The sequence below is a fragment of the Bufo gargarizans genome, chromosome 2 (assembly GCF_014858855.1).
Source record: "Bufo gargarizans isolate SCDJY-AF-19 chromosome 2, ASM1485885v1, whole genome shotgun sequence".
Classification (NCBI taxonomy): domain Eukaryota; kingdom Metazoa; phylum Chordata; class Amphibia; order Anura; family Bufonidae; genus Bufo; species Bufo gargarizans.
Genome location: NC_058081.1, coordinates 628376714 through 628448802, shown reverse-complemented (window position 1 = coordinate 628448802; position 72089 = coordinate 628376714). Strand labels below are relative to the sequence as shown.

At 43.9% G+C, this 72089-nt stretch overlaps 2 protein-coding genes across 2 annotated transcripts; one reads left to right on the top strand and one right to left on the bottom strand.

The window, feature by feature from the left end:
• Positions 1–42246: 42246 nt before the first annotated feature.
• Positions 42247–43947, bottom strand: LOC122926849 (transcription factor HES-5-like). Its single transcript, XM_044278350.1, has 3 exons — positions 43828–43947; positions 43221–43395; positions 42247–43112 (listed from the first exon to the last, which is right to left on the bottom strand). The coding sequence occupies exons 1-3, from the start codon at positions 43882–43884 to the stop codon at positions 42898–42900; spliced, it is 447 nt and encodes a 148-aa protein (XP_044134285.1). The 5' UTR covers positions 43885–43947; the 3' UTR covers positions 42247–42897.
• A 19937-nt stretch (positions 43948–63884) lies between these two features.
• Positions 63885–65524, top strand: LOC122926226 (transcription factor HES-5-like). Its single transcript, XM_044277598.1, has 3 exons — positions 63885–63944; positions 64631–64811; positions 65304–65524. Exons 1-3 carry the CDS (start codon positions 63885–63887, stop codon positions 65522–65524), a joined length of 462 nt encoding a protein of 153 aa, XP_044133533.1.
• Positions 65525–72089: the final 6565 nt, after the last annotated feature.

Below are 72089 nucleotides of genomic sequence, written 5' to 3'. Positions count from 1 at the left end.
TTCAGAATGCTATTATTTTCCCTTATAACCATGTTATAAGGGAAAATAATAATGATCGGGAATCCATCCCGATCATCTCCTAGCAACCGTGTGTGAAAATCGCACCGCATCCGCACTTGCTTGCGGATGCTTGCGATTTTCACGCAACCCCATTCACTTTTATGGGGCCTGCGTTGCGCGAAAAACGCACAAAGAGGAGCATGCTGCGATTTTCACGCAATGCACAAGTGATGCGTGAAAATCACCGCTCATGTGAACAGCCCCATAGAAATGAATGGGTCAGGATTCAGTGCGGGTGCAATGAGTTCAACTCACGCATCGCATCCCCGCGGAATACTCGCCCGTGTGAAAGGGGCCTTAAGGACCAGGCCATTTTTAGCAAATCTGTCCAGTGTCACTTTATGTGGTGATAACTTTAAAATGTTTTTACTTAACCAGGCCATTCTGAGATTGTTTTATCGTCACATATTGTATTTCATGACACTGGTAAATTTGAGTCAAAATATTTCATTTTTATTTATAAAAAAATACCAAATTTACAAAAAAAAAAAGAAAAATTAGCAAATTTACAAGTTTACAAATTTCAATTTCTCTACTTTTAAAATATATAGTAATACATCCAAAAATAGTTATTACTTTGTCACAACCTCCAGCCAGGCCCAGAGAGAAGGCTTCTCCACCTGCGTCCAACTCCATCACCTTCCTACCAGTTCAGAATCAACAAGAATATAAGATACTTTAATGGCATCCTATGAGTTGTCCACTATGATGACCTCTAATGAACCAAGTCTGTTTACTGTCAACAGGAGCAAATCCATTTGGAGACCCTGGTGAAAGCTAACCATGACATTGTCTGCATGATGAACTGGTCCAAGACGAATATTTTCTGCCTTTATGGTTTATTGCACACCTGACAATCCTTTGTAAATTAACTTATGTGTGATGATGATGAGATGTCCACTCCACTAGATAGGTGGTGACTTTTAGAAACCAAGGCTTTCTCAAAGAAAGTTGTGTTATTCTTTAGTTTAGGGAAGTTATATTAAAGTTCCTACATCAGGAACGAAAACGTTAACTGGTTTTGAGTTGCATAGTTTGCATGTATTTTCTCATGCTTATTTATATGGAGTCACATAGTGCCCCCTAAATTATCCTATCAATTTAATGTCCTACAGTATTGTGTACTCAGGTCATGCTGCATCCAAGATAGGTTGAGGGTTATATCTTCCAGTCCATTGTGATGGACTCTAATAATATGTTCCTTTTCTTCTGTGAAGACGTTTTAGCAGTGAAGATGCTATCGTGGGGTTAACACTTATGTGTATTACTTAGGATGACCATGTCTTGGTCCTACTCTTGTTATTTTGAGAGTTGTATTAAAAGAAGGTTTTTCTTTGATGTTTTAATGAAAATGACAGTAATTTCTATGAAATTCGTGTGCTCACTTGCTGATTGTTTGAATTAATGCAATTCAGTGGGTGTGTGATATTGCATTGGATGTATTATATCTTATCTGCGGCTCAGTACTTGAAGAAATAAATTCATATTACTTCAGAAAAGTTATCTCTTTCATTAATAAGCTAATAAAGGTGTGCAGAGGTGGCAGTTGTACCTGTCCCTATTGCCGGAGGGGGCCCATTAACTCCTCAGCCATATCAGTATTATAAATGGGAGGTAGAGGGCATCCAAGATTATAATATGCCCTGTGATCAGATCTGCAAAAACAGTGTTATAACACTGAAATTACATTATATTCCCCTAAAACAGTTTTTGGGGAATTTAAAGGGGTACCCTCACCTAATAAAGTGTGTTATATCACTAGCATATGCGATGACTTAATGTTCGGTAGGGTTCCATCCTCTGGAACCGCCACCAATCCTGAGAATGAGACTGCGTCACTGTCTTTCCTTGAACAGCAGGGCCCAGACCACCCTGTGTGAAGGGAAGTGCAGCCAGCCTCATTCACTTGAATGGAGCTAAGCTGCATCTCCCCTACAAAGCAGATGTCGGGGTGCTGCTGTGATAGGGTTGCAATGCCAAATCAGGGCTGCCCCTTCATTCTCAGGGTTACACAGGGTTAGTGAAGTTGGAACCCCAACGATCATAAAGTAATGATATATCCACTTTAATATTACTAACCTATAATTGGGAAGAAATGGGTGCAAATGAGCTCTACCCCCAAATCCTAGCCTATAATTAGCATGGGCCATCAATATTTGATCAGTGGGGTTATGATTTGCAGTGGTGTCAACTGCAGTACCAGGCCAGTGTTTTACAGCCTAAATACACAACTATTTTACATATATATAGAGTTAGGGACTGACTGAGTGCAGATATCTTTTCTGCCTCTTCTTGTTTCTTCCTTGAGATTCTTGGTTTGTCAGTATGGAGCTAGGATAAGGAGCAGCCATGCAGTCCTCTCTCACTTGTCACATCTTCACCTCCAGGAGACAAAAAAAACATTCTTCCCTGGCTTTGATGTGCAGAAGTGCATGGCACACTTTCTCACCTCCCAGGATTCCCAGGCTGATCTATGATTACTGCCTGGGGATTGTTGGTGACTTGGCTTTGTAAATGGAAAAGGACTGAGCATGAGAATACAGTGAGGGTCTCATTACCTGCAGATAGTAAGCATATACAGTATATATATATATAGTGCATTCGGAAAGTGACCCTTTCACTTTTTTCCCATTTTATTATATTGTTATATTATTTATTCCCCCTATCATTCTGCACTCAATAACCTATAAGGAAAAAGTGAAAACAAAATGTTCAAAATCTTTAATAATTTTTTGAAAATGAAAAACTAAAATCTAGCATTGACATAAGTTTTCAGACCCTTTACTCAGGACTTCGTTGAAGCCCCTTTGGCAGTGATTGCAGCCTCCAGTCTTCTTGGGTATGATGCTACAAGGTTTGCACACCTGGATTTGGGGATTTCCCCCATTCTTCTCTGTAGATCCTCTCAAGCTGTTCCCCTTCCCCCTGATTACTCAGTTTGGTTGGGCAGCCAGATCTAGGAAGAGCCTCGGTTTATCCACATGTCTTCCATTTAAGAATTATGGAGGCCTCTGTGCTCTTGGGCACTTTCAGTGCAGTAGAATTTTTTTGTGCCCTTCTCCAGATCTGTGCTTCTACAGAACCCTGTTTCTACAGACAGTTCTTTTCTCTCATGGCTTGGTTTTTGCTCTGATATGTATTGTCAGCTGTCAGAATGTCACATTGAGGTCCCGTGCCTGCTGCTGCCCCACTACTTTGGACAGTCACGGGCATCGCTCCACTCACTCTATGTCAGTTGCAGGTCCAGCGCTCTGGCAGTCGTCCGGGCCCCGGTGTCCTGTATGCCTATTGGAGGTATTCTTCATTGAACCTCTGAACCTCACCTCATTCTACATGGTTAAATCCTCCTTTGGTTCTGTTTTCAGTGTTTCTAATATGGTAATCACCTTCTGCTGTATATATATATATATATATACTCTGCAGTTTGCCTATTTTTTGCCTGAGTAATCGGCCGATCTAGCTTGCTAGACCCTGTGTAAGGTGTACTGTTCCATTTGTCTGCCCATGTACCAAACTCAGGTTGTTTCCTCACTGTGACCCTCCACTGCCTGGCCTAACCTGTGCCTGATTAGTGTATTAACCCTTTGCTGCCTGCCCTGACCTCAGACCTGTTTCATGGATTTGCACAAACTCTGCCTGCCCTGACCTCGGCCTGCTGCTGGCTATAAGTTTTGCCTGATTTCACAGTGCCCCGCATTGGTGTCTCTGACACCTGTGGGTCAGCTGTCAACCACAATAGGACTACTCCAGGAGGTAGCAGCCTGGTGGCTCTTCTGCAGCTTAGTTCAGATCCCTGTATAGGGATTAAAGGGCTAATATCAGGGGACTGCCAGGATAAATCCCTTAGGTCCAGACCAAAATCAAACTAGTTGGTTGACACAGTGATTCCACACTCACAGACCGTTACAAAGAGTATAATTGAATTTTATTCTGAGAGGTGTAGTGTTCTATGTATAGAGTATAATACAATGTACAGTATTTTTCGCTTTATAAGACACACATGATGATAAGATGCACCTAGGTTTTTGTGGAGTAAATTAAGAAAAGAAAATATTTTGAACCAAATGGTGTGCTTTTGGTGCATTTTCAACTAATAGGAAGCTGTGGATGGCGCACTGTAATGGGGGATCTGTGAATGACACTGTTATGGGGATCTGTAGGGGACACCTATAGGGGGATCTGTAGAGGACACTTATAGGGGGATCTGTACAGGACACTTATAGCACATTGCGATGTGCTGGCTATGTAATACTACTCTATTCGCTTTATAAGACACAATGCCACTTTCCCCCCCACACTTTTTTTGGGGAAAAAGTGCATCTTATAAAGCGAAAAATACGGTATTATGTCATGTCCAGTAGTCAGGTCTTGTTGGGAGGTGTAGTGCTCTATGTATACAGTAAAATAGAATTGTATTATGTCATCTCCAGTGATCAGGTCATGTTGGGAGGTGTAGTGCTCTATGTATAAAGTATAATAGACTTGTATTATGTCCTGTCCAGCGGTTGGTCATGTTGGGAGGTTTAGTGTTCTATATATGGAGTATAATAGACTTGTATTATGTCCTGTTCAGCAGTGGTTAGGTCATGTTGGGAGGTGCAGAGCTGTATGTATAGAGTATAATAGGTTTGTATAATGGTCATGTCCAGCAGTTGGGTCATATGATGGGTTAACTTAAGACTAATGTTACTTTTAGTCACCATAAACCTGGGAAGCAGAGTATTAGGTCACATTTACACGGCAGATGTCAAGCAAAACATTGAATTCAGTTAGAGATCATCTTCCAAGTTAGACTTGTTCTCACACTTATCTTCCTGCTGGTCAGTGAATGCCTCTATTATATTACCACCCCAGATGTTAGAGATGTGTCCTGTGCAGTTAAATGTGACACACTCCTATTGTCTGTGTCATTTATCTGATGCCTGCTGTGTGTGGGAAAGCCTGCGGACTACAGGGGAGGGGAGGCTTCTGCCCATGTACAGATTTACTACTGCCTGGGGAGAGGCACTTCAGAGAAATATGTGCATAATGAATAATTATTATGTTATATATTTTTATAATACATATATATATAGAAAAGGTCTGGCAGCACTCCCTTGTAGCTTTAAAGGTATAGATATAGGGTGCCCGCGGTGATCCCTCGATTCGGGATGGAAAACAGACAATGAAAGTCCGCAGCACTCCTTAAAAGATAGAATGTGCTCTTTATTCACACATATCAAGTGACAATGTTTCGGTTCTCTCACAGAACCCTTTTCAAGTCAGGTGAAACATAAAGTGCAATGGTGCCAGTATAAATACATAGTAAGGTTGTTACCAATTAATTATTTAACCAATACAAAAACGTGCACTCCCCTATATAGGAATGTTACAATTCATTCATTTACACCACATCTCAATGTGAACAGGGACTAAAAAACGTCCTGCATGTATACTATAACATTATAGCGGTGATATTAATTACAAAACTGTTCATAATCATAGTGCATATAATAAGGTGCATAGTGCATTAAAATCAGTTATATACAACTATACCTTGCTGGGAGATTGTGGATGAACCAGGAGGATGGCGTCTTAGCTTGCGGGAATGCACGCTGGTTCTGCACGCCTGGTCCTCGCCAATGCGCCTGTGTCAACCCTTACCCCTCCTATTGGGTGGTACATAACTGCTGTACGTCACCAGAGGCGGAGACCAAACACCCCAACGTCTGGTATCAATGCAGCGTCGGCACGCTCAGCGCGCATCACGTGCCCGCGAACCTGACGTCACCGCTACCAGCGCTGCCTCATTTGCCTTTTCCACCATTTTACCTAAGGGCATTCTTTTGGGCAATGGATATATCTGTCATCCTCCTTGTTTCCACCACTTTATGTGAGACCAATCTCCAAACCAGCAGGTCAAATTCCTGATTGTTCACTTAAATCATACAACAATACATAAAATCACATTGTGGCATAATTAATCCGCGTAACTTCCACTGGATCCACCTAATACAGCATTGTGGATACACCGAGACATGAGCAATAGAGGAGGGGGCACTAGCCCACCATCCCCCCAGTTACCCCAAACTCAACATTTAAACCTTTGGGTTTCAATGTATCTAAACAAAAAATCCATCTGAGCTCTTTTTTCTTTAATACAGTTAACCTATCGCCTCCTCTTTCTAACGGTTTTACATGATCCAGAATCATGAATCTCAACTCATTTTCTTTATGATTTTTTTCCACAAAGTGTTTTGACACCGGCAAGTCTTTTCTTTTATTTCTGATGGATTGTCTGTGATTGTTTAACCTGGTTTTCAGGTCACATGTGGTTTCACCCACATAGAGCATTTTGCATGGACACCATAATACATATATTACCCATGCTGAATCACATGTAAGATAATATTTGATGTTAAAGGTTTCTCCTGTGTCCGGATGCGTGAATACTGATCCCTTATGCATCAGTTTACAGTTCACGCATCCCAAACATGGGAAACACCCTGTACGCCTCGTTTTCAAAAATGTTTGCCTCAACTGACCTTTTTCAGGCAATCTTGAATGCACCACTTTGTCTCTAACATTCCCTGCTCTTTTATATGCCATCATAGGAGGGTCTCTAAAGGCCGCTATTGTGGGGTGGCCACTACTAAGTAGCCCCCAATGCCGCCTCACTATACGTTCTATATTTTGGCTCAACTCATTATAAGATGACACAAAAGGTAACGCTTCTGTTTTATAATTAACAGTTCATCTCTGGACATTTTTCTTACTTTAACCAAGTTTCTAGGGTAGCCTCTGCTCACAAATGACATCTCCATATTTCTTAGTGCCTGATTCATATTGTCTTCCTTATCCACTATCCTCCTCACTCTGAGCATTTGGCTAATTGGTAAAGAAGTCACCATCCTCCTTGGATGTCCACTTGCAAAATGCAATAATGTGTTCTTGTCAGTTGGTTTAATGTTAAAATCCATATGTATTTGTTTATCCTCTATAAATACCTGGGTATCTAAATACTGCACCCTGTCTTCTGATGCCGTTAATGTAAATTGTATCTCCTCGTCAATGGAGTTCAAAAATACATGAAAGTCCATCAGTGCCTCCATGGTGCCTGTCCAGATGAGGAAAATGTCGTCTATCTATCTCCACCACGTCAAAACCTGGTTGAAGTGGGGAGATACATAGACAAGACGTTCCTCAAATGACCGTACAAATATATTTGCATAGGTGGGTGCGGCGTTGAACCCCATCACCGCCCCCACCATCTGCAAGTAGAACTGTCCCTGGAACACAAAATAGTTATTCCTAAGCGACAGCTCCAACAATGTCAAAATGAACTGGCGGGTTGGAGCAGGATAATCCAAATCCTGTAACATCTCTGCTACCGCTAGTAAGCCCTTTTCATGATTAATCGAAGTATACAGTGATACAATATCAAAAGATGCCAGAATCGCCCCTTTCGGGATCCGCATCCCTCTTATTTTGCTAATGAATTCTCCAGTATCCCTGATATATGATTTTGCACCTATGGCGTATTCTCTCAATATTTTATCAAGAAAGATATTAATATTTGAGAAAATAGAATTCCTGCCCGAAATTATAGGCCATCCCGGAGGGTCTATCAGACTTTTGTGTATCTTAGGTAATATATACAGTAAAGAGCAAAAGTTTGGACACACCTTCTCATTCAAAGAGTTTTCTTTATTTTCATGACTATGAAAATTGTAGATTCACACTGAAGGCATCAAAACTATGAATTAACACATGTGGAATTATATACATAACAAAAAAGTGTGAAACAACTGAAAATACGTCATACGTCAATTCTAGGTTCTTCAAAGTAGCCACCTTTTGCTTTGATTACTGCTTTGCACACTCTTGGCATTCTCTTGATGAGCTTCAAGAGGTAGTCACCTGAAATGGTTTTCACTTTGCAGGTGTGCCCTGTCAGGTTTAATAAGGTGGGATTACTTGCCTTATAAATGGGGTTGGGACCATCAGTTGCGTTGTGGAGAAGTCAGGTGGATACACAGCTGATAGTCCTACTGAATAGACTGTTAGAATTTGTATTATGGCAAGAAAAAAGCAGCTAAGTAAAGAAAAACGAGTGGCCATCATTACTTTAAGAAATGAAGGTCAGTCAGTCTGAAAAATTGGGAAAACTTTTAAAGTGTCCCCAAGTGCAGTCACAAAAACCATCAAGCACTACAAAGAAACTGGCTCACATGCGGACCACCCCAGGAAAGGAAGACCAAGAGTCACCTCTGGTGCAGAGGATAAGTTCATCCGAGTCACCAGCCTCAGAAATCGCAGGTTAACAGCAGCTCAGATTAGAGACCAGGTCAATGCCACACAGAGTTCTAGCAGCAGACACATCTCTAGAACAACTGTTAAGAGGAGACTGTGTGAATCAGGCCTTCATGGTAGAATATCTGCTAGGAAACCACTGCTAAGGACAGGCAACAAGCAGAAGAGACTTGTTTGGGCTAAATAACACAAGGAATGGACATTAGACCAGTGGAAATCTGTGCTTTGGTCTGATGAGTCCAAATTTGAGATCTTTGGTTCCAACCACTGTGTCTTTGTGCGATGCAGAAAAGGTGAACGGATGGGCTCTACATGCCTGGTTCCCACCCTGAAGCATGGAGGAGGAGGTGTGATGGTGTGGGGGTGCTTTGCTGGTGACACTGTTGGGGATTTATTCAAAATTGAAGGCATACTGAACCAGCATGGCTACCACAGCATCTTGCAGCGGCATGCTATTCCATCCGGTTTGCGTTTAGTTGGACCATCATTTATTTTTCAACAGGATAATGACCCCAAACACACCTCCAGGCTGTGTAAGGACTATTTGACCATGAAGGAGAGTGATGGGGTGCTGCGCCAGATGACCTGGCCTCCACAGTCACCGGACCTGAACCCAATCGAGATAGTTTGGGGTGAGCTGGACCGCAGAGTAAAGGCAAAAGGGCCAACAAGTGCTAAGCATCTCTGGGAACTCCTTTAAGGCTGTTGGAAGATCATTTCAGGTGACTACCTCTTGAAGCTCATCAAGAGAATGCCAAGGGTGTGCAAAGCAGTAATCAAAGCAAAAGGTGGCTACTTTGAAGAACCTAGAATATGACATATTTTCAGTTGTTTCACACTTTTTTGTTATGTATATAATTCCACAGTGTGTTCGGTGACGTCACCGGCTCTGAGGGGCGAGCTTTAGCTCTGCCCTAGCCGTTTTACTGGCTAGGGCAGAGCTAAATCCCGCCCATCAGTGCCGGTGACGTCACCGGGGTTCCTGTCAGCCCCATGGAGAGCCCGGTACGTCACCGGAACGCTGAAAAATGCCTTTGCCCTGTGCAATTTAGCGCAGGGCAAAGGAGAGCATCGGAGCATGAACTTCTCCGATGCTCATGTCAGGGGGGCTGCCGGGGTGAAAATGGAGGGCTGTCCAGGTTCAGCTCTGAACCTGGACAACCCCTTTAAGTGACCAGAAATACTTAGTAGGGCTACAAATGTGCCCCTCTAGGCCAGTATATAACCAACCTTATGCACATCCCAATGTTTTACACCATTGGGATAACTACTAAAGAATATTAATTGGCTTTTCCTACCCCAAAGGAAATTGAGTTCCCTTCTTGAAATCAGCGATAGTCCAGGATCGGCAACTTTACCAATGTGATCTTCTCACATGGATCTATGACACATTGGAAGGGGGTGTACCACAGTTTTTTAAACTCTCAAACAGAATGGCAGCTGAATACTGAGGCTAGTGATTGAGCGGTCATGTAAATGATAGATGTCAACACCTCATATTCTGACCAGCAGCACTGGAATGGAGGGACCTTTAGTGGTTGAGTTCAGCTTTTATCTTTCTTTTATAAGACTGTCTGCTCCCCTATGAATTTTAGAAACTGTCGGACAACCCCTTTAAAGTTACTTCATCTTCACATGGTTTACCTGTGCCCTGAAATGCAGGAATCCATGTATACATATGGTCTTAAGCTGACTGTACACATTAGATGTATATCGGCTGGACCTGCTCTCTTTTTACTGGGATCGTCAACCATCTACTTTGTATGGTGGTTCCCGTCTCTGCCCCAATGGCAGATACTGGGAGAGATAAGGAACAGGCTGTTGGATATCAATTTCCTGATCTTTTTATCCTCGGGCTTGCAGCGTCTTTCTACAATATACCCTTTCAAAACACATGCACACTTGGCCTTGCGGGTATGTGTATTTGTAGCTATTGGCTGAACAGTGGTTTTGGCAAACAGATATCTCATGTGTATAACCATACTTAGGCTACTTTCACACTAGCATTTTTGCTGGATCCGGCAGGGATCAGCAAAAACACTTCCGTTACTAATAATACAACAATCTGCACCCGTTGTGAACGGATCCGGTTGTATTAACTTTAACATACCCAAGACGGATCCGTCATGAACTCCACTGAAAGTCAATGGGGGACTGATCCGTTTTCTATTGTGTCAGAGTAAACCATTCCCATTGACTTGCATTGTGGGTCATGACCGAGCCGCATCCCAGGATGCAAAGCAAACCGCATTTTGGAGCATTCCGTTCTGTTCTGTTCCGTTTTGTCCCCATTGACAATGAATAGGGACAAAACATTTTTTCCAGTATTGAGACCCTATGACGGATCTCAATACCGGAAAATAGAAACGCCAGTGTGAAAGTAGTGTAAGAAATAAGAGGTAGATAGAAGAGGAGTTATTACATCAGCAGAACCTCTGTCTGGTCTATAGGCTGCTACATTTGACCTGCACTGATACAATGTAGCAAACTAGCATGAGGGAGAGAAATCTGTGCTGCTGCTGATTCTAGGATAGCGGCACACGCGTGCGAGCTGTGGAACAGAAATTTTGCACAAATGTCCATGTGGATTTCTGTGCGTTTCCATACCAAATATGTACCAAAATGTGTTACTGCCACAGATCTCACCCTTGCATTGAAAGGGTACGTCAGATGAAGTTTTTTGGGCATGGGTTTTAGCACAGATTCGATACCGAAAACAGGTCCAAATATGCACTGAACCCGCCTCCCATTGTTTTCTAGTGACTGTGCTGCAGTTCAAGTGGCTGAGAATTTTTGCCATGTTGTTTTCCAGACTGGTCCAATAATGTATAGGTCCATTTTTGATGCGGTGACCACAAGGACCCCTCACAAATCTGCAGCGGGAGCCTCCTTGCGGTTTAGCTCCATTCAATGGAGCTGCACCAAGAGCTGGTCCATTTCATGGCAGAAACTACACCGGTTTCTGCCTTTGGCAATGCGGTGGATTTTGCCCTAGAAAAAAATCCTATGTCTGAGCATACTATATAAAACAACTGCACAAAGAACTGACATAATGCAGATTTCCACACCAAACGAAAAAGCAAAGTGTATATGATATTTGGGAAATCTCATACACTTTGCTGGTATTCTATTACGCGCTGTGTTTTTTTTTGCACGAGGATCCTCATGCAGGTAGCCTAACAGAGGACTTAGACTGGATGCAATTGTAGCAACCTCTCAGCTAGAAGATATATTAGATGTTATAGTGTTTAGCCTCTGGATACCTATTCCATTTCCCTGACAGCAAGCTGAGATCTTAAAAATAGGAAATTAATCGCAAAGGGGCACATTTACTATGCAGTTCAGTTTTTATTAATATAAAACTGGAAAACATCTTTATATGTCATACCTTGTGCAGCACAAGGTTAGTTGTAATAGTTATACAGTTGAAACCAGAAGTTTACATACACTATATAAAAAGACATATAAGGCTCCTTTCACACTAGCGTTCGCTGGTCCGCTCGTGAGCTCCGTTTGAAGGAGCTCACGAGCGGACCCGAACGCAGCCGTCCAGCCCTGATGCAGTCTGAATGGAGCGGATCCGCTCAGACTGCATCAGTCTGGCGGCGTTCAGCCTCCGCTCCGCTCGCCTCCGCACGGACAGGCGGACAGCTGAACGCTGCTTGCAGCGTTCGGGTGTCCGCCTGGCCGTGCGGAGGCGTGCGGATCCGTGCGGATCCGTCCAGACTTACAATGTAAGTCAATGGGGACGGATCCGTTTGAAGATGCCACAATGTGGCTCAATCTTCAAGCGGATCCGTCCCCCATTGACTTTACATTGAAAGTCTGGACGGATCCGTACGAGGCTATTTTCACACTTAGCTGTTATATGCTAAAAATAATGCAGACGGATCCGTTCTGAACGGAGCCTCCGTCTGCATTATTATGAGCGGATCCGTTCAGAACGGATCCGCCCGAACGCTAGTGTGAAAGTAGCCTAAGCATGTTTTTCTCAATATCTGACATGAAATCAGAATAAACCTTTCCTGTTTTTGGTCAATTAGGATTACCATAATTATTATTATTTGCCAAATGCCAGAATAATGAGAGAGAGAATGTTTTAAGCCATTTTTATTACTTTCTGCAAAAGTCAAAAGTTTACATACATTTCATTAATATTTGTACCATTGCCATTAAACTGTATGATTTGGGTCAAACGTTTTGGATATCCTTCCACAAGCTTCTCACAATAGTTGGTCGGAATTTGGGCCCATTCCTCCTGACAAACTTGGTGTAACTGAGCCATGTTTGTTGGTCGCCTTGCTCGCACCTGCCTTTTCAGCTTTGGCCCTAAATTTTCTATAGGATTGAGATCAGAGCTTTGTGATGGCCGCTCCAAAACATTGACTTTGTTATCCTTAAGCCACTTTGTAACCAGTTTGGCAGTATGCTTCGGTCATTGTCCATTTGGAAGACCCATTTCTGCCCAAGGTTTAACTTCCCGGCTGATGTCTTGAGATGTTGCTTCAGTATTTCCACATAATCTTCTTTTTTCATGATGCCATCTATTTTGTGAAGTGCACTAGTCCCTCCTGCAGCAAAACAACCCCCCAAAATGATGCTGCCACCCCCGTGTTTCACAATTGAGATGGTGTTCTTCGGCTTCCAAGCTACTCCCTTTTTCCTTCAAAGGTAACGATGGTCATTATTAGAGACAAGCGAATTTTTTAAAAATTCGATTCGCCAGTTCGTCTACTTTTTTTTTAAAAAGTTTGCTTCGATCCGAATAAATTTGCAGTGAATTATGTTAAAAAAAACAGCAATTTTCTGGCGGCAGAGAGCCTTTCTAGTCGTGTAGAACACTGTGCCTTGCAGTAACACGCATAGGGAGTCTGCTTTGGTAGTGAAATAATACAATGAGCCCGTATAACATGTAGATGACAGGTGTCGCTCTTACAATCACTGCATACTTGACTTATTTGCGCAGTCACGGGGCCAAAAAAGACCAAATAACTGAACTATTAACTCAACCTTACAGGTCGATGTTAGCGCCAAGAAGAAGCGCACTCCTTTTACACCTTCGTCAGCTGATTCCCCATAGATGTCTACAGAACCTGTTCTATCAAACACTTATACAAGTAGAGCCTCCCCTGACAGAGTGGAGAGGGTGTCAGCATTAAGTTTGTGTTGACATCACTTATTAATTTGCCTTTCCTCTGATCCGTCAGAGCAATAACGGTTCCTGTCTGTGGAGGATAGGCCTTCACTCGGTCAGCATTAGCTCAATAATCCGTCAGTATTTCTAATGCCCCAAAAAAATGGAGTGGATCTAAAACAGAGATGACATGTGAATGGAACATTTGCATGTCTTGTATAGCCACTCCTGCTTTTGGCTACCAAATCATAAGTCAATTCTGATGGGACCATATAGGTCTTACAGCTGCTACACAGACAGGATCCATTGTGTGTCTCATTTTTCCTTTCTTATAACAGATCAGCAGAAAGGACAAATAAATGATTATGTCAGCCAAGCCGAAAGCCAAAATAGTGGACCAGTCATGAAGTGGGGAATGTGGGAACAACATGAGAAGTCCACAGAGTAGACCTATGACATAATGGTGAGTTGGAAGCAGCATCAGGAGACCACAGAGTGGCAAGGTGACATAATTTGGATCTTGCAGCAGCAGGAGGAGGATACCACAGAGTGGCAAGGTGACATAATGTGGATATAGCAACAGCAGTAGCAGCAGGAGGATACCACAGAGTGGCAAGGTGACATAAAATGGATATGGCAGCAGCGGTAGCAGCCGCAGGATACCACAGAGTGGCAAGGTGACATAATGTGGATATGGCAGCAGCAGTAGGAGGATACCACAGAGTGGCAAGGTAACATAATGTGGATATGGCAGCAGCACCATCAGACCACAGAGTGGCAAGGTGACATAATGTGGATATGGCAGCAGCAGTAGCAGCAGGAGGATACCACAGAGTGGCAAGGTGACATCATGTGGATATAGCAACAGCAGTAGCAGCAGGAGGATACCACAGAGTGGCAAGGTGACATAATGTGTATATGGCAGCAGAGCATCAGACCACAGAGTGGCAAAGGGACATAATTTGGATCTGGCATCAGCAGCAGGAGGATACCACAGAGTGCCAAAGTGACATAATGTGGATATGACAGCAGCAGTATCAGCAGGAGGATACCACAGAGTGGCAAGGTGACATAATGTGGATATGGCAGCAGCAGCAGGAGGAGACCACAGAGTGGAAAGGTGACATCATGTGGATATGGCAGCAGCATCATCAGACCACAGAGTGGCAAGGTGACATAATGTGGATATGGCAGCAGCAGTAGCAGCAGGAGGATACCACAGAGTGGCAAGGTGACATAATATGGATATGGAAACAGCAGCAGGAGGATACCACAGAGTGGCAAGGTGACATAATGTGGATATGGCAGCAGCAGTAGCAGCAGGAGGAGACCACAGAGTGGCAAGGTGACATAATATGGATATGGCGGCAGCATCAGCAGACCACAGAGTGGCAAGGTGACATAATGTGGATATGGCAGCAGCAGTAGCAGCAGGAGGATACCACAGAGTGGAAAGGTGACATAATTTGGATCTGGCAGCAGCAGGAGGATACCACAGAGTGGCAATGTGACATAATGTGGATATGGCAGCAGCAGCAGGAGGAGGATACCACAGAGTGGCAAGGTGACATAATGTGGATATGGCAGCAGCAGTAGCAGCCGCAGGATACCACAGAGTGGCAAGGTGACATAATGTGGATATGGCAGCAGCACCATCAGACCACAGAGTGGCAAGGTGACATAATGTGGATATAGCAACAGCAGTAGCAGCAGGAGGATACCACAGAGTAGCAAGGTGACATAATGTGGATATGGCACCAGAGCATCAGACCACAGAGTGGCAAGGTAACATAATTTGGATCTAGCAGCAGCAGCAGGAGGATACCACAGAGTGGCAAATTGACATAATGTAGATATAGCAGCAGCAGTAGCAGCAGGAGGATACCACAGAGTGTAAAGGTGACATAATGTGGATATGATAAGAGCAGTATCAGCAGGAGGATACCACAGAGTGGAAAGGTGACATAATGTGGATATGACAAGAGCAGCAGCAGCAGCAGGAGGAAACCACAGAGTGGCAAGGTGACATAGTGTGGATATGGCAGCAGCAGTATCAGCAGGAGGATACCACAGAGTGGCAAGGTGACATAATGTGGCAGCAGTAGGAGGTTACCACAGAGTGGCAAGGTGACATAATGTAGATATGGCAGCAGCATCATCAGACCACAGGGTGGCAAGGTGACATAATGTGGATATGGCAGCAGCAGTAGCAGCAGGAGGATACCACAGAGTGGAAAGGTGACATAATGCGGATATGGCAGCAGCATCATCAGACCACAGAGTGGCAAGGTGACATAATGTGGATATGGCAGCAGCAGTAGCAGCAGGAGGATACCACAGAGTGGCAAGGTGACATAATGTGGATATGGCAGCAGCAGTAGGAAGATACCACAGAGTGGCATGGTGACATAATGTTGATATGGCGGCAGCATCATCAGACCACAGAGTGGCAAGGTGACATACTGTGGATATGGCAGCAGCAGTAGCAGCAGGAGGATACCACAGAGTGGCAAGGTGACATCATGTGGATATAGCAACAGCAGTAGCAGCAGGAAGATACCACAGAGTGGCAAGGTGACATAATGTGTATATGGCAGCAGAGCATCAGACCACAGAGTGGCAAAGGGACATAATTTGGATCTGGCATCAGCAGCAGGAGGATACCACAGAGTGCCAAAGTGACATAATGTGGATATGACAGCAGCAGTATCAGCAGGAGGATACCACAGAGTGGCAAGGTGACATAATGTGGATATGGCAGCAGCAGCAGGAGGAGACCACAGAGTGGAAAGGTGACATCATGTGGATATGGCAGCAGCATCATCAGACCACAGAGTGGCAAGGTGACATAATGTGGATATGGCAGCAGCAGTAGCAGCAGGAGGATACCACAGAGTGGCAAGGTGACATAATATGGATATGGAAACAGCAGCAGGAGGATACCACAGAGTGGCAAGGTGACATAATGTGGATATGGCAGCAGCAGTAGCAGCAGGAGGATACCACAGAGTGGCAAGGTGACATAATATGGATATGGCGGCAGCATCAGCAGACCACAGAGTGGCAAGGTGACATAATGTGGATATGGCAGCAGCAGTAGCAGCAGGAGGATACCACAGAGTGGAAAGGTGACATAATTTGGATCTGGCAGCAGCAGGAGGATACCACAGAGTGGCAAGGTGACATAATGTGGATATGGCAGCAGCAGCAGGAGGAGGATACCACAGAGTGGCAAGGTGACATAATGTGGATATGGCAGCAGCAGTAGCAGCCGCAGGATACCACAGAGTGGCAAGGTGACATAATGTGGATATGGCAGCAGCACCATCAGACCACAGAGTGGCAAGGTGACATAATGTGGATATAGCAACAGCAGTAGCAGCAGGAGGATACCACAGAGTAGCAAGGTGACATAATGTGGATATGGCACCAGAGCATCAGACCACAGAGTGGCAAGGTAACATAATTTGGATCTAGCAGCAGCAGCAGGAGGATACCACAGAGTGGCAAATTGACATAATGTAGATATAGCAGCAGCAGTAGCAGCAGGAGGATACCACAGAGTGTAAAGGTGACATAATGTGGATATGATAAGAGCAGTATCAGCAGGAGGATACCACAGAGTGGAAAGGTGACATAATGTGGATATGACAAGAGCAGCAGCAGCAGCAGGAGGAAACCACAGAGTGGCAAGGTGACATAGTGTGGATATGGCAGCAGCAGTATCAGCAGGAGGATACCACAGAGTGGCAAGGTGACATAATGTGGCAGCAGTAGGAGGTTACCACAGAGTGGCAAGGTGACATAATGTAGATATGGCAGCAGCATCATCAGACCACAGGGTGGCAAGGTGACATAATGTGGATATGGCAGCAGCAGTAGCAGCAGGAGGATACCACAGAGTGGAAAGGTGACATAATGCGGATATGGCAGCAGCATCATCAGACCACAGAGTGGCAAGGTGACATAATGTGGATATGGCAGCAGCAGTAGCAGCAGGAGGATACCACAGAGTGGCAAGGTGACATAATGTGGATATGGCAGCAGCAGTAGGAAGATACCACAGAGTGGCATGGTGACATAATGTTGATATGGCGGCAGCATCATCAGACCACAGAGTGGCAAGGTGACATACTGTGGATATGGCAGCAGCAGTAGCAGCAGGAGGATACCACAGAGTGGAAAAGTGACATAATTTGGATTTGGCAGCAGCAGGTGGATACCACAGAGTGGCAAGGTGACATAATGTGGATATGGCGGCAGCATCATCAGATGAGGAAGATGAGACAGAGGACCCGGACACACCGTGGCAGTATGCAGTGGAGATTGAGGAAGGGAGTCCCTCCGAGTCACTTGCACAAATGGCCCGATGCATGCTCACTTGCTTGCGTAGTGACAGCCGAATTGTCACCATTCGGCAGAGGAATGACTTCTGGCTCTCAACCTTGTTGGTCCCTCGCTACCGGTCCAGAATGGGGGCCTTTTTTACACCCACTGAGAGGGAGGACAAACTGAACTACTACAGAGACATCCTATGTAGTCAGTTGGCCGCTGCTTATCTGCGGCCATCATCGATCTTCTCGCAGGTCTGACCGGGGGGCCCTCTGAGCTCACGTTCCACTTTCATGGCTGCTGGGGAGGGGTGGGGTGGGAGGAGCAGTACCAGCTCCATCAGCAGCAGACTGAGTCGACAGTCGCTGATGAGTAGCTTTCTTCACCCACATAGTGAAGAAACTACTCACCAGCAGCAGCAGGTAAACCTGGAGCAGGACCTGAACCAGCAGGTGGTGGTATACTTGGACAGCACCCTGCCACCCTACATTGAAGATCCGCTGGACTACTGGTTAGCCAAACTGGATTTTTGGCCGTAACTAGCAGAGTTTGCCCTGGAAAACCTGTCCTGCCCGGCCAGAGAAGGTGTTTAGTGCGGCAGGGTCCATAGTTACCCCAAGAAGAACTTGCTTGTCCACCCAAAATGTGGAGAGACTAACCTTTGTCAAGATGAATCAGGCCTGGATCAGCCAGGATTTCCAACCACCAATTCTTGATACATCAGACTAGATCATCCATGGTGCCACACCAACACTTTGATTAAAGAGACCGTTTTCTTCTGACTACCTGCCTCAGCTACTACTCTGTTGCTGCCACCCGCCTGATCTGATGCAAAGTGCTCCTTCTTTCAGCAACCTTCATTAGCAGGTACTGGTATTGCCACCCACCGCCCCACTCTGTTAAAGGTTTACTTTGTGGTCTCCTGATGCTGCTGCTGCTAGTGCCATCTCCACACTATGTCACCTTGCCACTCTATGGTATCCTACTGCTGCTACTGCAGTTGCTATATCCACATTGTGTCACCTTGCCACTCTGTGGTATCCTCCTCCTGTTGCTGCTGTCAGATTCAAATTATGTCACCTTGCCACTCTATGGTCTGATGATGCTGCTGCCATATCCACATTATGTCACCTTGCCACTCTGTGGTCTGATGATGCTGCCGCCATATCCACATTATGTCACCTTGCCACTCTGTGGTATCTTCGTTTTTTCTGTCTTTTTTTCCCACATCGTTTGGCTGCATGCAATCTGGGTGATCCCGCCTTACCAGAGTTCCTTCCCCCATGTCCTCAGTCTTCACACGTGTAGCCGCCATTTTAGGAAAAATGTGATTGGTTCTCACGAATCGCAAGAAAATTTGCATTTGTTGCAAATCGAATTTTTCCTGAAATTCTAAATGAATTCCACTTTGTCAGCTTCGATTCACTCATCTCTAGTCATTATGGCCAAGAAGTTACATTTTTGTTTGGTCAGACCACAGGACATGTCTCCAAAAATGTAGGGCTTTGTTCCTGTGTGCATTTTCAAACATCAATCTGGCTTTTTGTGTGTTTCTTTTGGAGTAATGGCTTCTTCCTGGCAGAGTGGCCTTTCAGCCCATGTTGATCAGTACTCGTTTCACTGTGGATATTGACACAATCTTACCAGCTTCTGCTATCATCTTCACAAGGTCTTTTGCTTTTGTTCTTGGGTTGATGCACATGTGGACCAAAGCATGTTCATCTCTGGGACACAGAACCTGTCTCCTTCCTGAGCGGTATGATGGCTGGACATTCCCATCTTGTTTGTACTTACGTATAATTGTTTGTACAGGTGAATGGGGCATCTTCAGGTATTTTGAAATTGTACCCAAGGTTGAGCCAGACTTGTGCAAGTCCACAATTCTCTTCCTGATATCTTGGCTGATTTCTCTAGACTTTCCCATGATGCTACCCAAAGCAGTGTGTTTCAGGTGTGCATTTAAATACATCCACAGGTGTGTCTCTAATTAACTCAGATGTTGCCAACAAACCTAAGAGAAGCTTCCAAACACATGGCATAATCATATGGGCAGTCCAGAATTGTTTAAAGGGAGTCTGTCACCTCCATATGGCCATATACAGTGCTTACATGGCTCTGTAGCACACCTATACAGGATTGTAACGGTACCTTTGTTCTTTTCTTTAGACTTCCACAAGCAGGAAAAAATAAATTAAATTTATATGCAATTGAGCACTCGCAAGTGCCCAGGGGTGGCGTTCGGTGTGTAGGTGCCCAGGCTGCTCTGCCTTCTTTTCACTTTACTCCTCCCCAGCCTCTGCCTTTGCCCGCCCTCCAAGTCTCTTGCCTCATCGATAGTTCCGGCCGAAGGCATGCGCACTAGGTGAAGCGATGCAGTGCCCACAATGGGCATCGCTGTGCGCATGCCCCAGCCCAGCGGAGCAGTGCACAGGCGTGGGATCTTGGGCGGACCTAGCGATGACGTAAAGGACTTGGAGGGCGGGCAAAGGCAGAGGCTGGGGAGGAGTAAAGTGAAAAGAAGGCAGAGCAGCCTGGGCACCTACACACTGAACGCCGCCCCTGGGCACTTGCGGGTGCTCATTTGCATATGAATCAAACTTCTTATTTCCTGCTTGTGCAAGTCTAAAGAAAAGAACAAAGGTACCGTTACAATCCTGTATAGGTGTGCTACAGAGCCATGTAAGCACTGTATATGGCCATATGGAGGTGACAGACTCCCTTTAAACACTTAGTGTATGTAAACTTTTGACTTTGCAGAAATAAATAAAAATGCCTTAAAACATTCTCTCTCTCTCATTGTACATGAAAGAGACAAAGGGCGGCACTCACCAGTACTTGCAGAAGTGGTTTCTTTATTCCATTTCAATATGAGGTAGGGAGCAGACTACATACATGTGTGCATCAGCAGGACTAGGCGACGGACGTTTCGCACCTCAGTGCTTCATCTGGCCCATAATCAGGTGATGGATTAAAAAAAACAAAACGTCTGTGACGCGCATCTCTCTGCGCCGTCCTTTATCTCTTTCATGTACAAGTTTATTGCAACAGTAACAATCTACTTACACGTTAGTCTGAGCTCCAGTGTTAGCAGCTAAATGCCGCATATATCTTCGCCAAGTCCTCCAGTGACGCTACCTCTAATATAAAAAGGGATTTATATCGTCAGTGCAGTGCCACTCCATCTATTCTACAACTCCCATTCTCTCTCTCTCATTATTCTGGCATTTGGCAAATAATAATAATTATGGTAATCCTAATTGACCAAAAACAGAAAGGTTTATTCTGATGTCAGATATTGAGGAAACATGCTTATGTGTCTTTTTATATGTAATATGTGTATGTAAACTTCTGGTTTCAACTGTATGTGACCACAGAGATATAGTACTATTGTCCAATGTGCTGTGGGTCTCCAGAGACAGAGGATATGGCGGTGTGATAAGAGACGGCTAACAAGTGACACCTCCTCATCCTCAAGAGAGGCAGGGGGGGTCACTGTGTGTGATCTTGGCTCCTTTCTCGGGGGCTGCTCTCTGTACATTCCATGTAAAAGCTTCACATCTGACTGTATTAGATTCTATATACACCGGAGGGAGATTTATCATGAGGGGAATTTTTAACTCCGTTTTCCTTGAGTTTGGATTGAGATAATTAGTTCCAAATGTATCAAATGCTGCTTGAACCATTTGGCAGATCTTTACAAATAACACTTTTGTGTAGAGATGTGTCACCAGTTTTAGATCATACCAGTGTATTACTGGAGTGCAGCGGAGGCATGAAGCGCACGGCGTCATAGCAACCAATGAACCCGTGCGCTCCTGCTGTCAGCAGGAATCCAGGCTGGGATACCACGGACCGCTCTCGGCCGTTGAACACGGCCGTGTGCATTCAACCTTAGGCTGGGTTCACACTAGCGTTAGGGATTCCGTTATGGCTTTCCGTTAAAACATGGTTATAACGGAAAATAACGGAATCCATAAGACGGATGGACGGATCCGTTCCTCTGGCCATAGACTTGTATTATGACGGAATGCAAAACGGAAGCCTTTAAAAGGCATTCCGTTTGCTCTCCGTCCGAATAGAAGTCTATGGGAATCAAAATGGATTCGTCTTGGTCCTGTTATGCAAGACGGAAAACAAAGTCCGGACTTTGTTTTACATCTTGCATAACGGGACCCAGACGGATCCGTTATGCTTTCCCAGAGACTTCTATTAGGACGGAAAGCAAACAGAATGCCTTTTAAAGGCTTCCGTTTTGCATTCTGTCTGGGCATTCCGTTATTTTCCGTTAAAACCATGTTATAACGGAAAACCATAACGCAATCCCTAACGCTAGTGTGAACCCACCCTCATATGAGAAAAATGCCATGAAGGAAACACTAGTGGTAAGACACACTGACCCTGGTTTACCAGTCTTATAGATGGTGGAAGCTTAGACAGGAGGTCTAGACCTGCATCATTTATAACAGGCATTTGGCGTAGGTCCACACCCAAAAATTTGTGGAAAATGCACAAATATATACGCCTGGACTTACATGAAACTTATTTTTATACTTCCCATTCATTTCAATGGAAGATTTTGAGGTGTTTTTGGAGCTAATTTTGAGGTGGAAACACAAATCTCTGCCCCTTCCCACTATGCCCACAAATCTCCTTGTTGAGCATGTTGGAAAAAAGGGTAGAAACCCTAGTTGCACCAAATTACGCCAACAGCAGGAGGGGTACTGGAGGAGCGCTTCAGAAAACAGCACTGGAGTAAAGAAAGGGTAAATGATTTTTTTATTTAAGACACTGTAGGTGTTGTCCAAGATTTTTAATTAGGTCTGGCTATTCTACCTAATAATAAGATTAATGGCAGGATTCCTGGGGCCTGATCATGGTGTGAGAGAGTGATAACAGTGGGGATTTATTAAGATTGGCATTTCATACATCATTCTTAATAATAAAAAAGGGACAGGAGTAAGATGCACCAATTTTAGTAAGAGGTGCAGGCCTTTTAATAAATTTGACGCATCCTTCTGACAGTCATAAAAGTGCAAAAAGTCACATGTTTGGACAAAATGATGTAGGAGCAAAGAATTATGACTTGTGCACCAGAAAACTGACATACTGCAATCTATACACTCCCCCAATATTCTACCACAGTCAGTTTGGGAACACACTGTCCTCTTCTCTTAGGGATCCCAACTTGAGCCCCTTTGATGTAGAAGATGTGACACATAACTGTGACATTGACACCTATTCTGTTCCCAGACCTGAGGTCTAGACATCCTGTTCTGTAGCAGATATGTAGCTCTGTGGAGCAACTGCCGAAATAGTCTATGAACAGCTAAAAAGTACAAGGGATAAAGATTTCTAGCAACCAGCATTCAGTAGGCTGTGGCTAAAAGCATTTTGTGAATATGGTGTAATAGTTTCGTTTTCCCAAAAAGGTAGTTTTTAGTTTTTTTACAGTCAACTCTATAATGAGTTGAGTTCAGGCCCCCATACAAATGAATATATTCTTGGATCTTGGAGAAAGGAGGAGAGAGGGAGGAGAGAGAGAGGGGGAGAGAGAGAAAGAGAGAGAAAGGAGGAGAGAGAGAAGAGAGAGAGAGGGAGAGGGAGAGAGAGAGAGAGAGGTAGAGAGAGAGAGAGAGAGAGAGAGGAGGAGAGAGGGGAGAAAGGGAGAGAGAGGAGGAGAGAGAAAGGAGGAGAGAGAAACAGAAAGAGAGAAAGAGAGAGAGAGGGAGAGAGAGAGGATGAGAGGGGGAGAGAGGAGGAGGAGGAGAGAGAGATAGAGAAACAAGGCAAAGATAGATTGTTTTCTAACAGAAAATGATATACAAATATAGATAGATAGATGATAGATAAATAGACAGATAATTTATAATGTTCTGATATAATTTCTTATAGGAATAATGAATGAGGAAACAGAACTGCTCAACACAAGTTATTTTTATTATTTTTGTCATGAATAATATATTCATACATTTGGTCATACTCTAGAATGTATGTACAATGATATTCAGTAATAATCCAGCACGTATTATGCTGATACCACAGCCATTGCCCCATTACAGAGCCTGACATAACAATACTCATATTCACTTAACTCCAGATACTGGAATATATATATATATATATATATATATATATATATATATATATACAGTTGCAAGAAAAAGTATGTGAACCCTTTTGAATGATATGAATTTCTGCACAAATTGGTCATGAAATGTGATCTGATCTTCATCTAAGTCACGACAATAGACAATCACAGTCTGCTTAAACTAATAACACACAAATAATTAAATGTTACCATGTTTTTATTGAACACACCATGTAAACATTCACAGTGCAGGTGGAAAAAGTATGTGAACCCTTGGATTTAATAACTGGTTGAACCTCCTTTGGCAGCAATAACTTCAACCAAACATTTTCTGTAGTCGCAGATCAGACGTACACAACGGTCAGGAGTAATTATTGACCATTCCTCTTTACAAAACTGTTTCAGTTCAGCAATATTCTTGGGATGACTGGAGTGAATCGCTTTCTTGAGGTCATGCCACAGCATCTCAATCTGGTTGAGGTCAGGAATCTGACTGGGCCACTCCAGAAGGCGTATTTTCTTCTGTTTAAGCCATTCTGTTGTTGATTTACTTCTATGCTTTGGGTCGTTGTCCTGTTGCAACATCCATCTTCTGTTGAGCTTCAGCTGGTGGATAGATGGCCTTAAGTTCTCCTGCAAAATTATAGCAATCCGTCCAGGCCCTGATGCAGCAAACCAGCCCCAAACCATGATGCCCCCACCACCATACTTCACAGTTAGGGTCCAGTCACACGTCTGTTGTTTCTTTCCTGATCTGTTCCGTTTTTTGCAGAACAGATCTGGACCAGATCTGGACCCATTCATTTTCAATGGGTCCTGAAAAAAATCGGACAGCACAATGTCCGATTTTTTTTCAGGACCTATTGAAAATGAATGGGTCCAGATCTGTTCCGCAAAAAATGGAACAGATCAGGAAAGAAACAACAGACGTGTGAATGGACCCTTAGGATGAGGTTTTGATTTTGGTGTGCTGTGCCTCTTTTTCTCCACACATAGTGTTGTGTGTTTCTTCCAAGCAACTCAACTCTCAGAAGAAAGGTGAAGAATCAGCCCAGAACTACAAGGGTAGCAGCACTAACCTGTTTTCACGCCAAACAGTATACTATTAAATATAAATGCATACTATTTTTTTTAGAATAGGTGCTCTCATTGATACATTATATTATTTGCCCATATAGTGAGATATTTGGCAACCTTCCATCAGAGGTCAGAGGCCCTCCCAACATATCTCGCCAACTGAAGGCTAATAACAGGTGTGAACATTGCTGTATAAGTAAGAGTACAACCATAAGGTCAGGTTTCTTGATGCAGGTTTGGAAGCCAAAACCAGGAGTGAATATAAAAAAAAAAGAAGTCGAATCTGTCCTTTAAACTTTCTCTCCTTCTATGATCCACTCCTGATTTTGACTTCCAAAGGTGCATTAAAAAATTGAGCGGCCGCACCTTTACAGTACAGTGAATGTCCGTTTTGATATTTTTTATTTTTTCTAATCTATGGTCATGCAGAACTTTGTGCTAGAGTGTGCACATCATCCCAGCATGACTACCTGCAGTACAATACAATGTGCGGCCACACGCTCACCCATCACAGACAGCAGAGCTGACTGCAGTCATTACTCCTTGAGTTACAAATGGCACCTTGTTTCTCCCCACACACTTTCCCATCATTTGCTGACTATAAAAGACGTCTTACTACATGCTGTAAGTGTGCCGTTAGACAGACAATTCACAAGTTATTGTGAAGCACACTTCATGTCACACTCACTCGCGTCCTGCCAGCTGCTCCTATACATTCTGCCGACTGCCAACCACTTTGTTTTATGCGGCAGGACAAAAAAATTTATGTTTTCCTTGTTCAATTCAATGGCTAGTATGGAAGATAGACAAATAGATTGATAGATATATAGATCATTTAGATTGTGCATCCCACCGGGGAGAGCTTGATGCTAATGTCTGTAAAGCCCTGTGGAATATAGCAGCGCTATGTAAGTGTGTGAAATAAATAAATAAAAAAGATAGATATAGATAGACAGATAGATAGATATGTGGACATAATATTGTTTCCGCCACAATAATAAGGGCCACCAACGTTCCTTAGGCTCAAAATTCTGTTCCATCAGATAAGGGGTTGACTAGAAAGTCAAAGAAAGGAGTAACACTCAATAAATTCGGTGCCCTTTAGGCAAGAGGGGCCCATACCAGAATAAAAAAAGGTTGAATCAAAGTTTGCTTGGCTTAAAATGACTGTTAGATTCTGATCTATCAGATGAAGGGTTAACAGGAGAGTCATGACAGGATAAGGAGTGCTATAATAAGCCCCAAACTCATCATAAATTAGCTGTTAAACAGTAAGGGTCTCATATACTATTCTTACACAGGGACCTTCTACTGCCTATATCTACCCCTGGATAGATATAAATACAATGAACAAAAAAATAAACGCAAGGCCCCTTTCACACAGGCGAGAATTCCGTGCACGCATTGCACCCGCACTGAATCCGGACCCATTCACTTCAATGGGGCTGTTCAGATGAGCGTTGATTTTCACACATCACTTGTGCGTTGCGTGAAAATCGCAGCATGTTCTATATTCTGCGTTTTTCACGCAACGCAGGCCCCATAGAAATGAATGGGGATGCGTGAAAAATCGCAAGCATGCGCAAGCAAGTGCGGATGCGGTGCAATTTTCACGCAAGGTTGCTAGGAGATCATAGGGATGAGGCAACCCCATTAAAGTCAATTTACTGTATTATTTTCCCTTACAACATGGTTATAAGGGAAAATAATAGCATTCTTAATACAGAATGCTTACTAAAATGTGGCTTGAGGGGTTAAAAAATAAAATAAAAAATTAACTCACCTCATCAGCTTGTTCGCGCAGCCGGCATGTCTTCTTTCTTCTTCTTTCAGGACCTGCCAAAGGACCTTTGATGACGTTATCGCGCTCACCAAAGGCCTACAGCAACATTAAAGGATGTGGCTGTGTGGTACATGTGACAACAATCTCCCGTATTCTTCATATGTCTGGGCTATGGGGTAAAGTGACAAGACGAAAGCCTTTTCTTACGAAGAAAAACATACAAACCAGGCTACATTTTGCAAAAACACATCTGAAGTCTCCCAAAAGCATGTGGGAAAAGGTGTTATGGTCTGATGAAACCAAGGTTGAACTTTTTGGCCATAATTCCAAAAGATATGTTTGGCGCAAAAACAACACTGCACATCACCAAAAGAACACCATACCCACAGTGAAGCATGGTGGTGGCAGCATCATGCCAAGGGGCTGTTTTTCTTCAGATGGAACTGGGGCCTTAGTTAAGCTAGAGGGAATTATGAACAGTTCTGAATACCAGTCAATATTGACACAAAACCTTCGGGCTTCTGCTAGAAAGCTGAACATGAAGAGGAACTTCATCTTTCAGCATGACAACGACCCAAAGCATACATCCAAATCAACAAACGAATGGCTTCACCAGAAGAAGATTAAAGTTTTGGAATGGCCTAGCCAGAGTCCAGACCTGAATCTGGGGTGATCTGAAAAGGGCTGTGCCTAGGAGATGCCCTCGCAATATGACAGATTTGGAGTGTTTTTGCAAAGAAGAGTGGGCAAATCTTGCCATGTCAAAATGTGCCATGGTGATAGACTCATACCCAAAAAGAGTGCTGTAATAAAATCAAAAGGTGCTTCAACAAAGTATTAGTTTAAGGCAAAGTGCGGACAAGAATAGGACATGTTATATTTTTTTAGCACACGGAGTGCTGTCCGCATCTTTTGAGGCTTCATTGAAGTGAATGGGTCCGCATCTGAGCCGCCAAAACGGCGGCTTGGATGCGGACCAAAACAACAGCCGTGTGCATGAGGCCTAAGGGTGTGCACACTTATGCAACCATATTATTTTATTTTTTTATTTTTTCTTCCCTCTACCTAAAAGATTTCAGTTTGTTTTTTAATTGAGTTGTACAGTTTATAGGTCACATTAAGGGTCCATTCACACGTCCGCAGTTTCATTCTGCATTTTGCGAAACAGAATTGCGGCCCATTCATTTCTATGGGGCAGCACAACAAGAATAGGCATTTTCTATTCAGTGCCGGCGATGTGCGGTCCGCAAAATGCGGAACGCACATCGCCGATGTCCGTGTTTTGCGAATCCACACACACGGACGTGTGAATGGACCCTAAAGGTGGAAAAAGTTCTGAAATAAATCTTTGTCTCATTTTTTTACATCACAGAAACCGGACATTTTAACAGGGGTGTGTAGACTTTTTATATCTAAGAGAGATAGCTAGAATTGCACCATTTACCATTTACACGTCCGCAATTTCGCTCCACAGAATTGCGGACCCGGTCATTACTATGGGGCCGCACGATGTGCGGCCAGGCTCCGGAAATGCGGACCCGCACTTCCGGGTCCGCATTTCCGTTTCCGAAAAAAATAGAACATGTCTTATTCTTGTCTGCAATTGCGGACAAGAATAGGCATATTCTATTAGTGCCGGCGATGTGCGGTCCACAAAATGCGGAACGCATATTGCTGTGTCCGTGTTTTGCGAATCCGCAAAACACGTTAAGGAGGTGTGAATGGACCCTTATGAGATATAATAAGGGAGCTGACAATTGGAGGCAGCGACACCCAGTTGTGGAAGTGTGCGTCTATTATCCCAAGCAGACTATGTGACAAATGTTACCTACATATCAAAGGAAGGAAACAAAGCCATTAGCTCCCTGACTGGTTAATGACGCATCAGATCTCTCTAGACAGTGGCTGGTCCCACAGATAAGGATCAGTGTTCAGCAGACAGCTATCTTCTCTGTCTTCCCTATGTATTTTAAATAGGAGGGAGATAAGTGGCTGCCAGGAAGATGTAGATGTAACTACAGACATATCAGTATGGTTATACACATGAGATATCTGTTTGCCAAACCACTGTTCAGCCAATAGCTACAAATAGACATACCCGCAAGGCCAAGTGTGCATGTGTTTTGAAAGGGTATATTGTAGAAAGACACTGCAAGCCCGAGGATAAAAAGATCAGTCGTTCTACAAAACAGCCTGTTCCTTATCTCTCCCAGTATCTGCCATTGGGGCAGAGACGGGAACCACCATACAAATTAGATGGTTGACGATCCCAATGAAAAGAGCAGGTCCAGCCGATATACATCTAATGTGTACAGTCAGCTTAAGACCATATGTATACATGGATTCCTGCATTTCAGGGCACAGGTAAACCATGTGAAGATGAAGTAACTTTAAAGGGGTTGTCCGACAGTTTCTAAAATTCATAGGGGAGCAGACAGTCTTATAAAAGAAAGATAAAAGCTGAACTCAACCACTAAAGGTCCCTCCATTCCAGCGCTGCTGGTCAGAATATGAGGTGTTGACATCTATCATTTACATGACCGCTCAATCACTAGCCTCAGCATTCAGCTGCCATTCTGTTTGAGAGTTAAAAAAACTGTGGTACACCCATTTTAAAGAAAAGTCAAAATGATCTTCCAATGTGTCAAAGATCCATGTAAGAAGATCACATTTGAAATGCTGCCGATCCTGGACCATCAGTGATTTCAAGAAGGGAACTCAAATCCCTTTGGGGTAGGAAAAGTCAACTAATATTCTTCAGTAGTTATCCCAATGGTGCAAAACATTGGGATGCGCATAAGGTTGGTTATATACTGGCCTAGAGGGGCAAATGTTTAGCCCTACTAAGCATTTCTGGTCACTTAAGTCTTCTTTAAGCCCTATTCTAGTGATCTTACCAGACCCCTGGGTCTTTGACCCCTAAAAGAAGACACAAAAATGATACTCAGCTGATTAACAGGCGAATATCAGATGGTACCAGTTCACAGAAAAGATGTCTGGTCCACTAGGATACAATTAATGATCCACTGCTAGCCCTCATCATATGCACCGACTGGATGAGAAGGTAATGAGCAACAGGGGAGCAGGTATAACAGGTGCAGAGACCACTGTCACAACCAGACCTTGCCACATAAGAAGACATCAGTAGTATAAATGGTACATGGTAGGTAAGGGGGCCTGAGGCATTTTTTGAATTGAGACCCACCTAGGAGCATCTGATGAACCCAATTGCCCCAGGCCCTCAAGTACTTACCAATTTCCTGCTCAGTCCACTAGTAGTTCCATGAATATATCTTATATGCATGAGAAGAAACTACAGAACTTGGATAATCTTTAGTTTTAAATATATATATATATATATATATATTATAAAAATATATAACATAATAATTATTCATTATGCACCTATTTCTCTGAATTGCCTCTCCCCAGGCAGTAGTAAATCTGTACATGGGCAGAAGCCTCCCCTCCCCTGTAGTCCGCAGGCTTTCCCACACACAGCAGGCATCAGATAAATGACACAGACAATAGGAGTGTGTCACATTTAACTGCACAGGACACATCTCTAACATCTGGGGTGGTAATATAATAGAGGCATTCACTGACCAGCAGGAAGATAAGTGTGAGAACAAGTCTAACTTGGAAGATGATCTCTAACTGAATTCAATGTTTTGCTTGACATCTGCCGTGTGTAAATGTGACCTAATACTCTGCTTCCAAGGTTTTTGGTGACTAAAAGTAACATTAGTCTTAACTAGGGATGAGCGAACTCGAACTGTATAGTTCGGGTTCGTACCGAATTTTGGGGTGTCCGTGACACGGACCCGAACCCGGACATTTTCGTAAAAGTCCGGGTTCGGGTTCGGTGTTCGTCGCTTTCTTCGCGCTTTTGTGACGCTTTCTTGGCGCTTTTTGAAAGGCTGCAAAGCAGCCAATCAACAAGCGTCATACTACTTGCCCCAAGAGGCCATCACAGCCATGCCTACTATTGGCATGGCTGTGATTGGCCAGAGCACCATGTGACCCAGCCTCTATTTAAGCTGGAGTCACATAGCGCCGCCCGTCACTCTGCTCTGATTAGCGTAGGGAGAGGTTGCGGCTGCGACAGTAGGGCGAGATTAGGCAGATTAACTCCTCCAAAGGACTTGATTAACTGATCGATCTGCAGCTGTGGATCATTGAGCTGCTGATCCTCAATTGCTCACTGTTTTTAGGCTGCCCAGACCGTTTGTCAGTCACATTTTTCTGGGGTGATCGGCGGCCATTTTGTGTCTTGTGGTGCGCCAGCACAAGCTGCGACCAAGTGCATTTAACCCTCAATGGTGTGGTTGTTTTTTGGCTAAAGCCTACATCAGGGTAAAGCTGTCACACCAAGTGCATTTAACCAGCAATAGTCTGTTCATTTTTTGGCCATATACAAAATCAGGGGCAAGCTGCGCCTGTCACCAAGTGCATTTAACCCTCAATGGTGTGGTTGTTTTTTGGCTAAAGCCTACATCAGGGTGAAGCTGTCACACCAAGTGCATTTAACCAGCAATAGTCTGTTCATTTTTTGGCCATATACTAAATCAGGGGCAAGCTGCGCCTGTCACCAAGTGCATTTAACCCTCAATGGTGTGGTTGTTTTTTGGCTAAAGCCTACATCAGGGTGAAGCTGTCACACCAAGTGCATTTAACCAGCAATAGTCTGTTTATTTTTTGGCCATATCCCAGTCTAATTCTGTCACTAAATCCATACCGGTCACCCAGCGCCTAAATACTAGGCCTCAAATTTATATCCCGCTAAATCTGTCCTTAGTGCTGTAGCTGGGCGAGTTATTTAGTGTCCGTTCAAGCACATTTCTTGTTCTGGGTTGAAATACAATTCCCAATTTAGCAATTTCATAATTTAGTGGTTTCTGCTATATCAGAGCTATTTGAAATCTATCCCTAAAAGGGTATATAATATTCAAGGTGCACATTGGGTCATTCAGAATAACTTCACACACACCCGCTACTGTGTATTTCCAAGTCTAATTCTGGCACTAAACCCATACCTGTCACCCAGCGCCTAAATACTAGGCCTCAAATTTATATCCAGCTAAATCTGTCCCTAGTGCTGTAGCTGGGCGAGTTATTTAGTGTCCGTTCAAGCACATTTCTTGTTCTGGGTTGAAATACAATTCCCAATTTAGCAATTTCATAATTTAGTGGTTTCTGCTATATCAGAGCTATTTGAAATCTATCCCTAAAAGGGTATATAATATTCAAGGTGCACATTGGGTCATTCAGAATAACTTCACACACACCCGCTACTGTGTATTTCCAAGTCTAATTCTGGCACTAAACCCATACCTGTCACCCAGCGCCTAAATACTAGGCCTCAAATTTATATCCCGCTAAATCTGTCCCTAGTGCTGTAGCTGGGCGAGTTATTTAGTGTCCGTTCAAGCACATTTCTTGTTCTGGGTTGAAATACAATTCCCAATTTAGCAATTTCATAATTTAGTGGTTTCTGCTATATCAGAGCTATTTGAAATCTATCCCTAAAAGGGTATATAATATTCAAGGTGCACATTGGGTCATTCAGAATAACTTCACACACACCCGCTACTGTGTATTTCCAAGTCTAATTCTGGCACTAAACCCATACCTGTCACCCAGCGCCTAAATACTAGGCCTCAAATTTATATCCAGCTAAATCTGTCCCTAGTGCTGTAGCTGGGCGAGTTATTTAGTGTCCGTTCAAGCACATTTCTTGTTCTGGGTTGAAATACAATTCCCAATTTAGCAATTTCATAATTTAGTGGTTTCTGCTATATCAGAGCTATTTGAAATCTATCCCTAAAAGGGTATATAATATTCAAGGTGCACATTGGGTCATTCAGAATAACTTCACACACACCCGCTACTGTGTATTTCCAAGTCTAATTCTGGCACTAAACCCATACCTGTCACCCAGCGCCTAAATACTAGGCCTCAAATTTATATCCCGCTAAATCTGTCCCTAGTGCTGTAGCTGGGCGAGTTATTTAGTGTCCGTTCAAGCACATTTCTTGTTCTGGGTTGAAATACAATTCCCAATTTAGCAATTTCATAATTTAGTGGTTTCTGCTATATCAGAGCTATTTGAAATCTATCCCTAAAAGGGTATATAATATTCAAGGTGCACATTGGGTCATTCAGAATAACTTCACACACACCCGCTACTGTGTATTTCCAAGTCTAATTCTGGCACTAAACCCATACCTGTCACCCAGCGCCTAAATACTAGGCCTCAAATTTATATCCCGCTAAATCTGTCCCTAGTGCTGTAGCTGGGCGAGTTATTTAGTGTCCGTTCAAGCACATTTCTTGTTCTGGGTTGAAATACAATTCCCAATTTAGCAATTTCATAATTTAGTGGTTTCTGCTATATCAGAGCTATTTGAAATCTATCCCTAAAAGGGTATATAATATTCAAGGTGCACATAGGGTCATTCAGAATAACTTCACACACCCGCTACTGTGCATTTCCAAATCTAATTCTGTCACTAAACCCATACCTGTCACCCAGCGCCTAAATACTAGGCCTCAAATTTATATCCCGCTAAATCTCTCGTTACCGCTGTCCTGTTGTGGCTGGGAAAGTTATTTAGTGTCCGTCAAAGCACATTTTTTGTTCTGGGTTGAAATACAATTCCCAATTTAGCAATTTCATAATTTAGTCATTTCTGCTATATCAGAGCTATTTGAAATCTATCCCTAAAAGGGTAGATCATATTGAAGGTGCACATAGGGTCATTCAGAATAACTTCACACACACGCTTCTGTGCATTTCCAAGTCTAATTCTGTCACTAAATCCATACCGGTCACCCAGCGCCTAAATACTAGGCCTCAAATTTATATCCCGCTGAATTTGAATACAATACATTGGGCCAAATAATATATTTGTTGTTGTGGTGAACCATAACAATGAGAAAAACATCTAGTAAGGGACGCGGACGTGGACATGGTCGTGGTGGTGTTAGTGGACCCTCTGGTGCTGGGAGAGGACGTGGCCGTTCTGCCACATCCACACGTCCTAGTGTACCAACTACCTCAGGTCCCAGTAGCCGCCAGAATTTACAGCGATATATGGTGGGGCCCAATGCCGTTCTAAGGATGGTAAGGCCTGAGCAGGTACAGGCATTAGTCAATTGGGTGGCCGACAGTGGATCCAGCACGTTCACATTATCTCCCACCCAGTCTTCTGCAGAAAGCGCACAGATGGCGCCTGAAAACCAACCCCATCAGTCTGTCACATCACCCCCATGCATACCAGGGAAACTGTCTCAGCCTCAAGTTATGCAGCAGTCTCTTATGCTGTTTGAAGACTCCGCTGGCAGGGTTTCCCAAGGGCATCCACCTAGCCCTTCCCCAGCGGTGAAAGACATAGAATGCACTGACGCACAACCACTTATGTTTCCTGATGATGAGGACATGGGAATACCACCTCAGCATGTCTCTGATGATGACGAAACACAGGTGCCAACTGCTGCGTCTTTCTGCAGTGTGCAGACTGAACAGGAGGTCAGGGATCAAGACTGGGTGGAAGACGATGCAGGGGACGATGAGGTCCTAGACCCCACATGGAATGAAGGTCGTGCCACTGACTTTCACAGTTCGGAGGAAGAGGCAGTGGTGAGACCGAGCCAACAGCGTAGCAAAAGAGGGAGCAGTGGGCAAAAGCAGAACACCCGCCGCCAAGAGACTCCGCCTGCTACTGACCGCCGCCATCTGGGACCGAGCACCCCAAAGGCAGCTTCAAGGAGTTCCCTGGCATGGCACTTCTTCAAACAATGTGCTGACGACAAGACCCGAGTGGTTTGCACGCTGTGCCATCAGAGCCTGAAGCGAGGCATTAACGTTCTGAACCTGAGCACAACCTGCATGACCAGGCACCTGCATGCAAAGCATGAACTGCAGTGGAGTAAACACCTTAAAACCAAGGAAGTCACTCAGGCTCCCCCTGCTACCTCTTCTGCTGCTGCCGCCTCGGCCTATTCTGCTGCTGCCGCCTCGGCCTCTTCCTCCGCCTCTGGAGGAACGTTGGCACCTGCCGCCCAGCAAACAGGGGATGTACCACCAACACCACCACCACCACCTCCGTCACCAAGCGTCTCAACCATGTCACACGCCAGCGTTCAGCTCTCCATCTCACAAACATTTGATAGAAAGCGTAAATTCCCACCTAGCCACCCTCGATCCCTGGCCCTGAATGCCAGCATTTCTAAACTACTGGCCTATGAAATGCTGTCATTTAGGCTGGTGGACACAGACAGCTTCAAACAGCTCATGTCGCTTGCTGTCCCACAGTATGTTGTTCCCAGCCGGCACTACTTCTCCAAGAGAGCCGTGCCTTCCCTGCACAACCAAGTATCCGATAAAATCAAGTGTGCACTGCGCAACGCCATCTGTGGCAAGGTCCACCTAACCACAGATACGTGGACCAGTAAGCACGGCCAGGGACGCTATATCTCCCTAACTGCACACTGGGTAAATGTAGTGGCAGCTGGGCCCCAGGCGGAGAGCTGTTTGGCGCACGTCCTTCCGCCGCCAAGGATCGCAGGGCAACATTCTTTGCCTCCTGTTGCCACCTCCTCCTTCTCGGCTTCCTCCTCCTCTTCTTCCACCTGCTCATCCAGTCAGCCACACACCTTCACCACCAACTTCAGCACAGCCCGGGGTAAACGTCAGCAGGCCATTCTGAAACTCATATGTTTGGGGGACAGGCCCCACACCGCACAGGAGTTGTGGCGGGGTATAGAACAACAGACCGACGAGTGGTTGCTGCCGGTGAGCCTCAAGCCCGGCCTGGTGGTGTGTGATAATGGGCGAAATCTCGTTGCAGCTCTGGGACTAGCCAATTTGACGCACATCCCTTGCTTGGCGCATGTGCTGAATTTGGTGGTGCAGAAGTTCATTCACAACTACCCCGACATGTCAGAGCTGCTGCATAAAGTGCGGGCCGTCTGTTCGCGCTTCCGGCGTTCACATCCTGCTGCTGCTCGCCTGTCTGCGCTACAGCGTAACTTCGGCCTTCCCGCTCACCGCCTCATATGCGACGTGCCCACCAGGTGGAACTCCACCTTGCACATGCTGGACAGACTGTGCGAGCAGCAGCAGGCCATAGTGGAGTTTCAGCTGCAGCACGCACGGGTCAGTCGCACTACAGAACAGCACCACTTCACCACCAATGACTGGGCCTCCATGCGAGACCTGTGTGCCCTGTTGCGCTGTTTCGAGTACTCCACCAACATGGCCAGTGGCGATGACACCGTTATCAGCGTTACAATACCACTTCTATGTCTCCTTGAGAAAACACTTAGGGCGATGATGGAAGAGGAGGTGGCCCAGGAGGAGGAGGAGGAGGAGGAGGAGGAAGAGGGGTCATTTTTAGCACTTTCAGGCCAGTCTCTTCGAAGTGACTCAGAGGGAGGTTTTTGGCAACAGCAGAGGCCAGGTACAAATGTGGCCAGCCAGGGCCCACTACTGGAGGACGAGGAGGACGAGGATGAGGAGGAGGTGGAGGAGGATGAGGATGAAGCATGGTCACAGCGGGGTGGCACCCAACGCAGCTCGGGTCCATCACTGGTGCGTGGCTGGGGGGAAAGGCAGGACGATGACGATACGCCTCCCACAGAGGACAGCTTGTCCTTACCCCTGGGCAGCCTGGCACACATGAGCGACTACATGCTGCAGTGCCTGCGCAACGACAGCAGAGTTGCCCACATTTTAACCTGTGCGGACTACTGGGTTGCCACCCTGCTGGATCCACGCTACAAAGACAATGTGCCCACCTTACTTCCTGCACTGGAGCGTGATAGGAAGATGCGCGAGTACAAGCGCACGTTGGTAGACGCGCTACTGAGAGCATTCCCAAATGTCACAGGGGAACAAGTGGAAGCCCAAGGCCAAGGCAGAGGAGGAGCAAGAGGTCGCCAAGGCAGCTGTGTCACGGCCAGCTCCTCTGAGGGCAGGGTTAGCATGGCAGAGATGTGGAAAACTTTTGTCAACACGCCACAGCTAACTGCACCACCACCTGATACGCAACGTGTTAGCAGGAGGCAACATTTCACTAACATGGTGGAACAGTACGTGTGCACACCCCTCCACGTACTGACTGATGGTTCGGCCCCATTCAACTTCTGGGTCTCTAAATTGTCCACGTGGCCAGAGCTAGCCTTTTATGCCTTGGAGGTGCTGGCCTGCCCGGCAGCCAGCGTTTTGTCTGAACGTGTATTCAGCACGGCAGGGGGCGTCATTACAGACAAACGCAGCCGCCTGTCTACAGCCAATGTGGACAAGCTGACGTTCATAAAAATGAACCAGGCATGGATCCCACAGGACCTGTCCGTCCCTTGTCCAGATTAGACATTAACTACCTCCCCATAACCATATATTATTGGACTCCAGGGCACTTCCTCATTCAATCCTATTTTTATTTTCATTTTACCATTATATTGCGAGGCTACCCAAAGTTGAATGAACCTCTCCTCTGCCTGTGTGCTAGGCCTAAATATATGCCAATGGACTGTTGCAGTGGTGGCTGACGTGAAGCCTCATTCTCTGCTATGACATGCAGACTGATTCTCTGCTGACATGAAGACAGATTCTCTGTTACGGGACCTCCCTCCTCTGCCTGGGTGCTGGGCCTAAATATATGCCAATGGACTGTTGCAGTGGTGGCTGACATGAAGCCTGATTCTCTGCTATGACATGCAGACTAATTCTCTGCTGACATGAAGCCAGATTGTCTGTTACGGGACCTCTCTCCTCTGCCTGGGTGCTGGGCCTAAATTTATGACAATGGACTGTTGCAGTGGTGGCTGACGTGAAGCCTGATTCTCTGCTATGACATGCAGACTGATTCTCTGCTGACATGAAGCCAGATTGTCTGTTACGGGACCTCTCTGCTCTGCCTGTGTGCTAGGCCTAAATATATGCCAATGGACTGTTGCAGTGGTGGCTGACGTGAAGCCTCATTCTCTGCTATGACATGCAGACTGATTCTCTGCTGACATGAAGCCAGATTGTCTGTTACGGGACCTCTCTGCTCTGCCTGTGTGCTAGGCCTAAATATATGCCAATGGACTGTTGCAGTGGTGGCTGACGTGAAGCCTGATTCTCTGCTATGACATGCAGACTGATTCTCTGCTGACATGAAGCCAGATTGTCTGTTACGGGACCTCTCTGCTCTGCCTGTGTGCTAGGCCTAAATATATGCCAATGGACTGTTGCAGTGGTGGGTGACGTGAAGTCTCATTCTCTGCTATGACATGCAGACTGATTCTCTGCTGACATGAAGACAGATTCTCTGTTACGGGACCTCCCTCCTCTGCCTGGGTGCTGGGCCTAAATATATGCCAATGGACTGTTGCAGTGGTGGCTGACATGAAGCCTGATTCTCTGCTATGACATGCAGACTAATTCTCTGCTGACATGAAGCCAGATTGTCTGTTACGGGACCTCTCTCCTCTGCCTGGGTGCTGGGCCTAAATTTATGACAATGGACTGTTGCAGTGGTGGCTGACGTGAAGCCTGATTCTCTGCTATGACATGCAGACTGATTCTCTGCTGACATGAAGCCAGATTCTCTGTTACGGGACCTCTCTGCTCTGCCTGTGTGCTAGGCCTAAATATATGCCAATGGACTGTTGCAGTGGTGGCTGACGTGAAGCCTCATTCTCTGCTATGACATGCAGACTAATTCTCTGCTGACATGAAGACAGATTCTCTGTTACGGGACCTCTCTCCTCTGCCTGGGTGCCGGGGCCTAAATATCTGAGAATGGACTGTTCCAGTGGTGGGTGACGGGAAGCCAGATTCTCTGCTATGGAACCTCTCTCCAATTGATTTTGGTTAATTTTTATTTATTTAATTTTTATTTTAATTCATTTCCCTATCCACATTTGTTTGCAGGGGATTTACCTACATGTTGCTGCCTTTTGCAGCCCTCTAGCTCTTTCCTGGGCTGTTTTACAGCCTTTTTAGTGCCGAAAAGTTCGGGTCCCCATTGACTTCAATGGGGTTCGGGTTCGGGACGAAGTTCGGATCGGGTTCGGATCCCGAACCCGAACATTTCCGGGATGTTCGGCCGAACTTCTCGAACCCGAACATCCAGGTGTTCGCTCAACTCTAGTCTTAACCCATCATATAACCCAACTGCTGGACATGACCATTATACAAACCTATTATACTCTATACATACAGCACTGCACCCCCCAACATGACCTAACCACTGGGTATGACATAATACAATCCAATTATACTCCATATATAGAACACTAAACGTCCCAACATGACCAACTGCTGAACAGGACATAATACAAGTCTATTATACTCTATACATAGAGCACTACACCTCCCAACATGACCAACCGCTGGACAGGACATAATACAAGTCTATTATACTCTATACATAGAGCACTACACCTCCCAACATGACCTGATCACTGGAGATGACATAATACAATTTATATTTTACTGTATACATAGAGCACTACACCTCCCAACATGACCAACTGCTGGACAGGGCATAATACAATTCTATTTTATGTATACATAGAGCACTAAACCTCTCAACATGACCTGACTACTAGACATGACATAATACATTGTATTATACACTATACATAGAACACTACCCCTCCCAGAATAACATTTTATTATACTCTTTGTAACGGTCTGTGAGTGCGGAATCCCTGTGTCAACCAACTAGTTTGACTTTGGTCTGGAACTAAGGGTCCCGACCTGACTACTGGACATGACATAATACAATTGTATTACACTTTATACACAAAACACTACCCCTGCCAACATAACCCGACCACTGGACAGGGCATAATACAATTCAATTATGCTGTATACATAGAGCACTACACCTCCCAACATGACCTGACCACTGGCAATGACATAATACAATTCTATTATACTCTATACATAGAACACTACATTTCCTAACATGACCTGATCACTGGAGATGACATAATACAATTCTATTATCCTCTTTACACAAACCACTACACCTCCCCACATGACGTGACCACTGGACATGACAGAATAAAACTTAATTATACTCTTTGTAACGGTCTTGAGTGTGGAATCCCTGTGTCAACCAACTAGTTTGACTTTGGTCTGGACCTAAGGGAGTTATCCTGGCAGTCCCCTGATATTCGCCCTTTAATCCCTATACAGGGATCTGAACTAAGCTGCAGAGGAGCCACCAGGCTGCTACCTCCTGGAGTAGTCCTATTGTGGTTGACAGCTGACCCACAGGGGTCAGAGACACCAATGCGGGGCACTGTGAAATCAGGCAAAACTTGTAGCCAGCAGCAGGCCGAGGTCAGGGCAGGCAGAGTTTGTGCAAATCCATGAAACAGGTCTGAGGTCAGAGCAGGCAGCAAAGGGTTAATACGCTAATCAGGCACAGGTTAGGTCAGGCACTGGAGGGTCACAGTGAGGAAACAACCTGAGTTTGGTACATGGGCAGACAAATGGAACAGTACACCTTACACAGGGTCTAGCAAGCTAGATCGACAGATTGCTCAGGCAAAGAATAGGCAAACTGCAGAGTATATATATATATATATATATATATATATATACAGCAGAAGGTGATTACCATATTAGAAACACTGAACAGAGAACCAAAGGAGGATTTAACCATGTAGAATGAGGTGAGGTTCAGAGGTTCAATGAAGAATACCCCCAATAGGCATACAGGACACCGGGGCCCGGACGACTGCCAGAGCGCTGGACCTGCAACTGACATAGAGTGAGTGGAGCGATGCCCGTGACCGTCCAAAGTAGTGGGGCAGCAGCAGGCATGGGACCTCAATGTGACATTCTGACAGCTGACAATACATATCAGAGCAAAAACCAAGCCATGAGAGAAAAGAACTGTCTGTAGAGCTAAGAAACAGGGTTCTGTGGAAGCACAGATCTGGAGAAGGGCACAAAAAAATTATACTGCACTGAAAGTGCCCAAGAGCACAGAGGCCTCCATAATTCTTAAATGGAAGACATGTGGATAAACCGGGGCTCTTCCTAGATCTGGCTGCCCAACCAAACTGAGTAATCAGGGGGAAGGGGAACAGCTTGAGAGGATCTACAGAGAAGAATGGGGGAAATCCCCAAATCCAGGTGTGCAAACCTTGTGGCATCATACCCAAGAAGACTGGAGGCTGCAATCACTGCCAAAGGGGCTTCAACGAAGTCCTGAGTAAAGGGTCTGAAAACTTATGTCAATGCTAGATTTTAGTTTTTCATTTTCAATAAATTATCAAAGATTTTAAACATTGTGTTTTCACTTTATATATAGGTTATTGAGTGCAGAATGATGGGGGGGGGGATAAATAATATAACAATATAATAAAATGGGAAAAAAGTAACAGGGTCACTTTCCAAATGCACTATATATATATACTGTATATGCTGCAGTAATCATAGATCAGCCTGGGAATCCTGGGAGGTGAGAAAGTGTGCCATGCACTTCTGCACATCAAAGCCAGGGAAGAATGTTTTTTTTGTCTCCTGGAGGTGAAGATGTGACAAGTGAGAGAGGACTGCATGGCTGCTCCTTATCCTAGCTCCATACTGACAAACCAAGAATCTCAAGGAAGAAACAAGAAGAGGCAGAAAAGATATCTGCACTCAGTCAGTTCCTAACTCCATATATATGTAAAATAGTTGTGTATTAAGGCTGTAAAACACTGGCCTGGTACTGCAGTTGACACCACTGCAAATCATAACCCCACTGATCAAATATTGATGGCCCATGCTATTTATAGGCTAGGATTTGGGGGTAGAGCTCATTTGCACCCATTTATTCCCAATTATAGGCTAGTAATATATGATATACCATCACTTTATGATCGTTGGGGTTCCAACTTCACTAACCCTGTGTAACCCTGAGAATGAAGGGGCAGCCTTGATTGGGCATTGCAGCCCTATCACAGCAGCACCCCGACATCTGCTTTGTAGGGGAGATGCAGCATAGCTCCATTCAAGTGAATGAGGCTGGCTGCACTTCCCTTCACACAGGGTGGTCTGGGCCCCGCTGTTCAAGGAAAGACAGTGACGCAGTCTCATTCTCAGGATTGGTGGCGGTTCCAGAGGATGGAACCCTACCGAACATTAAGTAATCGCATATGCTAGTGATATAACACACTTTATTAGGTGAGGGTACCCCTTTAAATTCCTCAAAAACTGCTTTAGGGAAATATAATGTAATTTCAGTGTTATAACACTGTTTTTGCAGATCTGATCACAGGGCATATTATAATCTTGGATGCCCTCTACCTCCCATTTATAATACTGATCTGGCTGAGGAGTTAATGGGCCCCCTCCGGCAATAGGGACAGTTACAACTGCCACCTCTGCACACCTTTATTAGCTTATTAATGAAAGAGATAACTTTTCTGAAGTAATATGAATTTATTTCTTCAAGTACTCAGCAGCAGATAAGATATAATACATCCAATGCAATATCACACACCCACTGAATTGCATTAATTCAAACAATCAGCAAGTGAGCACACAAATTTCATAGAAATTACAGTCATTTTCATTAAAACATTAAAGAAAAACCTTCTTTTAATACAACAACTCTCAAAATAGCAAGAGTAGGACCAAGACATGGTCATCCTAAGTAATACACATAAGTGTTAACCCTACGATAGCATCTTCACTGCTAAAACGTCTTCACAGAAGAAAAGGAACATATTATTAGAGTCCATCACAATGGACTGGAAGATATAACCCTCAACCTATCTTGGATGCAGCATGACCTGAGTACACAATACTGTAGGACATTAAATTGATAGGATAATTTAGGGGGCACTATGTGACTCCATATAAATAAGCATGAGAAAATACATGCAAACTATGCAACTCAAAACCAGTTAACGTTTTCGTTCCTGATGTAGGAACTTCAATATAACTCCCCTAAGCTAAGGAAAAACACAACTTTCTATGAGAAAGCTTCGGTTTCTAAAAGTCACCACCTATCTAGTGGAGTGGACATCTCATCATCATCACACATAAGTTAATTTACAAAGGATTGTCAGGTGTGCAGAAAATATTCATCTTGGACCAGTTCATCATGCAGACAATGTCATGGTTAGCTTTCACCATGGTCTCCAAATGGATTTGCTCCTGTTGCCAGTAAACAGACTTTGTTCATTAGAGGTCATCATAGTGGACAACTCATAGGATACATTGTGTCCATTAAAGTAGCTGATATTCTTGTTGTCCTGTTGATTCTGAACTGGTAGGAAGGTGATGGAGTCCTGGACGCAGGTGGAGAAGCCTTCTCTCTGGGCCTGGCTGGAGGCTGTGACATCTAGAACAGGAGAGACATACATGTCAGTGACAGCGTCCATCACCTGCTGCAATCTGCTCTCAGTAAGAAACATATGAGGGGTGTGAAGGGCCGGGACAGGACACTTACTTCTCTCCGCCATGTGGCGCTGCAGGTAGGTGACCGTCATCTCCAGGATATCAGCTTTCTCAGGTTTGGAGGGGAGCTGATGTCTCTGGAACTCCTTCTCCAGTAAGATGTGCAGCTGCTCAATGCTGCTGTTAATCCGGTCTCTCCTCATCTTCTCGATCACCGGTTTCCTCAGCTGCAGAACAAGACACGGGGCGGTGAATACATCTCAGTAAAGAGCACGACTTTCCTGTCAGTCTGTGAGGTGAATGTACTACAGACAATGACTGGCAGTGATGACTATTATTACGGACAGGCAGGTTGATGGATCTCCTTACAGAGACCAGTCCTGTATGGAGACTTCATGGAAGTACTGCATGGTGTGAAGACTTATGGGCAATGCTCCATGGGAAGAGAATATGCCTCTTTGCATAGACTGTTATTACTGATTAATATTACATTGTATTAGTAGCAGTGGTCACGTCCGCTCTCCAGTCCTATACAGGAGTATTACAGCAGCCTGTGTATTATAAGACTAGGAGGAGACGTCCTGCAGTGTAATAGTGGTAGATGTGTAATAACAGGTCAGAGATATGGGGGTGACGCTGTCACTACAGGGGGCTCTTACCTTTCTGAGTTGGCCACCAGCCTGATGATCCAGGGTCCTCACACTGCATGGAGCCATGGTGCAGTGTCTGGGGGTCTGTAGACTTGTGCTGTGTGAGGCAGGAGCTGTCTGACTACTAGTGAGCAGCCTCCCCTCTATACTCCTCTCCCTGAATAATAACGTGTGGAGAGCAGACTTACAAGAGGTTCCCACACTCAGCCTCCAATCACACAGCAGCGGTGACAATGGACGTGTGTCACAGTAAACTGTGACAGAGAAAGATAGCATCTGGAGCTGGTATTGTGTAGACAGACATGAAAGTGTGGGAAAAGAACACGCCATAAAAAGGGTTTTAGTGCATCTGCTGCCTTGCACTACACACTGACATTGATACCATAAACACGAGGAGGGACATCATCCTCTCCTAATAATAAAACTCCTAATAATAAAACTGAAATTGTAAGCATGTAAGGCTGCTTTCACACTAGCGTTCGGTATTCCGTTCGTGAGCTCCGTTTGAAGGAGCTCACGAGCGGACCCGAACGCAGCCGTCCACCCCTGATGCAGTCTGAATGGAGGCGGATCCGCTCAGACTGCATCAGTCTGGTGGCGTTCAGCCTCCGCTCCGCTCGCCTCCGCACGGACAGGCGGACAGCTGAACGCTGCTTGCAGCGTTCGGGTGTCCGCCTGGCCGTGCGGAGGCGTGCGGATCCGTCCAGACTTACAATGTAAGTCAATGGGGACGGATCCGTTTGAAGATGCCACAATGTGGCTCAATCTTCAAGCGGATCCGTCCCCCATTGACTTTACATTGAAAGTCTGGACGGATCCGTCCCAGGCTATTTCCACACTTAGCTTTTTTTTGCTAAAATAATGCAGACGGATCCGTACTGAACGGAGCCTCCGTCTGCATTATTATGGGCGGATCCGTTCTGAACGGATCCGCCCGAACGCTAGTGTGAAAGTAGCCTAAAACTGTGTTAAAAAAAATAACAATATAAGAAAGAAAAAACATCTTGAAATAGTAAAAATATATAAATTGATATACAAAGTATAACATGATTAAAACAATGTAAGGCTAAGGCTAGGTCTACACGACGACATTTGTCGCGCAACATTTTGTTGCACTAATGTCGCGCGACAATTTTTATAATGGCAGTCTATGGTGTCGCACTGCAACATGCAACATGCTGCGACTGCGACGCAACAGTCGCAGAAAATCAATTCGAGATGGATTTTTTTGCGACTGTTGCGTCGCAGTCGCAGCATGTTGCATGTTGCAGTGCGACACCATAGACTGCCATTGTAAAAATTGTCGCGCGACATTAGTGCAACAAAATGTTGCGCAAAAAATGTTGCGCCCTATCTGTCGCGCGACTTATTGTTGCGCGACAAATGTCGTCGTGTAGACCTAGCCTTAGAGTACTTTCACACTAGTGTAAGAGGAATCCGGCAGGCAGTTCCGTTGCCGTATTTATTTTTGTTCACATTTTTTAAAGGTCTGCGCATGCCATGCAATAGCAGTTGATGTTTTAAAAAGTATGTCAAGATGTCCAACTTGCCTTTGAGATGAGAAGGTAAAATGTAATTAATTGAATTCTTTGTAAACTGCCCAAGGTAAAGGTTTACAATAGATCAAACACCCATTGCAGAGATCTAGTTTTTGAACTTGCAGGCTTCCAGTTCCAAGTTTCCTCTCTCCACTTTAGGTCTGGGTAGCTCAGCCCTCCCTCGTCCTTTGATGAGCTGAGTGTTAGGAGACCCCATCGGAGAAGCACACTTTGACACCATGGTTTCTTTTGATCGCAGCCTGGCTTTGACAACAGAGGACATTAGGCCTAATTGCTCTGAAGGCACTTGTCCATGAGACTGGAAGTGTGCCTGGCAGGTAGGTGTGAATTGTCACAGCTGTCTGGGAGAAGAGGGAAACCAGAACTTCCATTGTAACTATCACTACAATGTATCAGGAACTAAAAACATATTCATCATAGTGATGGTGGAGAGAAACACTGCAATAGCAGCCCATTGTTGAAATGTGACAGTGAGGGCAACTCCAAGAAAGGCTTCATTTAGCACATGCATGGTACCCCACACAGGCCTGTGCCTGGCACACTTTTACACTTCATACAGACAGTCTTAACATATGTAGTCACAGGCACAGAGCAAGAGGTTGCTGACTAGAAACACAGATACTATGCATCAACGATGGATTTCCATGTTCTTGTGAAGTCCATTGTGGCCACCCTAAAAATTTCAGACAAATAGACAAATAGCTCACCAATATGAACATGCTATCACTCATATAAAGGATGTGAATATAAGGGGTGCAGAGGTTGAAATGAAATTGTTACACCTATGGCCAGTATAATATCTTCTAAACCATCTATACAGTTTTCTGAACCATGTGCTGGGTAGGTTCATTTCAAAAGACAGCCTGGAGATTATTTGGAAGCTTCACCAGGAAATTCACTTTTAAACAAGGCACAATGCCTTGTAGGCAGGGCCGCCATCAGGGCAATACTGGTGGTACCGCCATCAGGGGCCCAGCAATAAGGCTTTTTTAGGGGGGCCCACTGGAGGCGTCAGATCACTATCAGCACTCGTCCACAGGTAGAAGGCTCTACAAATGTCCAGGACACATGGAGCGGGATGGCAGAGTCTGTGCTCTGTGCACAGTTATGGAGAATGGGTGAAAACAACAAGCGGCATGGACAGAATGGAGGAGGTCATGGAGGAGGTCCGCGAGCTGGGTGAATTCTCGTAGCACCACCTTCATGTTGGCCTGGCCATATCTGGACTATACCGACTGTATCGAGATCACACTGTATAGACACAGCCTGCTCACAATGGCACCTGCACACCGGGCTAACAGCCCCTTCATACTTCACATGCCAACCTAATCATGGTGACACTTCTGTATCTGCTCTGAAAGGACCAGCTGCCACTATTTAGGGGGAATATTTTATTATTATTTATTTGAAAGCACCGTTAAGTTCATAGTCTTTAGGTAGATTACAACAGCTATCTTAAGTCTTTTATAGGGATACATTCCCTACCTAGGGCCTCATGCACACGACAGTTGTTTTTTGCGTCCGCAAAAAAAACGGATGCAGCATCCGTTTTTTTGGGAGGATCCGTTTTTTTCCCCACAGATCCCTTGTAATAAATGCCTATCCTTGTCCACAAATGAGAAAAAAGTAAGACATGCACTTTTTTTTGCTGAAGGGAAACACGGACAACGGACGCGGAACACAAATGGATGAACTATCAGCATTTGTTTGCTGACCCATTGAAATGAATGGTTCCCCATCCTATCCGCAAAAAAAAAACGGAACGGAGGCCGAGAAAAACAACTGTCGTGTGCATGAGGACTAAGGAACATTCTTGATGTTGGTGTATTCCATTATGTGAACCCTTACTGACGGAAAGAATCCAGACCCTTTTTAGGGTAATACAACATAACTCACGAAGACAGTTGTTTTTGTTTTGTTTCTGATATGTTTTGTCCTTATTATAATGTAAAATGTTCACCATGTGACAAATAACTCTGTTGTCCGCTCTACCTGAGCATTAGTATTTTTCTTTTGTGAACAAATAAAATTGTTGGAAAAAAAAAAAGTTCATAGCGCTGTACATCCAGACAGAGTTACACAAATATAAAAATATAATAAACAAACTATGAACAGTCTGGTACAGAGGGGAGAGAACCCTGTCTGCAAGAGCTTACCATCTACAAGGGAAGGGGAGAACACAGTAGGTGAGGGTATGGGCTGCTCACCTGGCTGTGTGGCGGCAGCATGCTATTGCAGGTGGTAGGCTTTCCTGAAGAGGTGGCTTTTCAGGTTACTCTTGATGGTTTTGATGTTGGGGGGGAGAGTCTGATGTGTTGGGGTAGTGAGTTCAGAGTAGGGAAGAGGCAGTGAGAAATCTTGTAGTCGATTGTGTGAAGAACAGATGAGAGAACAGAGGAGGAGGTCCAGTGAGGATAGGAGATTACATGTGGGGATGTATCGAGAAAGCAAGTCAGAGATGTAATGCGGGGACAGATTGTGGATGGTCTTATATGTAGTGATGGACGAACATGGCCGGGACGATCAAATGTTCGCGAACCGCGCGTTTGAGGTGGGCCCCATTCACTTTAATGGCAGGTGAACCTGAAAAACCTTTTAGGTCATATTTGCAGCCAGCAAACACTTACTAGAAGTACACAAATAGTCCCACAACATGAACAGAGATATACCAGAGGGGGATCATTGGCAAAAATTCCCACAAAAAATATATATTTTAATCAGGGGCCATTTTTATGCGCCTTAAAGGAAAACTCTCAAAAATGTGCCCTGCTGGAGCCCAAATTTATTTTTATTTCCTTTCGTTTCGATGTATATAAATGTGCAGCACTCCACGTTTTTGTATCCTGCAGAGTCTATTAAAAAAATTAATACGTTAACGTAATTTTTTTTTCTACCATGGAACTGTATGGTGAACGAACGCCACTGTACGGCATCAGTCTGAGGCATATGTTAAATGGCAAAAATAGGATGTGAACCCAGCCCTAGTGTCAGAATAAGCACCAGTACACAGAGGAGCAGCGTGGCGGAGAGGGGAGTCCGCCATGTACTGACAGAACGCTACCTGGTCCTGGTGGTCAGTGGTGAGGACTGTGCTTCCCAAGGATCATTTTCTACTGGGAAATACAGGGCACAGTATAATACACTAGAATCTATATAATATAAATATATTAGCCCTACCCCCGAATAATAATACAATTAGGTGGTCATTTATTATAGAGAAATACGTCTATGTTAGGTGTATTTCTGACACAGATTGTGGCGCAAAGGTCCTTAGCACCGCAATCTGCATATTTTACCCACATATGCCAGGTCCAAAAAAGGATAGCGTGGGCAGAACGGGGACACAATTATGACCATCCAGTTATTGGATACCACCGCCATACATTGACCGGATAATACCTCTGTACAGTGACCGGATAACACCGCCATACCATGACCAAATAAAATGGTATAAGAGGGCACAGTATAGGGAATGACTAGGGGCACTGCAGTACGGGGTGAGGGGCACAGTATGGGGTGGGGGGCACAGTCACATGACCCTGTGAATGCGGTTCATACGCCACCATAATAAGAGGCAAAGGAGTGGGACAAGGGTGTGATTATGGCCCTGGCTGCGACTGACCAGTTTGGTGATCTCATCGAATGGCCGCAGAAGTCTGCATGCATCGTGCATGAGCAGCCACTGGCGCGGTGAAAAGAAACCAAGCTCCCCAGAACCTGTCCTGGGCGTTCGTACAGGTAGTCGTTAACGGCATGTTTATGCTGGAGTAGCCTATCAAGCATATACAAGGTAGAGTTCCAGCGCGTCAGGCTGTCACAAATCAAACCTCTGACGGGCAAGTGGTGTCGCTGCTGAACGTCAGCAAGGCGAGCCATGGTCGTGTAAGCTCTTCTAAAATGGCCAGAGATTTTCCTGGCCTGCCGCGAGACATCCTGGACCCCGGGGTATTTGGCAACGAATTGCTGCACGATTAAGTTCTGGACGTGTCCCATGCATGGCACGTGTGTCATTTTGCCGTTTCAGAGCGCTCAGCAGATTGCCACCGTTGTTGCACACCACTTTACCAACTGTCAAATTGAGCGGGGTTAGCTACTGATCTGTCTGTGACCGCAGAGCTGAAAGCAGTGCAGGACTGGTATGGCTCTTGGTTTCCAGGTACAACAGCACAGCATGGCAACATCTCACCTGGCTTGTCGAATAAGTTCTGGGGAGCTTGGAGGGTGCAGCGGAAGAGGCGGTAGCAGTGGAAACGGAGGAGTCAGCCGAGGAGGAGACGGAGGATGGGGTAGGAGGAGGAGAAGAAGAGGTCGGCCTGAATGCAATCCGTGGCAGTAACACCAAATCCACACGGGTGCCACGGATTACATGCTTGATGGCCGTCAGAAGGTTCACCCAGTGGGCAGTGAAAGTATGCACTTTCCCTGCCCGTGTTTGCTAGACCAGATGTCTGTGGTCAGATGTATCTTGGCACCGACACTGTGTGCTAGAGATATATTAACTTTCCGCTGAACGTAACCATATAATTCAGGGATACTCCTCTGGGAGAAATATTTTGTTCTGGGGACCTTCCATTGGGGTGTGCCAATGGCTTCTAAAGGCTTCCAAGTCCACCAATTTATATGGCAGTAGTTGGTGGGCTAGCAGTTCCGACAAGCCAGCGGTCAGCTGTTGGGCAAGAGGATTATCCGGCGTCATCATTTTTTTACACTCGAATATTTGGGCCACTAAGTTTGCCTTGTGCCAGATGAACACGACGACGGCATGGTGGAAGGTGGAGGACAAATGGAAGGAAAAGAGGCAGAACGTGGAGCACCAGGAGTGGGGCTTTGTGGGTTCTGAAGGCGTTTCTCCCACTGGGCTCGGTAATGGGAGGCCAGGTGCCTTCTTAAGGCAGTCGTGCCTAGGTGAGTGTTGGGATTACTGCGACTTATGCATTGACAGCACAAGCTGCAGATGGCAACACTATTGTCAGCAGCTGACACGTTTTGTGGCCCTATTAGCTAGCGTTTGGTGTCCCTAAGTTCATAACAGCCTGTCCCTGCTCCAAAATGCAACCTCTCCCTACACTGGTAAAATACATAATGTAAAATGGCTGCCAGATCGGGTTATGTTATAGGGTTGGGGGTGTGTTCATGTGCTGAAACGTCTCAATTGGCTGTCCTGTCCCACCTGATGGATGTGTCATGGGTCAAAGTTAGGCGCAATGCAAAAGAATATGGCGCGTGCGGACATCGCCATATGTTTGCATGTTCGCGAACGCGCAAAGTATCCCGCTGAACCGACCGCCGTGCAAACCGAAAGGCCATCACTACTGCTACTACTATCGCTGGTGAGTGTCTGCATATGGGTCAGTGTATCCACAGACCACAGTGACCATGCTGAAGCCTATACTTCACCTCTGAAATTGGGGGTTAGAGTGGGTTGAACGGTGGACCCTAGGCGGGACCACAGAGGGCCCCACAAAATTTGCCTGTATGGGGCCCTGACATTCCTGATGGCAGCCCTGCTTGTAGGGCTAGCTCAGCTGAATCTAAAGATACTTTTTACTTACTTTTCTTATTCTGGAGAAAAAATACTTTTAAGAGCGCAGAGGGTGTGCTCAAGCCACTCTGTGCAGCCTTGCTCTTTCTGCATCCGCTCCCAATGACCCTGATATTTCTTGATGGACAGCCCAGGTGAAATGTCTATGGAGGAACCCGGCCCTGTCAAATAAGAGAGGAGAGTGGCTTGGACCGCCCTTGGTACTTGTTTGCATATGGAATAAAAGTACTTTTTCACCAGCATGAAACAATGAATCTCTAGGTGAAGGGTATGATTAAATTCAGCTGAGCTAGCCCAGGTTTAACAGTGAATTTCCGTGTAACAGATTCCCTTTAAGAATCTAGTATAGATGAAACTTGAAGATCTCTGGAATTCTCCCACACTACAGACAGGAGCCCTCCAGAATGTAATCTGTTTTTGACCGCATAAAAGTGCCCATGATCTGATGTCACGAATATTTCCCACCTTTTTTTTGTTTGTTTTTTAAGGAAAATTGGTGCTGATAATATTTTTTGCATTGTCTTGATTATCAATGTAAGCATATTAGATGAGTTCTTCAAAAGATGCAGGGGTGTAGCTTTAGAGGGTGAAGTGGTAGTATTCACATTGGGCCCTGATACCTAAGGGGCCAAAAGTAATCTCTGCACATAAGGTGAAATGGTAGGTGGGGTCCCTGTTGCATATTTTGCATTGGGACCCAGGAGCTTCAAGTCATGCCTGTGTACAGATGCACAAGATATCTATAGGTCAAAGTAGCCTTTCCTTAGACTAGTGGTATCTAACTTGTGGCCCTTCAGCTATTGCACAACTACACCAGTCAGCATGCTCTGACTTCCCATTGCTTTGGCAACAACTGAAGGGCCACACATTGGACACCACTGCCCCAGGCAGATAGATTAACAGTATTAGTGCCCATAGCTAGTTGCAGTATTTATTTATAGCCAGTATTTCTTACTAGGTGTTGGAGGCAGTCTTCTAATGTAGTCAAACAGGCTAAAGTCTCTTGATCTGGGAACCATGGCCTACAAAACTGAGGCTAGATAACTGCCATGCTGCCACTACCAGAGAAAAGAAGGGCTCCCTTTCCCTCATGGCCTCTGTAGAGTCGTACTCTATAAATCATGAGCAATAGCACACTGTGATGTTTGTAAATTCCTATGCACTTGTCCCATTTTAGGTCTAGGCATTTCAATTCCCCCTCCTTGTCCTTTGATGAGCTGAGTGTTAGGAGACCCCATCGGAGAAGCACACTTTCACACCTTGGTTCCTTTTGATCACAGACTGGCTTTGACAACAGAGGACATTAGGCCTAATTGCTCTGCAGGCACTTGTCCATGAGACTGGAAGTGTGCCTGGCAGGTAGGTGTGAATTGTCACACCTGCCTGGGAGAGGAGGAAGTCCAGAGCTTCCACTCTATCTGTCACTACAATGTATCAGGAACTAAAGCTCATTTATAATACAAGGAGCAGAGAGGAACAATGTTCTCCTTGTAGGGAAATATAACTGCCCATATGTGTCATGGAGTGGGGTGTAAGAGAGGTTGACTTTTATCACATGTATGGTACTTTTCACAGACTTGTGCCAGGCACACTTTCACACCCAGCCCTGGTCTGACGTCAGGCAGCTGTGCTAAAGCATTAAATACACAAAGTAAACTCCAATGGCTTATGGTTGTGATTCCCAACCTTTTATTATGCGTGAACCACTGATTTTTTTGGACCCATGGAAGCCCCATGTTTACCACTACCCAATGTTTCAGCACTGGTTGTCCAATCTCAGCTCTCAGAGATCGGTTTGTCATCTTCCCTGTCAATGTGAGAGCTCCTGCTTTTACTAGTATCATCCTGGATAGAAAACACTAGTTGAAGGTACCTTCTTCACATGGGTGCGGCTTTACAAACAGCTCCGATCTTTGTGTGGATTCCTCTGTGTTCCTGCACCAAATCCACATCTTTTACTTGCATTTTTTCCAATGTGTATTCGCTACAGATCTCACTATTTGCATTGCAAGGGGTGAAATCCGCACACAAAAAAACGCACAAACAACTAAGGCTACTTTTACACTGGCGTTTTAAATTCCGTTTGTGAGATCCGTTTCAGGGATCTCACAAACGGTTCAAAACGGATCAGTTCATCCCCAATGCATTCTGAATGGATAAGGATCCGCTGAGAATGCATCAGTTTGGCTCCGTTCCGCCTCCATTCCGCTCTGGATGCGGAAGCGCTTTGGTGTCCGCCTAGCGATGCGGAGCCAACTTACAATGTAAGTCAATGGGGACGGATCCGTTTTCACTGACACAATATGGTGCAATTGAAAACGGATCCGTCCCCCATTGACTTTCAATGTAAGTCAGGACGGATCCGTTTTGACGTAGACTTTTTAAAAAAAAGAATAATGCAAACGGATCCGTTCTGAACAGATACCAGCGTTTGCATTTTAGGTGCTGATCCGTCTGTGCAGATACCAGACGGATCCGCACCTAACGCAGGTGTAAAAGTAGCCTAACATGCTGCAGATTTCAAAATACGCACAGCGGGTCAATTTCTGAAAAAGCAGTGTACATGAGAATGATCAAATCTGATACACTTTGCTGGTAGTGTATTACGTTGCGTCTTTTCTGCACAAAAAAACGCAACTCATACGCAATGTATGCAAGTAGCCTTATAGTTTGGGTAACCATAAGGATACAAATTGTGTAGACATATTCTGTATGAATTACCACACATGCCTGGAAGGAGAGTTAAGAACGTCCGTTGTATGTATCACTACAATATACCAGGAACTAAGAACTTATTGCACAGTGGGCCGGAAGGGATATTGTTCCACTGGTAGTGAAATATAACTGCCTACAACTGTAATGTGAGTGTCAGCTTTGAAGGGAGGCTTCCTCTTTGCACATGTATGGTATTTCTCACATGCGTGTGCCAGACACACTTTCACACCAAGCTCCATAATGTTCTCTGAGCTGATGTCAGGCAGCTGCCCTAAAGCACTATATAATCACTGTAGATGCCAGTGGCTTATGCCTACTCCTGATTTATTCCATCCCAGGGAAACCCTGTTTTTACCCCCACCTGAAAGAAGCTAGCTGTAAGGTCAGGAAAATCATTCCATTAATATCTACCCTATTTTATGTGCCTAAGATGGCTTTGACCCAGTCTCAGCTCCTTATATTTTGACATTGATTTACCAGTTTACCATTAAAGGGGATGTGTCATCAAAAAATAGCCTTTTGGTAAAAATCGAGTTTTTATGTTTAACATATTTTTAAAGAACTTGATGTTTTTCATTTTCCATGTCAATATCTAAACTTAAACAAAAACCATAAAATCCTGCAGTTTTCGCACTGGCCACTAGGCCTAATAATAGGCGCCATTTCTTGGTCTGTACAGATCACTTTACAGAAGTTATCTGCTCATCTGTCACTCTAATCCCACCTGTAATGATATCACCTCTGTGATAAGACAGGATCCACCATTCACAATAAAGCTTATCTATTCTTTCCTTGTACAATGACCTCAGCACTTTGTTTATAGCGCTTTAAAACCATCAAATAATACAAAAAAGACATAAAATGCTATGCGTTTCGAATGTAACAAAACATTCTTCCTCATGGCATACATACTCATGTCTGAATACACCTTTATACCATGTTTGCCCATAGGCTCACCTCCCACGAAGGGTGGAGTCAGTAAGCTCAGGTGAATAAAATCACATCATGAATGAAGAGAAGCACATCATGAATGAAGAGAAGTTGCTATAGCTGCAAACAGTTTAGTCAGGATAACAAATCAATGAACAAAACCCATAGGAACCAGAAATCTCTGAAATATGTAAAATCAAAAACATTGAAACTCCTGAATGCATATGATCCTTTAGTACAGAGCCACATATTCTTGTCTGTTTTATTATTTTTGGGAACATACTTGGTGCTATCATATTACCTATGGTTTTTTAACAATTAGCCACATACCTACAACCATGACTTAGAATCCTTCTGAGATCATTATCCCTCTTCAGAAAAGGTAGATATTTTCTAATGATTTGTATAATCTTGTACTCGGTATTGTGTCCCTTTAAACTGCTCCCTCTTATATTTTTGTGTATTATTCAGATATTGTTGTCTAGTTTTTCTATTATTTATTTTGCTGTCTCGGTGGTTAGTGGTGTGTACCCTCCACTCCTCAATTTCATTCTGATTTTATCGCATTCCTGCTTATATTTACTTATTTCACTACATGACCTTTTAGCTCTGATAAACTCTCCTTTTGGTAAATTTTGTGTAACATGTTTCGGATGACAGCTTTGGGCATGTAAAAGGCCATTACTTGTAATGGGTTTTCTATACAGGCTGGTTAGTATTTTGTTATTCTCTATATCTCCATATAAATGTATGTCCAAAAAATCCATGTCTTGTGGATGTGCGCTGAACGTAAAACAGAGATTTATATCATTGCTATTCAAATAGGAAACAAAGTTTCGGATACTCCAAATGAGGAGGACGTCATCGATATATCTTCCGCAAGTTGCCCATGTATAACTCCCCTCCCACATTACATTGTCCATAATTCTCAGGACTAGTGTTAATCAACCACCAAAGTGCTTGGGTGCTCTGGTGCTCAAGTAGAACACTTTGGGATGCTCGGGTGCTCTACAGCAGTGGTCCCCAACCTTTTTTGTCAGGGATCGGTTTCACACAAAAATATTTTGTAGCAGACCGCCCGGGGGAAGGGGGGGGGGGGCATTCAAAAAACAGTAATGAAATAACTCGTATAGGCCCCCACTCAGAGACTATGAATGATGTCTCCTCTGACTGGAGTTGTTCTCTTTCCTTTTTTCACAGCTTCTTTCTGTATAACTGAACAAACACAGATATTTAGTATTATTAGCTCCTTTTAGGGCACTACTTAGTAATCATCCCCATTTAGGTTCCAGTAGTGCCTCTTTACATATAGTGCCCCCCCCCAGTAGTGCCCCTTTATATATAGCTTCCCCAGTAGTGCCTCTTAACATATATATACAGTATAGTGCCTCCTCCTTGGTGCCCCAGTAGTGTTCACAAAGGAAAAAAAATAAAAAATAAAGCAAAAGGGGTGAGGGCCTGCTGCTGATCTGACCCTCTAAAACATTAGGGGTGAGGGTCTGCTGCTGAGCTGACCCTCTAAAACATTAAGGGTGAGGGTCTGCTGCTGATCTGACTATCTAAAACATAAGGGGTGAGGGACTGCTGCTGAGCTGACCCTCTAAAACATTATGGGTGAGCACCCGCTGCTGATCTGACCATCTAAAACATTAGGGGCGAGAGCCTGCTGATGACCCTCTAAAACATTAGGAGCGAGGGCAGCCTAATAAGCATGTTGATATGATGGAAGAGGAGGACGAGAAAAGGAAGATTAAACCATATACCCTTGTTTGTGGTGGAAGGGGTGCATGGGAATACGGTGTATTCAATACACCATAAAAGCCACATTTAGAGTGCCTTTATGTTCAGCCGCTTTTCTCTGGTGGAGTAGAGAAGTCAGGGGCAATCCAGGCCTTGTTCATTTTTATAAGAGTGAAACTGTCAGCATTTTCAGTTGACAGGCGGATGCGCTTATCAGTTGCCTCCAGCAGCACTAAATACCCGCTCTGACAAAATGCTGGCAGCAAGGCAGGCCAGCACCTCCAAGGCGTAGAGCGCCAGTTTGTGCCACGTGTCCAGCTTGGGCACCCAATAGTTGTAGGGCACAGAGGGATCACTGAGGATGCTGACACAGTCTGCTACGTACTCATTGTGACACTAGGCAGCGCAACAGGGTGAGGGTTCTGGCGGGGTGTCATAAAACTGTCCCAGGCCTTGGAGAGTGTTCCCAAGCCTCTGTTGGAACTGCTAGTGGCTAGTCCTATCCACCACAGGAATGAGAGATGAGAAGTTCTCTTTGTAGCGGGGGTCGAGAAGGGTGAACAACCAGTAATTGGTGTTGGCCAAAATGCGTATATACAGCTGATATGTATCGGACTATGGATGTACCTTTATTTTTTATTTGTATGTTTTTGTTATTGTTTCTTAAAAATGACATGCACCTTATCTTTATGTTTGCACAATGATGATAATCTTAAATAAAGATTTGTTAAAAAAAAAAAAATTTCATTGGTGGCCAGTGCGGCCCCCCTCTACTGTATTAATTTCATTGGTGGCCAGTGCGGCCCCCCACGGCTCCCCTCCCTCCCTCTACTGTATTAATTTCATGGGTGGCCAGTGCGACCCCCCCTCCCTCTACTGTATTAATTTCATTGGTGGCCAGTGCGGCTCCCCTCCCTCCCTCTACTGTATTAATTTCATGGGTGGCCAGAGCGGCCCCCCCCCCTCCCTCCCTCTACTATATAAATTTGATTGGTTGCCAGTGCGGCCTTAGCAATATCAGAAGCATTATACTTACCTGCTGCGCTGTCTGTGACCGGCCGGGCGCTCCTCCTACTGGTAAGTGACAGATCTGTGCTTTAAGCAATGCGCCGCACAGACCTGTCACTTACCAGTAGGAGGAGCGCCCGGCCGATCACAGACAGCGCAGCAGGTAAGTATAATGCTTCTAATATTGCTAAGTAACCATGGCAGCCAAGAACTGCAGTAGCGTCCTGGTTGCCATGGTTATCGTTCGGAAGAAAAAACGGACACGGATCACAGAACAACAGAACCCCGTTTTGCGGACCGTGAAAAAATACTGTTGTGTGCATGAGGTCTAAGACTGAGCCGAATCACTTGTCATCTGGTGCTATATAGCACCCGATGACGCGTTCTGGCCAGCCAATCACAACATGACTACAGCATTACAGTGTATAGCAGCCAACAAACGTGCGGGGAGGAGACTCGATCATCGCACTCGAGCACATGCGGTGTTCGGCCGAACACTGCGATGTGCCGAGCATCACTATGCTCGAGTCAAAATTCAGTTTGGTCGAGCATGCTCGCCCAACACTACTCAGGACATCTTGTGTGAGTCCTTTAGAAAATCTGGTGCTCTAAAAACCAGGGGATGCAGTTGGGAGTCCAGCCACAGGCATAATCGTTCCATTAAGGAGCTGATCTGGCTATGATGGGCCAGAAAGGTGAGGGGAAAATATTTTTGTGTGCTTTTGGTAATGCATGGAAAATGGGAATGGTCGGTGGGGTTTATTCAAATATTGTTCCCATTTTTCTGAAGAAAAAAAGCCTAGTGCTATCCCCTCTTGTATCAGTTCTCAAAGTGGCACTAGGATCTGGTAGGATCAGTTGGATCTGGATGTAACCTTCTATAGACTGATGGATCTGGTAGCATATCCATGATTTGTTTTTCATAAAGCCCGCTGTCCGGTATCACTATGGACCCCCCCCCCCCCCCCCCACCTTGTTGGAGGATCTAATAGTGATATTGGAATTGTCACCTAGTTGTTTTAAGGCTGTTATTTATGCATTTTTCAATTTTACTTTGGATTCTTTTGCTTATACAATATTTGTAATTCTTCCTCAATCAGCATCTAAAACTCATCCATAACTGTGGACCTGGATAAAAATAAGGGTTTGGAATAGATTTAGTTTCCTCATAGTCGATGCAGGGAGAACAAGAATCAGAATTAGAAAGAGATTTCAACGACAGCAATGACAATTGCTCCTGAAATTTGAGACCAGCAAATTAATTAGTTCTATTATCATGGGCATCATTTCCCCCATTTACACCAACTTCCTGTTCCCATCAGATTCATGGGGAAAAAAAATACGCACATAAACTGATTAATGTCCAACATTGCAGAATACACATTGAACTGAGCAGATGGAGCATAATTTAAACCTTTATTTATTACTCTCAGATTTAAAGGGAGTCTGTCACCACATTTCAGCATATTAGACCGATCAAATAGGGTTATGTGATCCACCCAGAACTTAAAAACGGTACCTTTGTTGTAGAAAACAGACTTTTCTTTTTGGCGAAAATGAACTTATAAGATTATGTTATGAGCCCTCTCAAGTGCCCAGGGCGGTCTCTCAATCCTCGGAGCCCCAGGCAGCACCTCCTAAACGGCTCATAACCCCGCCCTCCGTGCGCCTCTGCCCGCCCGTTTACTCCCCTCCCCTGTCCTTTTCCACTGCGGCTGTGCGGTCCAAATCGTAGCGGGCGTTGAGGAGGTGCTGCCTGGGGCTCCGAGGATTGAGAGACCGCCCTGGGCACTTGAGAGGGCTCATAACATAATCTTATAAGTTCATTTTCGCCAAAAAGAAAAGTCTGTTTTCTACAACAAAGGTACCGTTTTTAAGTTCTGGGTGGATCACATAACCCTATTTGATCGGTCTAATATGCTGAAATGTGGTGACAGACTCCCTTTAACACAGTAATGTCCGGGTCATTATTTTCCTTGCCATTTCCATGTAATTGGTGCTTTGGCTTGCTCGAGTGGTATACTTCTGTGGATTTGTCCCAGGACCTACCCTATCGGAGTGCAGGTTTGTGTTGTATGAACCCAGCTACGGTCCTGAATCGGATGTATCTGTAGGGGCTTCAGTCATATCAATATCTGATGTGAAAAATTAACCCTTGATTTGTTTCTCTTGTATTGTTTGTTCCTTCTTTTGGTTTTCTTTTTCAGGAACTCGGCAGTTGTTGGTTTTTCTCATGGGAACTTGTGCCTGGATTCCCTGTGGAATTTCTCATAACAATGAGTGTGATGGCAATGGTCGACATTCTCAATGAGCAGAACTTGGAAGTGAAGGAGGACATAGAGGTGTGAAGAGGCACACTTCCTTACATTCAAGAAGAATACTACCCCCAGCTGTTTCATAGGGGATGGTATGTCTTCGCTTAAGTCGTGCAGAGACATAACTTTTTTTTAGAGTATTGCTGTGTCTGTTACTAAGTTTCAACTACTGGAAATGTTCCCATTTTGATATAGTAGTTATATACGGTAGTTGTTGTAAATCAACTTATAACATTTTAATTATTTCATACATATTCGTATATTACCCATCACACTGGCCTTTCTTCCTATTTGATGGCCACTGAAACCTACCAAACCAGAAGCTAGAATTATTTCTAGATTTAGAAAAGGTCATCAGATATGACCTTTTCTTTAAATAAAACGAGAGTCATTTTATAAAGTAGTGGTCACGTAATTCAACAGATTGTAACTTTGTCAAATGAACAACATTCCTATAGTCTGGTATAATAGTGGCAGTTTGATCTACTTGTATCCTATAGCTTGATCTAGATTAAAACGCTTCACTGACCCCTATAGGTAATTATGTGGTATTACAACAGCAGAAAACATTTTAATGAACATTGTTAGGGCTCATGCACACAAACGTATTTTTTTTTCCGTGTCTGTTCCTTTTTTTCTTTGCGGCCTGTATGCAAAACTATTCACTTAAATGGGGCTGCAAAAAAATGGAATGTGCATTCCGTGTCTGCATGGCCATTCTGCAAAGAACATGTCCTGTTATTGTCCGCACTATGGACAAGGATAGGACTGTTCTATTAGGGACACAGCCGGTATCCGTGCTTTGCGGATCCACAATTTGCGTACTGTAAAACATCCAATGGCCTTACTGAAAGGAGTCCTGCACTATAGAGAAATGGTGTCATGAGTCCAGAATGTGGTCAGGGACATTTTTTAAAAAGTTTCTGCCCCAGTTTTTGTAGTGTAAGACCCATTTAAAGTGAACTTAGGGGGTCACCATAATATCAATGAAATTTAGTAAGTTACAATATTGAGATGTAAGATCACAGGTTCATAGAGAATTGATAGGTGTCATTTTTGTAAATGTTGGTCCAGTCCATAAAATAGCTTCCTTCACTGAGTAGAGACCAAAAAGTTAAGGTGAAGTTCATGGTCGCCAATGTAAAAACTGTCCTTCACTTACCACGTGTCATTTATACTGGTGTTTCTTATATGGCAGATGTACCTTCAGACCCCTAACGCTGGGTTCAGACCTGAGCGTTCTGAAACGAGCGTTCTGTATGCGCGATTGTACGGGAGTTTACAATCGCGCATACAGAGACTGGCGTTCACACATTGTCGCGCGTTCCCGAATTTCTATGTGCGGGAACGCGCGACAAACGCCCAAAAAAAAGCTCAAGCACTTGTTTGAGCGTCGGGCGTTTTACAGCGCGATCGTACGCGCTGTAAAACGCCCAGGTGAGAACCATTCCCATAGGGAATCATTGGTTCTTGCCTGTTGTGCGTTTTACAGCGCGTAGGAATGCGCTGTAAAACGCTCAGGTGTGAACCCAGCCTTAGTCACCATGCACTGCACTACACAGCTGCCAAATAATATTATTTTACCAATGACAACAATAATTCCAACTCTACAGTACATTATAATCAGTTCAGATACAGATGATACTGTAAGTATACCTGGAGTCATCCATTACTTTGTATCCCCAACGAATTGGTTATTAGGTGTCAGCTTTACGTATTTAAAGGGTACCTGTACTTTTAGGACATATTAAATGTTTTTTTGTTTTTTTTAAGTACAGGTACACTTAGTTGCAATATCACCAAACGGTTTAAATGAATAAACCGATTAATTTAATTTAAATATTCAAAGATACTAATTCCTCACAGCAAATCACATATTTGGCTAGTTTAAAGCTAGATCATGGAAATACTATATTCCGAGAACTCACATAAAAAATGCTGTAAAAAAAAAAAGCCTATCTGGGAAAATCCTGCCTACCAGTGATACCCATAGATAAGAGCATGTTTTACAAAGGTTTGTGAGATGTGGCACTCTTGTGTTAAGAACTGATAGTTGATGGGGGAGGAGGATCAGGGTGAGGTTTAGGTCTCTCTTCCCCATCAAAGACCAGCAAAACATCAAAGGCCTTTTTGTAAGTTTTCTGCGGGAAATTCATTCCCTAAGGCCTCATGCACATGACCGTTCCATTTTTTTTGCGGTTCCGCAAAAAACTGAAGCTGCCCGTGTGCCTTCCGCAATTTACGGAACGGAACGGGCGGCCCATTGTAGAAATGCCTATTCTTGTCCGCAAAACAGACAAGAATAGGACATGTTCAATTTTTTTCGCAGGGCCACGGAACGGAGCAACGGATGCGGACAGCACACGGAGTTCTGTCCGCATCTTTTGCGGCCCTATTGAAGTGAATGGATCCGCATCCGAGCCGCAAAAACAGCGGCTCGGATGCGGACCCAAAAAACGGCCGTGTGCATGAGGCCTCAAACAAGACAAATCAGCAAGAGTTCTAAACAAATCTGTGCTAAAAAAAGAAATAATAATTCATAAAATTATCTAAAAAAAATACGAGCCAGCTGAAAATGTTTTGAAAAGAAAATGTTTTTATTGGCATCACAAAAAAATCTTTATGTGCCGTCTGTTTGGCAAACAGTGAGGCAAAAACGTGCATTCATTTGGTCATACATGTTAGTTTCTTGATGAATGTGACAATTTCCTCAGCACTGGCCGGGCATCTATATTTAGCTATCTGTCTATCTTTCTGCCTATCTCATATCTATCTATTATCAGCACATGTCGGAGAGATAAGGGTTGATATCCAACATGTCAAATCCTTTTATTCACTGGAGAAGTCTGCATAAATGTATTGAGGATCGGAGGTGATAAACTGTTGGTTGAACAAGCATTCAGTTAATAATTATAATCTTAGGGATCCCATCGGGTAGAGTTGTGCTTTAAGAATGTATTTTATACTAACTCTTACATGATTCAAAATATTATTATACTATATCCAAAAATGTACACAGTAAGTCAACTGGTATCCCTTAAAGGGAACCTGTCATCACCTTTGTGCTGCCCATACTAACTGCAGAATAAAGTAGAGACAGGTGAGATGATTTCAGCGGTCTGTCATTTATAAGTTAAAAGTAAGTGGTTGCCGAGAACCAACATCACAATCATTGCAGACTGGGCCTGGAAAAGAGTCCCGGCCGCCTGAGAAGAGTCCTGGTTACTCATGAATTCCTGCTCTCCTGCCCACCTGCTGATGGCTGACAGGCTTCTACCTGGTTTTCTCCCTTCTCTCTAGAAGAGAACTGCCAATCATCAGCAGATGGACGGGGAGAGCAGGAGATTAGGAATAACCAGGACTCTTCTCAGGTAGATTTGACTCTTTTCTAGGTCTGGGCTGCAATGATTAAGATGCTGGTTCTCGGCAACCACTTCCTTTTAGCTTATGAGGGACACACCGCTGACATCAGCATTTCTGTCACTAATTTATCCTGCCCTTAGTGAGGTCAGCATAAAGTTGATGACAGGTTCCCTTTAAAATTTACTTTAGTATATGTTAGTGTTGCATTAACTCGAAGTTCCTCAGCAACAATGCAATATCTAAAAACAGTGCCTCCCACCTACCATGTGCAATTTATTAAAATGTCTTTTTATCTGGCACCAACTGTTTTATTCATTATTGCACTATAAGTAAAATGGCAAAAAATCTATAATAATTGTTTTAATTATTTACATTAAGATTATACTGGTTATATATTGACAAGAATGAACATAAAGTGCTGATACAAGGATTGTCTCCTGGCTAGGAGGGACGTGTGCCTTATAACTTGTAGCACAATGGTACTTAATGTCTGGCTACATGAATTGTGATCACACATGCAAGTATCTTTATGACCTGTCATGTGCCAGGAGGATAATATGAACTTTTAATGAGCTCAAAAAAACTCAATGTTTTGCTAACAGCTGCCAGAGGAAGAAGCAAGGAGATCAATTGCAGCAAGTCCTAGTGTTACCAGACTCTCCCACACTTCTCTTCCTCTAATTTTATGGCCAGCTCCAGATGCTGTGCCTCCTAACACACTTCTATTGTCAGGGCCTGATCGCCCATTGGCTACAGACTGTGGGAACCTCTAAAGAGGGAAAACTTCACACTCTGTTATGCAGAGTAGGTGGGTATAAAGGGAAGCTTCAGCCATTCCCACCCAGACATTCACTGCCTGACCCACCAGAGCAAGGACTTTACTTTGGACCTTACATGGCTCCTAATAATAAGATGGAAGACTCTGAGAGTAACTTGGGCAAAGACATGCGCAAGGTAAAAGGTTGGACTATGTAGTATGAGTAATTAAACTTTGTTTAGCTCTATTTTTATTTTGGGATATATATTTCTTTGAACTTTTTTATGGGCTTTAAATTTTTAATGGAATTTGTAATTTTTAACTTTTGGGGATTTGTAATCCTTTGATTTATTTTTTTGAAATATATACTATTAGACTTTTTGTATTGGTAATTGTTTTTACTTATTTTTGAGATATAAAACTTATTTTTGGGATTTGTAACTGATATTTTTGAAATACATTATATTTGACTTTGCTTGTATTGGTAATTCTTTTGACTTATTTTTGGCATATAACAGTTTTACTTATTTTTTGTATTTATAATTTGCTAAATATCAGAAATTAGTTTGTGAAACTTTATGAGAGTGTAGTAGTGAATGCATTTAAGCTCTCTGTCCTTTAGGGCATGTCTTGTTGATAGAAGTGAGTCCTACCATCAGAACCTACTCTATTAGGTCAGGACAAATTCCCAGTGCGGCAAGCAAAGCAAGCCCCAAAACAGATGAATATTTGGAAACTTCCAGCATCTGGAGGGGACCCACCATATGAATATAGAGTACACAGTAGATTTAAACACACCTAGGAAAATGACTTTATGCTTTAGGTCTCATTCATAGACCTGGATACTGGAGCATGGAATTAGATATATTTTTGTTTTCTATAGCTGAGGAAACCGGTGATCGAGAAGATGAGGAGAGACCGGATTAACAGCAGCATTGAGCAGCTGCGCATCTTACTGGAGAAGGAGTTCCAGAGACATGAGCTCCCCTCCAAACCTGAGAAAGCTGATATCCTGGAGATGACGGTCACCTTCCTGAGACAACAGCTCCACCATGCAACTAAAGGTGAGTGATCTTGTCTTCAGCTCTCCAGCTATACAATACTTCCAGTCATTTGATACTCACACAAGAACCTGGTTTGCTCATGAGTTCACCAAATTCATTACCTGGAAGAGACAAATTATACCTGCTAGAAGATTCATGTTTTCTTTTCTTTTAATTGTAGTCTGCATGGTTATTTCAATTATATTCAGTGGGTCTTTGTAAAGAGTTGCTGAGGCTTGTAGTTTCTCTAATGGATAATAATGGTATACACCTTTTAGACTTGTAAATATGAGTGATAGCCAGGGATGTAACTATAATGGGTGCTTGATGGGCCCTGTCTACTATATGGTATATCAGCACAAGACAGTCGGGGGGCTCTGGTATACATTTTGCAACTGGCCTATGTTATGCTGCAGATAGTAGTGTATATAGCCTATAAATCAGCATATGATAGCATAATTGACTTTAGGCAGTACAATAATGCCAATGTATGGTATTTTTGTTCATTTCTAGAGGTGGCACCATACAAACAAACCTCCTCTCCGTCTATGAAGGATGCAGAATTTGTGACCCAAGGCAGACAACTAGCAGCACAGATCGGCTTCTGGATGGACCCCCAGAAATGCAGATCTGCAAATGAAAGCGAATGCCATTCCCTGAGGTCTTTCAACCAAGGAATCGACAAGCAAGGTGCCCAGGACTACAGCCCTGCTGACCTATGGAGACCCTGGTGATTACCCAGCTTGTATATATGGACTCCAATATAAGGATCAAGTAATAACAGGACTTGGACCAGAAAAGTAGAGATTTAATATATTTAAGACTTTATTTTTTATACATTCCTAGGATAGAATTATTTTTACACGTATAGTTTTATATGGAAACAGAGCCTTAAGATTCTTTGATGGACCAAGCAGAACCTTCCTTGTACCAGTTGTCTGTAACCTATGAGTTTCCAGAGTTGTCCAACCACAATTCCCAGCATGGACTCGCATAACAAGGCTGAAGTAGGCTCAATACACCCACCTGTGTGACTTTAGAACACTAAAAGTGAAGAAACCCTTGTAGATAGCCCCCTGGCACAATATTAGGATTATTCCCCAATATATTTCCCCTGTGCATTTAATGCCACAGCATCTGGTTCACTGCTTTCAGCCCAAGATGGTCCCCATACTTTCCCATAAACAATGGGCTTACCCTTATATGTGTGTCTACGGATGGGAGATTACCTTCTATGAAGGACAGAATTTTCAAACTCCAGTGTGTCATCCACACAACGTCACGTATGTTGTGTTCACTCACAAAAGCAAATCTTGGTAATAGTGCTGAGATCAAATGTCCTTTTCTGTGAAAAGTTAAGTTATGTTCATTGAATTTGCTTATTTTGCACCTTTGTGATTATAATATATGCAGTTAAAATCTTTAAATAAATGTTTTGTAAAACTGAATTATATGGAATGTCTTGTGTTATTTTATACTAATGGGGGAAGCGTGCATGTTCAACTCAGCCCAGGCATGCATCTGTAATTTAAAAAATTGTGCATAAGATCTCAGATCCCGTGTGAGGAAACATGGACGGCTTCCAATTCTCCTTTGACAGCAGATGTTGGAGAAATTGAGATTGGACATATTGAATATCAATATGCCCAATCCTTTGAGAAGAAATAAGCTGCTGCCAGAGATCCCTCGCAGCCGCCTATTTCCTCCTTCCCATTCACATAAGCCCGCACTTTGGGTTTATAGAATAGGAGAAATGGAATGTTGACCACTATCTGAAGAGTACGGCAGCTTTACATCAATGGCGGCTGAACTGACCTGAGTTGAGCATGTACGTTTATTGAGGCGTCGTTTACCTATTGCTTATGGCTAGCATTAGTAATACACAACAAGGTGTAATAGTGTCCAGAGTAATAGTGTAATAGTGTCCAGAGTACCCATGTAATAGTGTGTGTATCTAATATATATGTATCATCTATCTACGGATCTATCTATGATCTATTTGTCTGGCTCTTTGATATCTATGGGGATAATATTGTCTCACTGCTGCAATATCTCTGTCTTAACCTGAATCGATATGAATAAACGTGGAGCAATGGAATGGTGAGTTACCAGCTGTTTATTCTCTATTGGAATCTAATCACTACTCTAGAATATGAAAAAAAATCTGCACAGTGTGAATGGACCCATATGGTTATATGATATTAATGGTGTGCAGTTCCAACCTGCTATTTAACTGTGAATTTTCTCTGCTAGGGAAAGTCTGATGAAAATGTGTATAAGGTACAAATACATGTTTACTTTACATTGATATACATAATAATATCCTCACTACAAATATAGACCTTCTCTATGAATGAGATGAAAGTGCAGCTTCCGCTTTCTATCAATAGTCTTCTTTCTCCTCCATCTAACAATTTGGCCTGTTTAATACACCTGGCCTTTCATGTGCTAAGTATTCAGCATCAGATGTGCACAGCAGAGATGTATTCATATAGACACACACAGAAATATCCAACACCGGGCGATCACATAGAGGTAATACACACTGCATACAAGAGCCTGAGAGGGACGCTTCCCCCAGAGATATGTCATATGAATAGAGGCCGGAGAGCTGCAATCCATCCAGACAGGCAATATACACTGATATATACTGTATACACCAGAGCTACTAAACATATCAATACAATACAGGGGACAATACAATGCACACAGCCACATAGTACAGGGGACAATACAATGCACACAGCCACACAATATAGAGGACAGGTAGTGATACAATACTAAATCTTTGCACCATGGGACATGTTTACAGTAAATATGAGATCTGTGAATTGATCATATTAATGAAATCTTTCCTTGTTTTATCAGAAGAGGTGACCTATTCTTCTCCCAAAATAACACCCAGGTCGATAATGTGGTAAATTTGGTTGGGGGGGGGGGGCATATGGAACAGTTGATGTAGAGTGTAAAGTCAGCCATACTTGTTGATTTCATAGGGACCCATCAACTTTCTTAGGTGGATGGGAGTGTGCCAACTCTCTTCCAACAGATGACATTGGAGAAATGAAGAGTCGGGCATGTCGAATTTCAATGCCCAGGAGACAAGCCACTGAACAAAGTTGACCCAGCTCGCTCAATGACGGACAGGTGAAACCTTTGCCCTGACCTCTCACTGTTTTTCGGATTGAACATGCTCTTCTTGACCTCGGCCCATCCCTGAATAGTTTCGCCTGATCCCTTGGTGCTCCACATCAGTGTCTCGTGGCTCCAATGGGTCAGTGTTTTTTGGCTGAAATCCAGGGGGAGCACTTTGACAATGCCATTAGGAGTAGCCCCAAGCAAAATCTGCTCAGCTGACACAGTGGGTCCACACACGCTATGTAACAGGTGCTCATAAGTTTCTATAACTCCAATGATTTCAAAGATGATCATATTGACATAGTCATTATTACATAGAAAAGGGCACCAGTACCCAATTTATTGGGACAATGGTGGCTTTTCAGTGTTAGACCCTTTCCACAGTGACATGCCTTTTATGACATAAAAAATATATACACAATATTAGCAGTAATAATTAGTGAATGATATCTTTTTATTAGTTGGAAGAGTCATTGGCAATCACCCAGAGGCATAACTTGATGTCCCTTGGCCCCAATGCAAAATGTATTCGAGTGCCCCTGAGTTTAATGATGCATACAAAAGGAAAGTAACATGGAAAAAAACACCTCTAGCCCTGGGAGCATTGAGTACCACTATTTGTTTAAAGGGGTTGCCCCAAGATTTAAAGTTATCTCCTATTCACAGGGGGGACAAGTGTTTGTGGGGGTCTGACCTCTAAGTCCACACTGATCATGAGAATAGGGATCTTGTGTCCCCATGCATTAAAAGAGTGTCAGTGAAGCATGCATACTGCCACTTGGTTCGGCTCTATCTGACCGCCAGATAGAGGTACAGCAAGCACTGTACTCACCATCTCTTTCACATTGCTAAAGAGAAAAATGGAGCAGTCATCCTATTATGCTCATAAGGAGGGCACAGGTCCCTCATCAGTCGGGGGTCTAAGCAGACTTGTGGTAACTACTTTAATGCACCGCTGTATAAATTAGGGATTAGGCCCAGGATAGAAAAGTCGCAACACAACAGTCCTTAAACAGGTCAACACAACTAAAGGCTTCAAAATCTTTCCATAGGACGGCCTAGGACTTCAACATCTCAAGTCAGCACGGCTCGCACAGACAGCAAGTTGTTGGTTGTGGTGACTTCTCAACTTGGTTCTTGCTCACTTTCTGAAGTAGTGGACTGCCTGAGGGCAATGTATATAAGGTAAACTATCTAACTATCTATCTTCTTGCTCTCTATAATATCTATACATCTGCTTGTCTATCTAATATCTATCTCATATATACTGTATTTATCATCTATATCGATTTGTCTATTTACAGTATATCATGTCCATCTATCTTACATATACCTCTCTATCTCATATCTACAGTATCTATCTATTGATCTGTGTAGGGGAGTCTGCCTAAGCGAATTGTATATTATAAAAATATACCTTTGTTGCAATTTATCTCTACATTAATTTACATTATACATAATGATGAGTCTTTATTGCAGATCTCACTACAACTATAGACCTTCTCTATGAATGAGATGAAAGTGCAGCTTCCGCTTTCTATCAATAGTCTTCTTTCTCCTCCATCTAACAATTTGGTCTGTTTAATACACCTGGCCTTTCATGTGCTAAGTATTCAGCATCAGATGTGCACAGCAGAGATGTATTCATATAGACACACACAGAAATATCCAACACCGGGCGATCACATAGAGGTAATACACACGGCATACAAGAGCTTCCCCCAGAGATATGTCATATGAATAGAGGCCGGAGAGCTGCAATCCACCCAGACAGGCAATATACACTATATCCAGCATCACTTATAATGCCATTCACAGATCTCAGATTTACTGTAAACACATCCCACGGTGCAAGAATCTTGTAATATTCACAATTGTCCCCTACTGAGAGATTAGTGCTGTGCCTGTCCTCTGTGTATGGCTATGTGCCTTGTTTTGTCCGCATTGTATTATGAGGCTATGTGTACAAGATGTTGTGCATATAAATTAGTGTATATTGCCTGTCCCGTGTATTGTGTGGCCATGTGTAGTAGCTCTGGTGCATACGTATCAGTGTTTATTGCCTGTCCCCTGTATTGATGTGTGTAGCAGCTCTGGTGTATACAGTATATATCAGTGTATATTGCCTGTCTGGGTGGATTGCAGCTCTCCGGCCTCTATTCATATGACATATCTCTGGGGGAAGCTCTTGTATGCAGTGTGTATTACCTCTATGTGGTGTGATCGCCCGGTGTTGGATATTTCTGTGTGTGTCTATATGAATACATCTCTGCTGTGCACATCTGATGCTGAATACTTAGCACATGAAAGGCCAGGTGTATTAAACAGGCCAAATTGTTGGATGGAGGAGAAAGAAGACTATTGATAGAAAGCGGAAGCTGCACTTTCTTCTGATTGATATAGAAAGTCTATATTTGTAGTGTATTCTGCAATAAATACTCATCATTATGTATGACGTAAATTAATGTAGAGATGAATTGCATTTAATGTATTTTTACTGTACATGCTTTTCTCCCAGACTGACAGCCCTCAGGTTTGTACATTAGATGCCCAATCTGATGTGCATAAAATAAATAAATAAATCAATGCCCCTTATTACAAAAAATGTATTATCATGTTGGTGGAAGCTATGGCCAGCCAGATATGGTAAGCGTAATAGAATATCAGCATCCATTTAGGTGGCTCATCGTGACTCATGGAGCATGGTCTCAAGTAGGGAACTTGCCTCTATGAGACTGGACATGTTAGATTCCAATATGCCCTCATGCCAGAAGAGTCCTGGCAGCTGCTTATTTCACCTCTCACCATTGAAACAAAGATGGATGCTTGGCTAATGAAGTCAGAAGAAATAGCTTTTAAACTGGCATCCTTAGGGGTACTTAAAGAGTACTATGTAAACTGGCATCCAAGGGGTACAATGTACACTGCCATTCCCAGGAGTACTCTAAAATACAATATAAACTGATGCCCTCAGGGATACCTGGGCTCGACCCCTTCAATACTGTGATGCCCATGCAGGTGGCAGTGGTGAGGACAATAGGGAGAAATGACTTGGATCAGATCAGAAGTATAGCTGTGATCCAAGCAGGATTTAAATTAGCCCTACTATTAAATTGGATTAATTCTCTAGTGTTCTGCTCATACAGGCAAAGAGACTATCGGGATAGTCATTATTGCATGAATTAAATGTGATCAGTAAAGGTTAAGTTTTATACAGTTATTATTGGGGAGAGGGAATTTGGTTCCTAAATGGAGTGGGCAGCTAACCTTGCTATTTGTCCCTTTTGCCCCAGTAACCTATGCCAAGTAATACCAAAGCAGAAATTTGCAATGTCAATTAATAAACCATCAGTCCCAGTAACTACCTATACTGGTACTACTGCATGGTAATTGCATGGAAAGAAAATTTTACATAAGTTCTAATGGATAATAGTGGACAATATTTAAAAAAAAATCTTAAAAATGTGTATTTCTACTATGGGCCTGTCTGTATGCATTCTGTATATTCTTCTGGAATATACTGATAGACAAATTTTTTAATTTATTTATCTGCACCCCCAAAACACACCTGCCAGCACCCCAGTATCTGCACCCCTGCATTGTGTGCCTGTGTATTATAGTTTTTTATGTCAAAGCCATGTTCTCTGCATACTAAGCCTCTTGGATTTTGTCCCTTTATATATTATGTATAAATCTGTGTATTATAAATCTTTTAATGCTACAGCTTCAAAGGGAAGGAAATCAGTAAGAAACAAGTCACAGTCAGGAAATGGTAATTCCACAGATACATGCATTTTACATTTTCTTCTAGCAGCTGAATAATTGCGTTTTATAAAAAAAAAAAAACATAAAAACATTTTATTAAAAGATTCCCCTCAAGATAAATCTGCCCCTGGTGATTCTTGCAGGTGATGTTGAAAGAATCTACAGATAATTTAAATATGGTCCAATCAAGTATTAAATCACTAAAAATAAATGAATGACTCATGGAAATATGTAGCTTTCAGTCGACATGACCTTCATCAGTAAATGAGTCCGAGAAGCATTGTGTGTCTGCCAGAATCTCTGCGGTCCTGGTCCTGGCAGACACACGGCGCTCCGGAGACTCATTTACTGATGAAGGTCATCTCAACCGAAACTTACTTATTTCCATGAGTCATT

Coding starts and splice junctions, on each gene's coding strand:
- LOC122926849 (XM_044278350.1), bottom strand. CDS start 43,884: ATGGCTCCATGCAGTGTGAGGACCCTGGATCATCAGGCTGGTGGCCAA. Junction 43,396..43,827: donor CTGGTGGCCAACTCAGAAAG/GTAAGAGCCCCC, acceptor CTTGTTCTGCAG/CTGAGGAAACCGGTGATCGA. Junction 43,113..43,220: donor GCGCCACATGGCGGAGAGAA/GTAAGTGTCCTG, acceptor CTCCTGTTCTAG/ATGTCACAGCCTCCAGCCAG.
- LOC122926226 (XM_044277598.1), top strand. CDS start 63,885: ATGGCTCCTAATAATAAGATGGAAGACTCTGAGAGTAACTTGGGCAAA. Junction 63,945..64,630: donor TGGGCAAAGACATGCGCAAG/GTAAAAGGTTGG, acceptor TGTTTTCTATAG/CTGAGGAAACCGGTGATCGA. Junction 64,812..65,303: donor GCTCCACCATGCAACTAAAG/GTGAGTGATCTT, acceptor GTTCATTTCTAG/AGGTGGCACCATACAAACAA.